This window comes from Rutidosis leptorrhynchoides, chromosome 11 (genome assembly GCF_046630445.1).
Source record: "Rutidosis leptorrhynchoides isolate AG116_Rl617_1_P2 chromosome 11, CSIRO_AGI_Rlap_v1, whole genome shotgun sequence".
Taxonomy (NCBI): Eukaryota; Viridiplantae; Streptophyta; class Magnoliopsida; order Asterales; family Asteraceae; genus Rutidosis; species Rutidosis leptorrhynchoides.
This window is the reverse complement of record NC_092343.1, coordinates 197,867,878-197,939,966: the sequence shown is the minus strand read 5'-3', so window position 1 is coordinate 197,939,966 and position 72,089 is coordinate 197,867,878. Positions and strand designations below refer to the sequence as shown.

At 34.4% G+C, this 72,089-nt stretch overlaps 1 non-coding gene and 1 pseudogene across 1 annotated transcript; one reads left to right on the top strand and one right to left on the bottom strand.

Moving 5' to 3' along the window:
* The first annotated feature begins 25,283 nt into the window (after positions 1 to 25,283).
* LOC139877056 (zinc finger A20 and AN1 domain-containing stress-associated protein 8-like) lies at positions 25,284 to 25,857 on the top strand (annotated as a pseudogene).
* A 31,065-nt stretch (positions 25,858 to 56,922) lies between these two features.
* LOC139879192 (small nucleolar RNA R71) lies at positions 56,923 to 57,029 on the bottom strand. Its single transcript, XR_011770045.1, has one exon. It is a non-coding gene; the product is annotated as a small nucleolar RNA R71 (small nucleolar RNA).
* Positions 57,030 to 72,089: the final 15,060 nt, after the last annotated feature.

Sequence of the window (72,089 nt, the reverse complement as noted above, 5' to 3'; positions counted from 1 at the left end):
TTAGTTCAATCACCAAGTGGAAAAGTTATATGGATTTATGGGGAACGAGCTAGGCGTGCAATTCCTATATGCACATATGCTAAGGCTAAAAGATTTTTGTCTCATGGGTGTTGTGCTTTTTTGGCACATGTTGTTGATGATTTGAAAAAGGTTGTTGAATTAGATGATGTACCAATAGTTAACGAGTTTCCGGATGTGTTTCCAAGTGAATTGCCCGGTGTACCTCCCGAGCGAGAGGTAGAGTTTAGAATAGATTTGATACCCGGGGCCACGCCAATTGCCAAAGCTCCATATCGATTAGCCCCATCGGAAATGAGAGAAATGATGACTCAATTGCAAGATTTGATAGATAAAGGTTTTATACGCCCTAGTAGTTCACCTTGGGGAGCTCCGGTTTTATTTGTGAAAAAGAAGGATGGAACTATGAGAATGTGTATTGATTATCGAGAATTGAATAAAGTCACTATTAAGAATAAGTATCCGTTGCCGAGGATAGACGATTTGTTTGATCAATTGCAAGGTGCAAGTTTCTTTTCAAAGATAGATTTGAGGTCGGGTTACCATCAATTGAAGGTGAGGGAAGAAGATGTCCCTAAAACAGCTTTTCGAACAAGGTATGGTCATTATGAGTTTGTGGTTATGCCGTTTGGATTAACAAATGCTCCGGCCGCGTTTATGGATTTGATGAATAGAGTTTGTCGACCGATGCTTGATAGGTTTGTAATTGTGTTCATTGATGACATTTTGATATATTCTAAGAGTGAAGAGGAACATACGGTACATTTAAGACAAGTATTAGAGACTTTAAGAAGGGAAAGATTGTTTGCTAAGTTCTCTAAGTGCGAGTTTTGGCTTCGTGAAGTTCAATTTTTGGGCCATGTCATTAACAAGAAGGGTATTTGTGTTGATCCGGTGAAGATAGAGGCAATTATGAGATGGGAACCACCTACGAATCCTACCGAGGTTAGGAGTTTTCTAGGTTTAGCGGGGTATTATCGGCGATTTATACAAGATTTTTCTAGAATAGCCACCCCACTCACCAAGTTGACTCGTAAAAGTGTGCCATGGAGATGGGAAGAAAAGCAAGAACAAGCGTTTCAACTCCTTAAGGAAAAGCTCGTTCAAGCTCCCATATTGGTTTTACCGGAAGGGAATGAGAACATGACGGTTTATTGTGATGCTTCTAAGAAAGGCTTAGGGTGTGTATTGATGCAAAATGGGAAGGTCATAGCTTATGCTTCCCGACAATTGAAGGAACACGAGAAACGCTATCCTACGCATGATTTAGAATTGACGGCCGTGGTTTTTGCTCTAAAGATTTGGCGTCATTATCTTTATGGTGTTAAGTTTTCCATTTATACCGATCATAAGAACTTAAAGTATTTGTTTGATCAAAGGGATTTGAACGATAGGCAAAGGAGAGGTCTCGATTTGGTGAAAGATTATGATTGTGAGATCTTATATCACCCCGGAAAAGCGAATGTAGTAGCGGATGCTCTTAGTAGGAAGTCAAGTCATCAACCGATTAAGATAACAAGCTTGGCTATGGTAATATCACCTCAAATATTTGATGATATTCGTGTTGCACAAGGTGAAGCATTATCGCCCGAAAACGTGAGAAAAGAAAGAATCAAGGGGCAAGTTGACGATTTTGTGGTAGATTCTCGTGGTTTAAGGCTTAGATATGGGAGAATTTGGGTACCTTTGCAAAGTGATGTTAGAAGTGAGCTCCTTGACTTAGCTCACAAGTCTAAGTATTCGATTCACCCCGGTGCTACGAAAATGTATAGAGATTTAAGGAAAGACTATTGGTGGCCGGGAATGAAGAGGGATATAGTTAAGTATGTGCACAAGTGTCTTACTTGTCTTCAAGTGAAAGCCGATCATCAAATGCCCTACGGTGAAATGCAACCTTTAGAGGTACCGGTGTGGAAATGGGAGCATATTACGATGGATTTAGTGACTAAGTTGCCTAAGACCCCTAGACAACACGATGCAATTTGGGTTATTGTTGATAGATTGACTAAGAGTGCATTATTTTTGGCAATAAGAGAAGCTTCGTCATCGAAAGCAATGTCTAAGTTGTATATGAAAGAAGTTGTTGCAAGGCATGGAGTGCCGGTTTCCATAGTTTCGGATAGAGACACTCGATTTACATCTCGATATTGGAGGAAATTTCAAGAGGAAATGGGTACTAAGTTACATGTAAGTACCGCGTTTCACCCGCAAACGGATGGTCAAAGTGAGCGGACTATACAAACTCTCGAGGATATGTTAAGAGCATGTGTTATCGATTTTGGTGGTAGTTGGGATACTCACTTACCTTTAGTTGAATTTTCATACAACAATAGTTATCACTCTACAATTGGAATGGCACCATATGAGATGTTGTATGGAAGGAGGTGTAGAACCCCGATTTGTTGGGGCGAGGTAGGTCAACGAGAATTGGGAAGCACGGAAATAGTGCAACAAACCACCGAGATGATTGATCAAATTCGTGAAAGAATGAAGGCGGCACAAGATAGACAAAAGTCATATGTTGATAAGAGGAGAAAGCCGATAGAATTTCAAGTAGGTGATAAAGTGATGCTAAAAGTTTCTCCATGGAAAGGCATCATCCGTTTTAGAAAGAGGGGAAAATTGGGTCCAAGGTTCGTGGGACCATTTGAGATAGTGGCGAAAGTTGGGAAGGTAGCCTACCGTTTGGCTTTACCCGATGAATTGAGTAATATACATGACACGTTTCACGTGTCACAATTGAGAAAGTGTTTGGCGGATGATTCAACCTATGTTCCTTTGAATGAAATTGAGGTTGATAATAAGTTAAGATATGCGGAGAAGCCGGTAAAGATTTTGGATCAAAAGGTTAAGCACTTGAGAAATAAGTCGGTTATATTGTTGAAGGTATTATGGCAATTTAGAAAAGGTTCCGAATGCACATGGGAACCCGAAGAATGGCTCATAAAATATTATCCGGCGTTGCATCAAGAATGGTTCGCGAGGACGCGAACAATCCAAGAGGGGGAGAGTTGTAACACCCCAAATATTTAAGGTATTATTTTATGTAAAATTTTATTGCTAAGAAATTAATGGTAAAGGATATTTTATGTTAAATGGACGAAAGTTAATGTTGTTAGTTAAGTTTCAAGGGACTAAAGATGCAAGGTTATGATTTAGGACCTCCTTAACTATAGTTTACATGGGGAGGGTAGAAATTGCAATTATGCCATAGTTGTTTTAATAAAAGAAATTAGAAATGCTGGAAATTGATTATTATTCACAAAAAAATAATATACAGAGAGTGCTCCTGGGTTGTGTATGTCGACATTTGCAAGGGAAGAAGGAGGATCCATCATTTGTTGAAATTTAACTCATGCAAGCTTGAATTTGTGAAATCTAACACACCCTAATCACTTTAGCAAGCTCTAATCTTCCAATTTCATCTTCATTGTGCACAATTAGGGTTCTTAAAACTCTAAAAGACAAGGTATGGATTTTGTGTCTAATTATTGCTTGCATTGTATGCTAATGATGAGATTATGCTTAAGAAAGTTGCTATTTGTTAAATTGTGCACATTTGGATGAGTTAGTATGGATTTGTTGTTGATTTTGGAAGTAATTACATGTATGAACTTGCATTATAGATTTATGGCATGATTATGGTGAGAATGATGATGTTCTAGTTAGATTTCTAGTCATGCACACCAAGTGTTTGTTAAAATGCCTCAATGAGATGATTTTGTGTTCTAGCTAGAAATTTTGATGAAGGATGCTCATGTATGAACTTTTGTTATAGTCATAAGTTATAGAAATTGATAATTTGATAAGTTAATGGTGTTAGTAATGAAATTGAATTATTATGCACATTTGATGTTTAATGAAAGGATTAAAGGAAAAGTTGCATGATAAAGCTAAAAGTGATGAGTTAGTAATATACATGATTAAAATGTGATGTTTGATTGGTAACATGCTTGTTTTAGAAAAGATGAGTTCAAAGTTAGAAAGTATGAATGAATGTATGTTGTGATTAGGGGGTAAAGTGTAAGTGTAAGTATGAATGACGTAATGATTCAAGAAAGTTGTGATTTTGATTTAGTTATGTGATTAATGAGATTAGCTCATGTATAGGTGCTAATCAAGGAAAATAAGTTACAAGTGACCAAGGAAATTCAATTAAGCAAGGTGAGTTTATAGGGGGTAATATGGGCGGGTCAAGAGTGGCTTAGTGTTCTCGGATTGCATCCGTGCAAGAGAGTAACGACTAAGTGCACTAGTTACGTAGCTTAGATAGAACTATTGGGTTAGCTCAATAGTTGTGTCTATGGATGATGCTTAGCTTAGGCAAGGTTATTACATTGCTAGTAATCTTGCCTATGGTTCATGTTAGCTTAGACACTTCGGGTGTCTATGTATGAGATGATGATAGCTTAGGCATATTTAGTATGTCTATGTTTAGCTTAGACATGATTACTAGGTTCGGCCTAGTAAGTCATGCCTATGGTATGAATGATCGGATCCGAAAGTATGCAAGCAATCTAAGGGTTGAAGGATAAGTGTTTTGATTATGCCCAAATGATTTATGTTTTGTGTTTTGTTACTTTCCTATAACTCACTAAGTGTAAAAGCTTACCCCCATGATGTTTTATGTTTTAGGTGTTAAGGTTCATCGAGAAGGTAAGGAACCCGTGTGAAGAGCTGGAGGAGCATTGGCATTAGCGTAAGTGGTATTGCAAGTCCCTTTTGTAATCACGCTCTATGGTTACCGCTTATCAAACGCCATGTATTGAAGTGTCATGTTTGTCATTATTGAATTTGGGACCAAATGATGGTTTTGTTTCATGAAAACACGTTTGATGTCTAAATATTGTTATTAGATGGTATACGATGTTAGAAACTGAATCTTAAGTTTGTGTATGAATTTGGTTGTTTTAAATGTGTTTGAGAATGATGGAACGTGCAAAAGTTGGTTTAAATACAATGTTGCAGGTCAGGCACCCGGATTAGGGTTATGTCGCGCCGCGGCAAAGGGGTCCGCGCCGCGGCATATAACTGAAGTTGGGAACAGAAGCAAGGTTAAGGAGTCTAAAATTTCCTGTGTTGTGTCGCGCCGCGACAAGGCTTGCCGCGCCGCGGCATAAGCCTTGTCCGGCCAGTGACTTAACTTTTCAAAAAAAAAAAAAAAAAAAAAAAAAAATTTTTACTCGAATCAAGGCGTTAAATTAAAATTGATTAGTAATACATGACATAATCAAGAGTGGAATCCCATGCTAGTTCCTATTGGTATATACTCATAGTAAGTACGTTTTGAAGCTGTGTATAATACGGGTAAGAATACGACTAGAATTCTTGATGAAAGAAAAGAATGGAAAAGTAACTGTAACCATTTTCGTTAAGTATGAGTGTTTTGATATATGTCTTGAAGTCTTCCAAAAGTATTTTAATACATCTAAATACACTACATGTATATACATTTTAACTGAGTCGTTAAGTCATCGTTAGTCGTTACATGTAAGTGTTGTTTTGAAACCTTTAAGTTAACGATCTCAATTAATGTTGTTAACCCATTGTTTATTATATCTAATGAGATGTTAAATTAATATATTATCATGATATTATGATATATTAATATATCTTAATATGATATATATACATTTAAATGTCGTTACAACGAGAATCGTTACATATATGTCTCGTTTCGAAATCCTTAAGTTAGTAGTCTTGTTTATATGTATATAACTCATTGTTAATATACTTATGGAGATACTTACTTATCATAATCTCATGTTAACCATATGTATATCCATATATATATCGTCATGTCGTTTTTACAAGTTTTAACGTTTGTGAATCGCCGGTCAACTTGGGTGGTCAATTGTCTATATGAAACATATTTCAATTAATCAAGTCTTAACAAGTTTGATTTCTTAACATGTTGGAAACATTTAATCATGTAAATATCAATCTCAATTAATATATATAAACATGGAAAAGTTCGGGTCACTACATCTAATCCATATACCAACGACCAAAAACACCTACAAACACTTTCATTCTTCAATTTTATTCATCTAATTGATCTCTCTCAAGTTCCATCTTCAAGTTCTAAGTGTTCTTCATAAATTCCATAAGTATAGTTTCATAAAAATCAAGAATACTTCCAAGTTTGTAAGTCTACTTCCAAGCTTTCTAATCCATTCCAAGTAATCATCTAAGATCAAGGAACCTTTGTTATTTATAGTTGGTTATCTTTCTAATTCAAGGTAATATTCATATTCAAACTTTGATTCAATTTCTACAACTATAACAATCTTATTTCGAGTGAAAATCTTACTTGAACTTGTTTTCGTGTCATGATTCTGCTTCAAGAACTTTCAAGCCATCCAAGGATCCTTTGAAGCTAGATCCATTTTTCTCATTTCCAGTAGTTTTATCTAGAAAACTTAAGGTAGTAATGATGTTCGTAACATCATTCAATTCATACATATAAAGCTCTCTTATTCGAAGGTTTAAACTTGTAATTACTAGAACATAGTTTAGTTAATTCTAAACTTGTTCGCAAACAAAAGTTAATCCTTCTAACTTGACTTTTAAAATCAACTAAACACATGTTCTATATCTATATGATATGCTAACTTAATGATTTAAAACCTGAAAACACGATGAACACCTTAAAATCGGATATACGCCGTCGTAGTAAAACCGGGGGCTGTTTTGGGTTAGTTAATTAAAAACTATGATAAACATTGATTTTAAAGTTGTTCTTCTGGGAAAATAATTTTTCTTATTAACATGAAATTATATCCAAAAATCATGGTTAAACTCAAAGTGGAAGTATGTTTTCCAAAATGGTCATCTAGATGTCGTTCTTTCGACTGAAATGACTACCTTTACAAAAACGACTTGTAACCTGTAATTCCGACTATAAACTTATACTTTTTCTGTATAGATTCATAAACTTAAGTTCAATAAGAAACCATAGCAATTGGATTCACTCAAAACGGATTTAAAATGAAGAAGTTATGGGTAAAACAAGATTGGATATTTTTTGATTATTTTAGCTACGGGAAATGTTTAACAAATCTATACAAATCATATCCTAGCTAACTTATATTGTATTATACATGTATTCTAATATATTATGTAATCTTGGAATACCATAGACACGTATGCAAATGTTTTGACATATCATATCGACCCATGTATATATATTATTTGGAACAACCATAGACACTCTATATGCAGTAATGTTGGAGTTAGCTATACAGGGTTGAGGTTGATTCCAAAAATATATATACTTTGAGTTGTGATCTAGCCTGAGATGTGTATACACTGGGTCGTGGATTGATTCAAGATAATGTATATATATCGATTTATTTCTGTACATCTAATTGTGGACAACTAGTTGTAGGTTACTAACGAGGACAGCTGACTTATTACACTCAAATCTTTAAAACATAATAAAAATGGTTGTAATTATATTTTGATCATACTTTGATATATATGTACATATTTGTATAGGTTCGTGAATCGATCCGTGGCCAAGTCTTATTTCCGAGGAAGGAAATATCTGTGAAAGTGAGTTATAGTCCCACTTTTAAAATCTAATATTTTTGGGATGAGAATACATGCAGGTTTTATAAATGATTTACAAAATAGACACAAGTACGTGAAACTACATTCTATGGCTAAATTATCGAAATCGAATATCCCCTTTTTATTAAGTTTGGTAATCTAAGAATTAGGGAACATACACCCTAATTGACGCGAATCCTAAAGATAGATCTATTGGGCCTAACAAACCCCATCCAAAGTACTGAATGCTTTAGTACTTCAAAATTTATATCATATCCGAAGGGTGTCCCGGAATGATGGGGATATTCTTATATACGCATCTTGTTAATGTCGGTTACCAGGTGTTCACCATATGAATGACTTTTATCTCTATGTATGGGATGTGTATTGAAATATGAAATCTTGTGGTCTATTGTTACGATTTGATATATATAGGTTAAACCTATAACTCACCAACATTTTTGTTGACGTTTAAAGCATGTTTATTCTCAGGTGAATATTAAGAGCTTCCGCTGTTGCATATTAAAATAAGGACAAGATTTGGAGTCCATGTTTGTATGATATTGTGTAAAAACTGCATTCAAGAAACATATGTCGATGTAATATATTTCTATTGTAAACCATTATGTAATGGTCGTTTGTAAACAGTATATTTTAGATTATCATTATTTGATAATCTACGTAATATTTTTAAAACCTTTATTGATAAAATAAAGGTTATGGTTGTTTTAAAAATGAATGCAGTCTTTGAAAAACGTCTCATATAGAGGTCAAAACTGTAGTGACCCGAACTTTTCCATGTTTATATATATTAATTGAGATTGATATTTACATGATTAAATGTTTCCAACATGTTAAGCAATCAAACTTGTTAAGACTTGATTAATTGAAATATATTTCATATAGACAATTGACCACCCAAGTTGACCGGTGATTCACGAACGTTAAAACTTGTAAAAACTATACGATGACATATATATGGTTATATATATAGTTAACATGTTTTTATTATAAGTATGTATCTCATTAGGTATTTTAACAATGAGTTATATACATAAAAATGAGACTATTAATTTAAGAAACTCGAAAACGATATATATAACGATTATCGTTATAACAACGTCTTACTAGGTACATATGAATCATATTAAGATATTGATACACTTGGTTAATTATGTTAAATGATAAGTAAATATATTATTAAGTGTATTAACAATGAAATACATATGTAAAAATAAGACTACTAACTTAATGATTTCGAAACGAGACATATATGTAACGATTATCGGTGTAACGACATTTAACTGTATATACATCATAATAAGATATATTATATATCATAATATCATGATAATATAACAATTTAACATCTCATTTGTTATAATAAACAATGGGTTAACAACATTCAACAAGATCGTTAACCTAAAGGTTTCAAAACAACATTTACATGTAACGACTAACGATGACTTAACGACTCAGTTAAAATGTATATACATGTAGTGTTTTAATATATATTCATACACTTTTGAAAGACTTCAAGACACTTATCAAAATACTTCTACTTAACAAAAATTCTTACAATTACATCCTCGTTCAGTTTCATCAACAATTCTACTCGTATGCACCCGTATTCGTACTCGTACAATACACAGCTTTTAGATGTATGTACTATTGGTATATACACTCCAATGATCAGCTCTTAGCAGCCCATGTAAGTCACCTAACACATGTGGGAACCATCATTTGGCAACTAGCATGAAATATCTCATAAAATTACAAAAATATGAGTAATCATTCATGACTTATTTACATGAAAACAAAATTACATATCCTTTATATCTAATCCATACACCAACGACCAAAAACACCTACAAACACTTTCATTCTTCAATTTTATTTATCTAATTGATCTCTCTCAAGTTCTATCTTCAAGTTCTAAGTGTTCTTCATATATTTTACAAGTTCTAGTTACATAAAATCAAGAATACTTTCAAGTTTGCTAGCTCACTTCCAATCTTGTAAGGTGATCACCCAACCTCAAGAAATCTTTGTTTCTTACAGTAGGTTATCATTCTAATACAAGGTAATAATCATATTCAAACTTTGGTTCAATTTCTATAACTATAACAATCTTATTTCAAGTGATGATCTTACTTGAACTTGTTTTCGTGTCATGATTCTGCTTCAAGAACTTCGAGCCATCCAAGGATCCATTGAAGCTAGATCCATTTTTCTCTTTTCCAGTAGGTTTATCCAAGGAAATTAAGGTAGTAATGATGTTCATAACATCATTCGATTCATACATATAAAGCTATCTTATTCGAAGGTTTAAACTTGTAATCACTAGAACATAGTTTAGTTAATTCTAAACTTGTTCGCAAACAAAAGTTAATCCTTCTAACTTGACTTTTAAAATTAACTACACACATGTTCTATATCTATATGATATGCTAACTTAATGATTTAAAACCTGGAAACACGAAAAACACCGTAAAACCGGATTTACGCCGTCGTAGTAACACCGCGGGCTGTTTTGGGTTAGTTAATTAAAAACTATGATAAACTTTGATTTAAAAGTTGTTATTCTGAGAAAATGATTTTTATTATGAACATGAAACTATATCCAAAAATTATGGTTAAACTCAAAGTGGAAGTATGTTTTCTAAAATGGTCATCTAGACGTCGTTCTTTCGACTGAAATGACTACCTTCACAAAAACGACTTGTAACTTATTTTTTCGACTATAAACCTATACTTTTTCTGTTTAGATTCATAAAATAGAGTTCAATATGAAACCATAGCAATTTGATTCACTCAAAACGGATTTAAAATGAAGAAGTTATGGGTAAAACAAGATTGGATAATTTTTCTCATTTTAGCTACGTGAAAATTGGTAACAAATCTATTCCAACCATAACTTAATCAACTTGTATTGTATATTATGTAATCTTGAGATACCATAGACACGTATACAATGTTTTGACCTATCATGTCGACACATCTATATATATTTCGGAACAACCATAGACACTCTATATGTGAATGTTGGAGTTAGCTATACAGGGTTGAGGTTGATTCCAAAATATATATAGTTTGAGTTGTGATCAATACTGAGATACGTATACACTGGGTCGTGGATTGATTCAAGATAATATTTATCAATTTATTTCTGTACATCTAACTGTGGACAACTAGTTGTAGGTTACTAACGAGGACAGCTGACTTAATAAACTTAAAACATCAAAATATATTAAAAGTGTTGTAAATATATTTTGAACATACTTTAATATATATGTATATATTGTTATAGGTTCGTGAATCAACAGTGGCCAAGTCTTACTTCCCGACGAAGTAAAAATCTGTGAAAGTGAGTTATAGTCCCACTTTTAAAATCTAATATTTTTGGGATGAGAATACATGCAGGTTTTATAAATGATTTACAAAATAGACACAAGTACGTGAAACTACATTCTATGGTTGAATTATCGAAATCGAATATGCCCCTTTTTATTAAGTCTGGTAATCTAAGAATTAGGGAACAGACACCCTAATTGACGCGAATCCTAAAGATAGATCTATTGGGCTTAACAAACCCCATCCAAAGTACCGGATGCTTTAGTACTTCGAAATTTATATCATATCCGGAAGGGTGTCCCGGAATGATGGGGATATTCTTATATATGCATCTTGTTATTGTCGGTTACCAGGTGTTCACCATATGAATGATTTTTATCTCTATGTATGGGATGTGTATTGAAATATGAAATCTTGTGGTCTATTGTTACGATTTGATATATATAGGTTAAACCTATAACTCACCAACATTTTTGTTGACGTTTAAAGCATGTTTATTCTCAGGTGAATATTAAAAGCTTCCGCTGTCGCATACTTAAATAAGGACGAGATTTGGAGTCCATGCTTGTATGATATTGTGTAAAAACTTCATTCAAGAAACTTATTTTGTTGTAACATATTTGTATTGTAAACCATTATGTAATGGTCGTGTGTAAACAGGATATTTTAGATTATCATTATTTGATAATCTACGTAAAGCTTTTTAAAACCTTTATCTATGAAATAAAGGTTATGGTTTGTTTTAAAAATGAATGCAGTCTTTGAAAAACGTCTCATATAGAGGTCAAAACCTCGCAACGAAATCAATTAATATGGAACGTTTTTAATCAATAAGAACGGGACATTTCAAAAACCTCGCAACGAAATCAATTAATATGGAACGTTTATAATCAATATGAACGGAACATTTCAATTCCAAGGTGAAAATCATTTAAAACAGTGGGTGTGCCAAGATGGTTATCCTCGTGTTCAGGATAACGGCACTCATCAAGTGTACCAACGACCACTCTGGTGACCCTAGAGCATGGTGCACAAATGAAGAAGGGTCGTTGAATTTAACTCCCACAGTCCCACGTATAGATAGTTTTCTTAAATTTAGCCCCAAGTAACTCTCATTTTTTCAGATTTAGCCCCGAAAAGGCTCTATTTTTATGATTGAGAGTGTGGTGTCATCCACAGCCAATCTGGTAATGATCAGCGACAAAAGAGCAAGTATCAAACCCTAACAAAATCTCTCCTTGTTAGGAGAAAGATGGGAACGATACAGAAATGACTTTTTGTACAATTTCAATTCAGGGGTAACAATCTGCAATGCAAAGACTAAGCTATCGCGCGGGACAGATCCTGCTCCAGCTTTACACTGTAATTAGTCATGCACTGGACAACGTTGGTGTGAATGTGTCAAACATAGCTAAGTGAAAATATAACTTCTCTCATCCCAAGCATACAACACCTAATTTGCAGCGGGAGAAGAGGTGAAAGATTAGAACAAAACTAAGTGAATGAGACATCCAAACAAATAGCTTTAAAAAGCTCAAGTTCAGCTTCAATCGAAATCATTAAACACATATCAAAATCATAGTAAGAGGATCGACAGCCTGTCCTGGTCTTCAACCCTAGATGATCGGGCTATAGTTTACCGATAGCCCTTTCTAATGTCAGTATGTCACATAGTATAGTTCTCCTGACACAAGACTTGCATCAATTAAACTATATAATGTAACATCCCGCGTTTTTCCGTTTAATTTAATTTTAACACCGTTTTTTTTTTTAAAAACATAATCTTTCGTATTTAAATTAATAGTTTCCGTGAGTAACGTTCATTATATTTCCGCTATTTAATTTTGACATCACCCGTTTACTCGAGCGTTTTAAAAATATTCGATCGGTTAAATCCCGCACCCGCTTTGAAACTCGAGGGACCGGAGTTGCCAAATGGGCAAACTAGTTGACTAGGTCAACTAGTCAACCCATTTTTCATTCATTCCATCATCTCCCTCCTCTCTTTTCTCTCCATCTCAAGAACACACACACAAACCCATTCCATTCATTCATCATCTAAATTCAATCTTGGAAGCTCACAACAAATCCGACTACATATTCTTGATCCTCTCATCATCCTCTACAATTTGATACCAACTTCATCTCGTTTGGGTAACATTTCTAAAACTCTAGATTTCTCTAAATTCGTGTTTTTGATTTGAAATGGTGTTAGTTAGTGTCTATGGCTCGTGTCTAGCATGAATATATGATTTACTTGCTCGATTTGTTGTTTTGAGTAACTAGTTTGAGCATTTGAAATGGGTTTGCTTAATCCTTGATTTTGGATGAGTTAATGTTGTTAGATTGTTAAAGTGCATGTTTTAATTGTGTTACTAGTATCATTAGCCACATTTTGATGTATAGATTGATCAAAGAAACTTCATAAACGCGATTATTGATTTTGTGAACTTTTGGTTAGGGTTTGATAGCCTTAAAGCGAACTTTTGAAGCGTTGAATGCTTGTTAATGTTATTGATAAGTGCTTGGTTGTATTACATGCTTCATTACCTTCAAAACGGCATATCATATGTGTGAATTGGATTCCCGAAACTTAAAATGCAATTGATGAACTTGAAACTTTGAAAATGGACTTTTAAATGATCACTTGACGAGAAATCGGTTATGGAAAATGTTGTTTTTGTTTGATGAAACATGTTTAGTTGTGTTCCTTGTCAAAAGAGCTTTCCAACGGTATAAGATACGCTTTCTAATTGTTTACGGTTTGAGTTTTGCGTTTGTTTGAAATTTTACCAAGCCTTGAACAAGTGAAACAGGCCAGGGACCAGGCCACGGCCATTGTCGCGGCGCGACAGGCCTGGCCGCGGCGCGACATAAGCCGCGTCCAGATTCTGTTTCCCTTGACCTTTTTACTAAAAATGTTTGACATGTTCTAGACCTCCAATTTACATGCAACTTGTTTTAACATGCTTATATATGAATAACTAGCATAGAAAAATAGTTCGGGACCCGACCCGAACGTGTTGACTTTTTCGTTGACTTTGACCAAGTTTGACTTTTAGTCAAACTTAACCAAACTTTTATGCAATCATTCTAACATGCTTTTATACTTGATTCTCGCATGAAACTTGGCAACGTGATTCACATGCTATACTTAATCGAGTCGTAACGAGCCATAGGACTAATTGAACACATTTCACCCGACCTTGTGTCGTAACCGGTTAATTGATACAACTTATTTGTTTAGGTCAAGGCTAAGCAACTTTCATGCATACGTTACTTTGTGAAGTACTTTTATACTCGTGCACTCGAGGTGAGATCATAGTCCCACCTTTTCAACAACTTTTTATACTATTAAATTGTGGGCTGAGAAACATATACTTTGTTACATTTTGTACTACTTACTTTTATACTTTGAACACAAGTACAAGGAAAACAAACATTCCACAGCGAGTTAGAACAAAAATCCTCAATTCGATTATCATTAGTTACACTTGCAGGGTGTAAGCGAGAACTTATATTGTGTGGCCATACGGGTTTGACAAACCCTCATTACGGACGGTTCGCTACCGTCTACGGATGAAATATATTTTCGGGAAACAGTGTATGTTCTAACACTATTGTGATGGGGTTCTATGGAAGGAAACGTTAAGTCTTGATAATTGGGTGCTCGCGAAACAATACTTTTGGAATGCAACTTTTGGATGATCAATTTATGGAAATACTAAATCTTGTGGTTCAAAATATAACTTTTATTAATACACCTATGATTTCACCAACGTTTTTCGTTGACAGTTTTCTATATGTTTCTCAGGTTCATACATGGCTATTTGATACATGCTTCCGCGTACATTCATACTTGCTTGGGGTCAAGCATACATGCATACACTCTGATTTCATGCTTGGAGTCAAGCATACATACATGCATACGCTAGGGATAGCACTTTTGGATTCAAACTTTTGTTTACATACTTACGCTATTTATAGCAACTGTGTTTTTCAACTTATATTATGTCGCAAGTTATTTCATGTATACTTTATGACTTTTGTAAACTTAGACTTGTTGTCGAACGGTTTTGTAAACTAAACTTGCAAGTCTTGTACCTTTCAAATGAATGCGACATAATTTTGGTCAAACGAGTCTCATATAGGGACTACGACCACGCAACGGGACCTAAGTTAACGGCGCCGTCAATAACGGTTTTGGTCGGGTCGTTACAAGTGGTATCAGAGCGTTGGTTGTAGGGAACTAGGACGTGCATTAGTGTGTCTAACAGAGTCGTTAGGACGCATTAGTGAGTCTAGACTACAACCGGATAGTTAGCATTTGCATTCTGACATACATTTGCTATAGATAGCACTTACTTGACTACTTGTGCATTATACTTGAATCATTCTTAGGCAAACTTTTTAATGGTACCCAACCTTCATCATACGAACTCGTATTCCGCCACTTTTTGGTAACACACGTAAATTCATGATTCATACACGTATGGAAGACGACGACTTCATTAGTCACACTTGTTCGGGAACTCTGTCTCCCGGATTGTTATTTGCCACTGTTTCAACTTACTATCGGTTTCCCACTGGTGTTTCTTACTATCTACTTTTTGGTGTTACTACCATCACTACTCTAGGTGAGTATCGTCATCAACATTTATCACTACGGTTGCGTGCTACTCATTATCATGACTCGTTACTCTTTTCATACCTAAATACATTATTGTTTGAATCGAACCGATTTGACGTTAACAATCGTTTATACACTTCCCGCGGGGAAACGCTTCTTTAGAGTTGTAGAAACTATTTCGATTTAATACGAGTCACGTTTGAGACGTCGTTACATTTTGTTCATTTTAGATTTTCGCGATGACACGAACTTGAATCTATAGAGTGATGTGGGAATGGAGGTATGAGTTAGCGTAATATAACGACACTCGATCAACGTGGTTATATTACGGTAAGACATACCAAAGTTCTAGTGATGCGTGATGGTGGTTAGACTCGATCAACCTAAACACCACCATGTGCCATGTACATGACTTCATCTTTTCAGGTTTGGACATCCGAAAACTCCGAGGATATTTATAACAACCATACCGGGGACACACCTTCAATTATTGACAAATTATATTTATGCTTCCGAATGAATTACCGATTCCATTCGACTTCAACCGTATGTCACACGGGTATACTAGCTCGTCCTCGCACAGTCTTATTGACTAATTACGATTTACTCGTTATGCTCGCACCGAGGCGGAAACTTCTCTCTCATCACACTCGTACTTCCGGTTCAGGAAATCTTTACTCTAAACTCTCAATGGGGGGAGAGACTCTCCACGTTATACTAGTATTCACCTCGAGGGTGAATAGTTTCGACGAACGTTTTTCTTTCAGAAACCGATGAGAACTTGCCCCGACGAACGTTTTTGGAAACTGATAAATCTTTCGCGACGCAAATTTTTCTTGAGAAACTTGTCCTAACAAACTTGTCCAAATATACCTTACGGAATGTACTCCGTTTCGGACCGAGATCCTCGTTTCACTTCTAGATTTTGGAGTGCCTCACAAAAAGTCTCGGGACCACGTTTAGACATGAGTACCGCACATCAACCATAACCCGACGGACCGAACAAACATACGATTTAAGTCTTGAAAACCATAATACGAATTTGTATTACCAACTTCAAATTTACTTGAGAAAAGTATTTTCCTTTAACCGAATCCTCGTACTACAATGATTTTCATTCGAGTTTTAACGTCACTCCTTTTGAAACCACATGTGACCGGAAACGTCATTCTCCTTTGTCGAACCAAGTAAACGATGATCAATTCACCGGGGCCGAAGTTATTCCTGAGCAACCGAGAAAATTTATTCATAATCAGGTAAAACCCTACGCGACTCGTAATCACCAAGAGCTACGCCGATGTTAGACGTAAACATTTCAAATTCCACGTGGGAAACCGCGTCACGTTAAGAGTCGCACCTTGGAAAGGTGCAATCCGTTTCGGGAAACGTAGGAAGCTAAATCCGCGATATTTTGATCCTTTAAATTCTTGGGGTGTTTTGGACCCGTCGCTAGCCGTTTAGACTTTTCCGACTCATTTTGGGTCTCCGTTTATCCTACATTCGATGTATCAACTCAAAGACGTGTTTTGCGAAACGAGAACTTGTTATCTCCTTTGATGAACTCACTATCGACGATAAACCTCACTTCCTAGGAGGACCGGTTGAAACCATGAGTCATGGAAGCCAAACCTTAAAACAACATATGATCCCGACCGTCAAAATTCGTGGAAATACTCAAGGACGTACCTTCACTTATTCGTAGAATTTACAACGCAAGGTCTCGAGTAAGATTCAACAACTACTACTTCCAACTAAATTTCGGGACGAAATTTCTTTTGAGGTGTGGATAATGTAACATCCCGCGTTTTTCCGTTAAATTTAATTTTAACACCGTTTTTTTTTTAAAAACATAATCTTTCGTATTTAAATTAATAGTTTCCGTGAGTAACGTTCATTATATTTCCGCTATTTAATTTTGACATCACCCGTTTACTCGAGCGTTTTAAAAATATTCGATCGGTTAAATCCCGCACCCGCTTTGAAACTCGAGGGACCGGAGTTGCCAAATGGGCAAACTAGTTGACTAGGTCAACTAGTCAACCCATTTTTCATTCATTCCATCATCTCCCTCCTCTCTTTTCTCTCCATCTCAAGAACACACACACAAACCCATTCCATTCATTCATCATCTAAATTCAATCTTGGAAGCTCACAACAAATCCGACTACATATTCTTGATCCTCTCATCATCCTCTACAATTTGATACCAACTTCATCTCGTTTGGGTAACATTTCTAAAACTCTAGATTTCTCTAAATTCGTGTTTTTGATTTGAAATGGTGTTAGTTAGTGTCTATGGCTCGTGTCTAGCATGAATATATGATTTACTTGCTCGATTTGTTGTTTTGAGTAACTAGTTTGAGCATTTGAAATGGGTTTGCTTAATCCTTGATTTTGGATGAGTTAATGTTGTTAGATTGTTAAAGTGCATGTTTTAATTGTGTTACTAGTATCATTAGCCACATTTTGATGTATAGATTGATCAAAGAAACTTCATAAACGCGATTATTGATTTTGTGAACTTTTGGTTAGGGTTTGATAGCCTTAAAGCGAACTTTTGAAGCGTTGAATGCTTGTTAATGTTATTGATAAGTGCTTGGTTGTATTACATGCTTCATTACCTTCAAAACGGCATATCATATGTGTGAATTGGATTCCCGAAACTTAAAATGCAATTGATGAACTTGAAACTTTGAAAATGGACTTTTAAATGATCACTTGACGAGAAATCGGTTATGGAAAATGTTGTTTTTGTTTGATGAAACATGTTTAGTTGTGTTCCTTGTCAAAAGAGCTTTCCAACGGTATAAGATACGCTTTCTAATTGTTTACGGTTTGAGTTTTGCGTTTGTTTGAAATTTTACCAAGCCTTGAACAAGTGAAACAGGCCAGGGACCAGGCCACGGCCATTGTCGCGGCGCGACAGGCCTGGCCGCGGCGCGACATAAGCCGCGTCCAGATTCTGTTTCCCTTGACCTTTTTACTAAAAATGTTTGACATGTTCTAGACCTCCAATTTACATGCAACTTGTTTTAACATGCTTATATATGAATAACTAGCATAGAAAAATAGTTCGGGACCCGACCCGAACGTGTTGACTTTTTCGTTGACTTTGACCAAGTTTGACTTTTAGTCAAACTTAACCAAACTTTTATGTAATCATTCTAACATGCTTTTATACTTGATTCTCGCATGAAACTTGGCAACGTGATTCACATGCTATACTTAATCGAGTCGTAACGAGCCATAGGACTAATTGAACACATTTCACCCGACCTTGTGTCGTAACCGGTTAATTGATACAACTTATTTGTTTAGGTCAAGGCTAAGCAACTTTCATGCATACGTTACTTTGTGAAGTACTTTTATACTCGTGCACTCGAGGTGAGATCATAGTCCCACCTTTTCAACAACTTTTTATACTATTAAATTGTGGGCTGAGAAACATATACTTTGTTACATTTTGTACTACTTACTTTTATACTTTGAACACAAGTACAAGGAAAACAAACATTCCACAGCGAGTTAGAACAAAAATCCTCAATTCGATTATCATTAGTTACACTTGCAGGGTGTAAGCGAGAACTTATATTGTGTGGCCATACGGGTTTGACAAACCCTCATTACGGACGGTTCGCTACCGTCTACGGATGAAATATATTTTCGGGAAACAGTGTATGTTCTAACACTATTGTGATGGGGTTCTATGGAAGGAAACGTTAAGTCTTGATAATTGGGTGCTCGCGAAACAATACTTTTGGAATGCAACTTTTGGATGATCAATTTATGGAAATACTAAATCTTGTGGTTCAAAATATAACTTTTATTAATACACCTATGATTTCACCAACGTTTTTCGTTGACAGTTTTCTATATGTTTCTCAGGTTCATACATGGCTATTTGATACATGCTTCCGCGTACATTCATACTTGCTTGGGGTCAAGCATACATGCATACACTCTGATTTCATGCTTGGAGTCAAGCATACATACATGCATACGCTAGGGATAGCACTTTTGGATTCAAACTTTTGTTTACATACTTACGCTATTTATAGCAACTGTGTTTTTCAACTTATATTATGTCGCAAGTTATTTCATGTATACTTTATGACTTTTGTAAACTTAGACTTGTTGTCGAACGGTTTTGTAAACTAAACTTGCAAGTATTGTACCTTTCAAATGAATGCGACATAATTTTGGTCAAACGAGTCTCATATAGGGACTACGACCACGCAACGGGACCTAAGTTAACGGCGCCGTCAATAACGGTTTTGGTCGGGTCGTTACATATAATATCTACTACAGTAGCAGGTGGACCCAAGCTACCCAGTCGAAGGTTGATCCCTTCCATCTGACAACATCAAGACAATTCACCAACATCACACATAAAGCTATAAACACAATTCAGTATAATCACGCAATTCATGCCATCAAAAAGTAACACAACCTGTTACTATATAATATATCCGTAAGGATACTCCCACTCATCTGATAACGGCAAGAACTCAGAAGTCTAATATTACCGAGCCTTCTCCTTATTCTTATCACCTGAGAATATTATTCCGAGTTAGTGCACATTTCCAATTCATATTATCAACATTCTAGCAGATCAACAATTTAAGCATACATATACATTACACTGGTCAAGATTTCACCTGACCCATTCACTACTACAGCACGTATGCGTGTGAGTCCTTTTCTGCGCGCGCATGTGAATAGACACGTGAACCTGAGACACAATTAATCTCAGTCACATGTTAAGGTTTTCATACGCGCGGAAGACAATATATGCACGTGTGAAACTGAACATGCGTGCGAGACACGACTCACACGTGTTGTAAGGACTCTCACTTGTCTATCAGGACTCTCACTTGTCTGTCAGGATTCTCACGCACTCCAGACATGACTCACTCGTGCGAGACACGAATCTCACGTGCGCCAGATACGCCTCACTCGTGCGAGACAAGACTCTCACACGTGTGAGACGAAGAACAACAGCAACAGCTGCACATACAAGTTATAAACACTCAAATCGATATTTCTGACATGTTTTGACAAAAAACACATCAGGGGCATTATATAGACCACATCTAAGCTATTTCAAACATCAATTTCGCTAAACAAACATCAAACAACAAGATTCAATAATTCATTCAAGTTTCATACAAAACCCATTAAAATCTTAGCAAATCAAATATGATGTAAGCTTAAAATTATCTGATTTGGATTATTGGACCAGAGCCATGAATTTACACAACAAGACTTGCTTGAAATAAGAGATTTAAGAAAAAAGATTCGAGAGAAAAATTTAGGGTTCTGTGTTTTATTTGTTTCCAAATAAGGAAATGAAGAAGCAACATATACTAAAAAGAGGTTTAGGTTTCTTCATCAGAAGGAAACATATACCATAGAGTACACGGGTATATTACCCATTATTTAAAACACAATGCATATGTTAGACTGTCATAATGAAGTCCAATTCGGAGAAACGGATAAGTTTCGTGACTCTTGTCACAAAGCGAATTCATTTAAGACAAAATTATCCTCACATGCTAGACACATGACTAATTTTAATGAAAAAAGTTAATGATCGTTACTGACAGGAATCGTTCACATAAATTTTGAAAGTATAATGACCATTCACGTAAAAAAAATAGTGTAGAGACGCGACGTGAAATTTAAAGTAAACATAAGGACCTCTCACGCAATTTTTTTTAACAAATGATTATCGATTGCCACGTCCTAGTGACTAATTCTCACTTCCAAAATGAATATTGGAGCTAACATGCGTGACCCGATATCCCACCTAGTTCTAATCCTCTACATTCACTTCCATGGTATGTTCCTATACCTCAACTCTTATTGGTCGAAATCAAAAAACTTACACTTATACAACTAACCCACCAATCACAGTTCTACACGTACAATCATACTACGTCATCTATCACACACCGAATTACAACTTCACATGTATCTACGTGTGTTTTTATTTCTATTTTCTATCTATTTCTATATTACTCTAATAAATAAACAAAAAAGTATATATTCATATTATTTTTATTTATTTTTATTTGTATATATATAAATAAAATCACAAAAAGAGCACCATCTTTTTTTCTTTACCCATCTCTGGTTGTCAGGCGATTTCCTGTTTAGCCCTAGGGTTTGTCTTTCTCTCTAATATATACTCCGTATATATATGTCTATATATCTCTCTATAAATCTATAGATATACCCATATACGTATACGTGTGTGTATATATATGTGTTGTTTTATAAATTTCTAATCTTTTTGTTTTCTTACGAAGGGGGTCTGGAAGAATATTGTCTCAAATATTGTCTCCCTTCAGTAACAGGTTAGTTTTTTTTTTAGTTTGAATTTGGTGAATTTCACAATTAAAGTTTGGTGCTTTATTTGATTTTGAGATGAAAATTGATGAAGATTAGGATTTTAATTGCAATTTGGGAGGGGGAGGTGGTTCTTCGTTCAAATAATTAGGTTTTTAAATGGTAAAGGTGTCGAATTTGATGATAAATTGTATAGTTTGGTATGGAAAAAAATGAAATTTGATATGGGTTAGGGTTTTGTGGGGGTATTATCTTTATTAATGTAGAGAAATAGGTTTTTTTTTTTTTTTTTTTTTTTTAATGATAATATGATAATATTTTGAATTTTTTATAGCATTTGATAATAAATAGTTAGGTGTGATATAATAAAGTGGCCCATTTTGGGGCTAGTGGATGTAATGATTGTTGTTCAATATTACTCTAAATTTATTTTATGTTGTTGTATAGAATCAGGGTGTTGGCAGTCAGATGTATTTTTATAATGGGCTTATAGTTGTGGACTTGTGGTTGCTTTATTAATAATTGATAATAATAATTATATTATTATTATTTTTAATATATTTATTTGCATTTAATTGTTTAAAAGAGGTAGAAGATGCATGTGGTTTCATTATGTGAGTTTGGCTGAAAAAAGCAAGGTTTAATTTTGTGCCATGTTAATATGTTTAATAAGTTTTTGTTAGATGTTACAAGATAACCAAAAATTACTAAACTTTCTGCTGTATATGTTGAAAAGTAGACACCTTTGGTAGATTTTTCAAATCATTTAGGCACTTCAATTAGTATATGGAATTTAGGGAACATTATAAGCTGGTATGAGGATTCTTTAATTTTTTTTTTTTTTGAAAGGCAAACACACACACCCATACACGAATTTAAACACGCATATATACATGCCCACCCTGGGACTCGAACCCCCAACCTATAGGTTGAAAGGGTCACCTCGATACCGCTAGGCCAATGGCCCTTTGGTATGAGGATTCTTTATATTTTAACAAGTTCTGTATGAGGTAGTCAATATTAGACAATAATATATTAGATATATGTTTGATTAAGCCAAACTGGATTTAAAGGTATAATCTATATCTTCATCTGAATTGGCTTGATATATCAGGGTTCTGAGTTTTCTATTACTCCACAAACAATCACTGAAGCTTAAACAACTATTATGTTTTTGAACTATGAGCTATTTGCTTGCTGTAAATAAAAATTGTTTCTGCATTGTAAGTGTGTCAAGAATCGTAATCTGTTGTTAAAAATAGTCAAACTGTGAGTCTGATAATATGTATGTTCGTAAATTTGCTATAAGTGCTAGTTTTTTTTGTCCTTTGTTACCTTTTGTTACCTTTTGTGGGTATCATTGGTGAACATGACCGGTAGGTTGAGCAAGCGCGTATATTATGAGAGAAATATTCTTATTTTTGTTATATATTCTGCTATGTTGTCAATACTGCCATCATTTTAATATGTTGATCGTTACAATGAGGCTTTCTCATACCTACTTTTATTTCTTTGATATTTCATGTCAATGTTCTCTAGTTAGATTTCGCAAGTTTTTGTTTATTCTAAAACTTTATTAATGAAATGTCACTCGCCTTTGAAATCCATTTACTTAGGTTAGGGCACATTATGTTACAAAATTTTGCTTTATGAGAAGTATTAGTGCATGCCACTGGTTAAAATTTAACAACAGAATGGATGATGTGAGTAAATGATATGCATATACATGAGATTGTAAAATTTCATATTAGGAATTGCGAATTGTAGAAAGTTCTGAACGAAGTGGCCTGTTTGTTGAGTTGCTCTTTTGTACCTGTCCCGTCTTCAGTAGAAATTGAGGTTGTTTTATGATTGATAGTTATAAGACCATAAAATTTACTTGGATAATTTAGTGCGCCCATTTATCTTGCTGTTATGTTAAGATTTTTGGTTACTATCTAGGTACTTGATTTTGTAAACTTGCTTATATCCTCTACCCTGTAGAAATATTAGTTGATTAGATGTGTTTTGATCATATAATACGTCAAATTTTTAGGTAAAAGTTCTTGTTAAAATGCACTTCAGTCAACGGGGATTAGTCGGCCAAAACTTGGGATTACCTGGAAATCAGTCAAAGTCAAACTTGGTCAACATCCGATTACCCCCGAGTTGCTGATTACTCCCTACAAATTTCTGACTGAGTAATCCCGGAGTAGCAATTTTTGCAATCTTGATATTGGGGTTAAATATCTCTTGAATGATTAGTTCCACACCTTTTGCATTTCTGCAACAAAACTGTTTGTTTTAAGGAAATACATTATTTATCCCTAATTTGTACCTTTTTTTATTTCCTTTCAAATTCATTATTACCGGGCCTACAACTTGTATTAAATTTTGCATCATCAATAATTAGTCGTAAATTTAGTTAACAAGATGCATAGAAGAATGTCCGTTTAAGGCTTCCTATAGATAACTTAGTTAATAGTTAATTAAAAATGAAAATATGCTTAACACTCAAACAACTATCAGATCTGATTTTTTGATTCGATTATTCAGTATGTTGGTTTCAAAACATACATAAACTCGATTATTTAGTATCTTATATTTTGGTGTCTACTTACATAAACTCTATGTCTCTATGCACATCAGATGATAATATCACAAAAACAGGGGGCGAATGAAAGAGCTTCCTCCCATTTTCTTCTAGTCTTATTAGCCAACGTGTTAATGCTGAGTGCTAGTCTAATGTGAAAATTTATCATAAACAGAGTAGCTAATCTAAATCTGTTTGGACTTTTAGTTACGTGATGCATTCGTGAATTATATATCTTTATTTTGTACCCACATGTAACTGGTCTTTTCTGAATTTCCGAGTAAGGGGCCGAAAGTTTGGAGTGAGTTGATTTGGGTTATGTTGTGTTTGTTTAAACATATATAAAACTCAAGTATTTATGGCAAATCTTAGAATTATGGGACACAAGATGTTTTCGGTCAACCTACGCCATACCAAAAATTACGCATTACCCAAGCCAAGTGTTGTAACTTCCTGTTTTATGCCGATTACCCCCAGATTACTCCTTTTTAGGAACCGGTATATCCGAGTTTTCAAATTCCGAATATTAAATTGGTCAACATAGGTCGATGGGTCAAAATTGAATTTAGTTGGTCAAAGTCGGATTTAGCAGGCCAAAATGGGTCTAAGTCAATATTGGTAAACATTCTAATATGAAGTTAAATTAGATATTTAGAGTTTTTGGACAAATGAAGATTATGTTTATGTTTCTAGACTATTATATTAACGTTTATGTTTATGTGTATGTATATGGATTTCTTGTATATTTACGCATATAATTTTGAAATTTATTACTTAAATATAAAGTTTCAGGACAGCTGGACAATGGAGAAAAACGAGACAGGGTTTCAAGCTGCTCCCGATGCTCCTACACTTTGTGTCAACAACTGCGGATTTTTCGGCACACCAGCAACTATGAACATGTGTTCAAAATGTCACAAAGACATAATTTTAAAACAAGAACAAGCCAAACTTGCTGCATCATCGAAAGTATCGTTAATGGTGGGCCCGCAAGCATCAACGAAAAATCTCCCGTGGCACTACCCATTTCATCTGGGTCAGAGGTGGCAATTTTGACCCAACCATCTTCTGCTCAAACTGAGATCAGCGAGAAGGTTGCAGACGGTCCTGGCCCGGTTCAGGGTCCGTCTAGGTGCACCACGTGCAGGAAACGGGTCGGGTTAACCGGGTTCAACTGTCGGTGTGGGAATGTTTTCTGTTCGGTTCATCGTTACTCTGACAAGCATGACTGTCAGTTTGACTATCGGGCTACCGCGAAGGACGCAATTGCGAAAGCTAACCCTGTGGTGAAGGCTGAAAAGCTTGATAAGATATGAAGACGCAATTACGAAAAAACGGTAATGGGTATGGTAATTGTCGTTTCTTTAGTTGGTGTGATGAAGTGATATTTTAGGGCATGGCCTTTTTATACTGAAGAAGAACTCAAGTGCATCTTGTTTTACTCCTCAAGAGTTTATGTCAAAGAGTGGTGGTTTTATTGTTTGTTTGATCAAAGGACATTATTAATTATTACTTGTGCTTTATTTTGACATTTGTATGTGGATAGTCGAGTTAAGTTTCTTGATTGTTTTATGATGCAGATAGCTAATGTTGCTATAGTCGTGTTAAGCGGTCACTGTTCACTAGTGGTCGCTGTTCATAAGCACGGATGGCTATGTTTTATTGGCTAAACATAGAAACAGCAGAAAAGCATTTTAAAACCTACTCTTAAAAGACTAACCTGCCTTTTTAGCATCCTAAAAGAATAAGGTTTTCAGTTTTCACATTAATCTTGTCTAGTGTTTACAAAATGCAGTATTAAGGTCCATTTGAATGGGGCCTTTTTTTTTTGGGCAGCGATTGGATCACCCGAGGGGGATTAAACCACCCGTTACGATCATCTCCTGTTTCGACTATGCCGATGCAGCGATAATAACCCCGCTCCCATCACATCACAACTTTCATTTGAATGGGGCTAAAAGCACCTTTTAGATACATTCTATATCTATGTATCTATAATCTATTTATGTGTACAAAAAAAATTGCCTACTGCTCGCATCTTAATTACCCCTCTCATATTCTCTTATGCGTAATGCTTAATTGAGTATTGTGGTAAAATGACAACTGGGAGCCTAGAGATATTCGTGGAGCATTTTAATTAGTGGTTCAAGCCCTTTTCAAAAAAAAAAAAAAAAAAAAAGATGACGCTTCATTTGAGTTTTTATATGAACTACATTGTTAATGTGAATACGAACAAAAGAATATTTTGTCATACATTGACAAGTTTTTATGAGATGCCTAAGGGTGCGTTTGTTAGTCTCTTAATGGAATGGTTCAGCACTGAATGCTGAACCATTCAGCATTTAGTGCGTTTGTTTCTGACCTCTGAATGACATATAGTGCTGAATGGATCAGAATTTTCAGCTCTGAATCATTCAGAGATGATACACTCTTTTAACCATTAAGAGCCTAAATTATCTATAACATTCTCCTCAAATCATATCCTGATCACCTAACTAACAAGTATATTGAACTTTTTATTCATGTCAGTATGTCACACGTTAATAAGGTAGTTTTAGTCAGTTCATATCGTTCATTCTAAATGATTATCAAACAGCTTATTTTCATTCAGAGCAAACCTTATTTAGAGGATCTGGATCATTCAGATTCTGAATCATTCAGCACTAAATCATTCAGTTTTATCAAACGCACCCTAAGCCCATCATTACATACTAGCAGGATAGCACTACATATCGTTGACAAGGAGCCAAGGATGAATAGTTTTTTGTTGCGATTTTAACGGGTGTTACCGGTCTTAAGTGATACTGATTGGTTGTCAAAGGTTGTGGTGTAGGAGAAGGCGAGAAAAGGTGAAGAGTCACATTTTTATTTGTTTGAAAAAGCAGATCGAAGTGTGATAGTGTACCCCACCTCCGGCACGATTATCAGCTTCAAAGTTTGCTTCGGAGGATATGGCTACAATATATGGAACGAAGGAAACTCCAGCTACAGTGAACAAGGTCATGAAATCAGAGCAACAACAGTGAGCTTAGAGCCCATAAAACCTCGGTCAATTACAATGTCAAGACTAGTAAAACTATTCCTAGCTCGGTGCACGCCTATACCACAAAGGAAATGGGACAAGCTCACTTTCCTTTGCAGGTTTACCAAAAGAGAAAGTCAACTAGTGATCCAAAATCATTGGGAACTAGCGAACTGGTATGGAAAGCCATTCCATTTCACTTATAAATGGTATAGAATGCAGGAAACATTCCACATTCAATCCATACACACATAATAACACAATCATGTTATACCATTTGCTTCGGTGGCGTAAAATAGTCCCCTGACTGTTATCTTCGGGGAATCGCCAACGAACATAATCAAAACCATAATCACCCAATTCCAATCTCTGTGACTTGTATGTCCCCATACTCATACTAACCGCCGGTTATTGTACAAACAATTGGCGCCATCCGTGGGACTCACATCTTATTCATTTTATTAAGCAAGAACCGACGCAATGGCAGACTCCAATCACATACCTCCAGGCTTCACGCTGAAATGTCCCGTTCATATTGATTATAAACGTTCCATATTAATTGATTTCGTCGCGAGATTTTAACCTCTATATGAGACGTTTTTCAAAGACTGCATTCATTTTTTAAAACAAGCATAACCTTTATTTTATCGATAAAGGTTTAAAAAGCATTACGTAGATTATCAAATAATGATAATCTAAAATATACTGTTTACACACGACCATTACATAATGGTTTACAATAAGAATATATTACATCAAAAATAAGTTCCTTGAATGCAGTTTTTACACAATATCATACCAGCATGGACTCCAAATCTTGTCCTTATTTTAGTATGCAACAGCAGAAGCTCTTAATAATCACCTGAGAATAAACATACTTAAAACGTCAACAAAAATGTTGGTGAGTTATAGGTTTAACCTATATATTTATCAAATCGCAATAATAGACCACAAGATTTCATATTTCAATATACATCCCATACATAGAGATAAAAATCATTCATATGGTGAACACCTGGTAACCGACATTAACAAGATGCACATAAGAATATCCCCTATCATTCCGGGAAATCCTTCGGACATGATATAAACGAATTCGAAGTACTAAAGCATCCGGTACTTTGGATGGGGTTCGTTAGGCCCAATAGATCTATCTTTAGGATTCGCGTCAATTAGTAGATCGGTTTACTAATTCTTAGGTTACAAAGAAAAAGGGGTATATTCGGCTTCGATCATTCAACCATATAATGTAGTTTCATTTACTTGTGTCTATTTCGTAAAACATTTATAAAACTGCATGTATTCTCATCCCAAAATATTAGATTTTAAAAGTGGGACTATAACTCACTTTCACATATTTTTACTTCGTCGGGAAGTAAGACTTGGCCACTGGTCGATTCACGAACCTATACAAATATGTACATATATATCAAAGTATGCTCAAAATATATTTACAACATTTTTTAATACGTTATAATGTTTTAAGCTTATTAAGTCAGCTGTCCTCGTTAATAACCTACAACTAGTTGTCCATAGTTAGATGTACAGAAATAAATATAAATTATCTTGGATCAATCCACGACCCAGTGTATACAAGCCTCAGGCTAGATCACAACTCAAACTATATATATTATTTTGGAATCAACCTCAACCCTGTATAGCTAACTCCAACATTACTGCATATAGAGTGTCTATGGTTGTTCCAAAATATATTATATAGATGGGTCGATATGATATGTCAAAACATTGTATACGTGTCTATGGTATCCCAAGATTACATAATATATATTAGAATACATGAATAGTACAATATAAGTTTGTTAAGTTATGATTTGTATAGAATTGTTACAATATTTCCCGTAGCTACAACAATCAAAAAATATCCAATCTTGTTTTACCCATAACTTCTTCGTTTTAAATCCGTTTTGAGTGAATCAAATTGCTATGGTTTCATATTGAACTATATTTTATGAATCTATACAGAAAAAATATAGGTTTGTAGTCGAAAATATAAGTTACAAGTCGTTTTTGTAAGAGGTAGTCATTTCAGTCGAAAGAACGACGTCTTGATGACCATTTTGAAAAACATACTTCCACTTTGAGTTTAACCATGATTTTTGGATATAGTTTCATGTTCATAAGAAAAATCATTTTCCTAGAAGAACAACTTTTAAATTAAATTTTATCATAGTTTTTAATTATCAAACCCAAAACAGCCTGCGGTGTTACTACGACGGCGTATGTCCGGTTTTACGGTGTTTTTCGTGTTTTCAGGTTTTAAATCATTAAGTTAGCATATCATATAGATATAGAACATGTGTTTAGTTGATTTTAAAAGTCAAGTTAGAAGGATTAACTTTATTTGCGAACAAGTTTAGAATTAACTAAACTATGTTCTAGTGATTACAGTTTAAATCTTCGAATAAGATAGTTTTATATGTATGAATCGAATGATGTTATGAATATCATTACTACCTTAAGTTTAGTTGGTAAACCTACTGAAAGTGACAAGAAATGATCTAGCTTCAAAGGATCTTGGATGGCTTGAAAGTTCTTGAAGTAGGATCATGACACAAAAACAAGTTCAAGTAAGATTTTTACTCGAATTAAGATAGTTTATAGTTATAGAAATTGAATCAAAGTTTGAATATGATTATTACCTTGAATAAGAAAGATAACCTACTGTAAATAACAAAGGTTTATTGATCTTAGATGATTACTTGGAATGGATTAGAAAGCTTGGATGTAAACTAGTAAATTTGAAAGGATTTTCGAAGTGTTCTTGAAGTGTTCTTGCTAAGATGATTATAGCTTGATTCTTGAATTAATTTTTGATGAAGATGATGACTAGCTACTGGAAAAATTCGTTCATAAGTGTGTGTGTGTGTATGTGTGTGTGTGTTGAGAGAGAATTAGAAAGAGAATTGGAAGTGAAATGGAGTGAATGATGAGTGGTAAGGGGTGAGTGGTGAGTGGGGTTAAAAGGAGTTCTAGTTAGTTGACTAGTTCATGGTAGAAGTTAAAATTGATTAGTCATACATGACATAATCAAGAGTGGAATCCCATGCTAGTTCCTATTGGTATATACCCACAATAAGTACGTCTAGAAGCTGTGTATAATACGGGTATGAATACGACTAGAATTCTTGATGAAAAAAGAATGGGAATGTAACTGTACCCATTTTCGTTAAGTATTAGTGTTTTGATATATGTCTTGAAGTCTTCCAAAAGTATATTAATACATCTAAATACACTACATGTATATACATTTTAACTGAGTCGTTAAGTCATCGTTAGTCGTTACATGTAAGTTGTAGTGACCCGAACTTTTCCATGTTTATATATATTAATTGAGATTGATATTTACATGATTAAATGTTTCCAACATATTAAGCAATCAAACTTGTTAAGACTTGATTAATTGAAATATGTTTCATATAGACAATTGACCACCCAAGTTGACCGGTGATTCACGAACGTTAAAACTTGTAAAAACTATATGATGACATATATATGGTTATATATATAGTTAACATGATATTATGATAAGTAAACATATCATTAAGTATATTAACAATGAACTACATATGTAAAAACAAGACTACTAACTTAATGATTTTGAAACGAGACATATATGTAACGATTATCGTTGTAAAGACATTTAATGTATATATATCATATTAAGAGATATTCATACATGATAATATCATGATAATATAATAATTTAAAATCTCATTTGATATTATAAACATTGGGTTAACAACATTTAACTAGATCGTTAACCTAAAGGTTTCAAAACAACACTTACATGTAACGACTAACGATGACTTAACGACTCAGTTAAAATGTATATACATTTAGTGCTTTAATATGTATTTATACACTTTTGAAAGACTTCAATACACTTATCAAAATACTTCTACTTAACAAAAATGCTTACAATTACATCCTCGTTCAGTTTCATCAACAATTCTACTCGTATGCACCCGTATTCGTACTCGTATAATACACAGCTTTTAGATGTATGTACTATTGGTATATACACTCCAATGATCAGCTCTTAGCAGCCCATGTGAGTCACCTAACACATGTGGGAACCATCATTTGGCAACTAGCATGAAATATCTCATAAAATTACAAAAATATGAGTAATCATTCATGACTTATTTACATGAAAACAAAATTACATATCCTTTATATCTAATTCATACACCAACGACCAAAAACACCTACAAACACTTTCATTCTTCAATTATCTTCATCTAATTGATCTCTCTCAAGTTCTATCTTCAAGTTCTAAGTGTTCTTCATAAATTTCAAAAGTTTTAGTTTCATAAAATCAAGAATACTTTCAAGTTTGCTAGCTCACTTCCAATCTTGTAAGGTGATCATCCAACCTCAAGAAATCTTTGTTTCTTACAGTAGGTTATCATTCTAATACAAGGTAATAATCATATTCAAACTTTGGTTCAATTTCTATAACTATAACAATCTTATTTCAAGTGATGATCTTACTTGAACTTGTTTTCGTGTCATGATTCTGCTTCAAGAACTTCGAGCCATCCAAGGATCCGTTGAAGCTAGATCCATTTTTCTCTTTTCCAGTAGGTTTATCCAAGGAACTTAAGGTATTAATGATGTTCATAACATCATTCGATTCATACATATAAAGCTATCTTATTCGAAGGTTTAAACTTGTAATCACTAGAACATAGTTTAGTTAATTCTAAACTTGTTCGCAAACAAAAGTTAATCCTTCTAACTTGACTTTTAAAATCAACTAAACACATGTTCTATATCTATATGATATGCTAACTTAATGATTTAAAACCTGGAAACACGAAAAACACCGTAAAACCGAATTTACGCCGTCGTAGTAACACCGCGGGCTGTTTTGGGTTAGTTAATTAAAAACTATGATAAACTTTGATTTAAAAGTTGTTATTCTGAGAAAATGATTTTTATTATGAACATGAAACTATATCCAAAAATTATGGTTAAACTCAAAGTGGAAGTATGTTTTCTAAAATGGTCATCTAGACGTCGTTCTTTCGACTGAAATGACTACCTTTACAAAAACGACTTGTAACTTATTTTTTTGACTATAAAACTATACTTTTTCTGTTTAGATTCATAAAATAGAGTTCAATATGAAACCATAGCAATTTGATTCACTCAAAACGGATTTAAAATGAAGAAGTTATGGGTAAAACAAGATTGGATAATTTTTCTCATTTTAGCTACGTGAAAATTGGTAACAAATCTATTCCAACCAAAACTTAATCAACTTGTATTGTATATTATGTAATCTTGAGATACCATAGACACGTATATAATGTTTCGACCTATCATGTCGACACATCTATATATATTTCGGAACAACCATAGACACTCTATATGTGAATGTTGGAGTTAGCTATACAGGGTTGAGGTTGATTCCAAAATATATATAGTTTGAGTTGTGATCAATACTGAGATACGTATACACTGGGTCGTGGATTGATTCAAGATAATATTTATCGATTTATTTCTGTACATCTAACTGTGGACAACTAGTTGTAGGTTACTAACGAGGACAGCTGACTTAATAAACTTAAAACATCAAAATATATTAAAAGTGTTGTAAATATATTTTGAACATACTTTGATATATATGTATATATTGTTATAGGTTCGTGAATCAACCAGTGGCCAAGTCTTACTTCCCGACGAAGTAAAAATCTGTGAAAGTGAGTTATAGTCCCACTTTTATAATCTAATATTTTTGGGATGAGAATACATGCAGGTTTTATAAATGATTTACAAAATAGACACAAGTACGTGAAACTACATTCTATGGTTGAATTATCGAAATCGAATATGCCCCTTTTTATTAAGTCTGGTAATCTAAGAATTAGGGAACAGACACCCTAATTGACGCGAATCCTAAAGATAGATCTATTGGGCCTAACAAACCCCATCCAAAGTACCGGATGCTTTAGTACTTCGAAATTTATATCATATCTGAAGGGTGTCCCGGAATGATGGGGATATTCTTATATATGCATCTTGTTAATGTCGGTTACCAGGTGTTCACCATATGAATGATTTTTATCTCTATGTATGGGATGTGTATTGAAATATGAAATCTTGTGGTCTATTGTTACGATTTGATATATATAGGTTAAACCTATAACTCACCAACATTTTTGTTGACGTTTAAAGCATGTTTATTCTCAGGTGAATATTAAGAGCTTCCGCTGTTGCATACTAAAATAAGGACAAGATTTGGAGTCCATGTTTGTATGATATTGTGTAAAAACTGCATTCAAGAAACTGATTTCGATGTAACATATTTGTATTGTAAACCATTATGTAATGGTCGTGTGTAAACAGGATATTTTAGATTATCATTATTTGATAATCTACGTAAAGCTTTTTAAACCTTTATTTATGAAATAAAGGTTATGGTTTGTTTTAAAAATGAATGCAGTCTTTGAAAAACGTCTCATATAGAGGTCAAAACCTCGCAACGAAATCAATTAATATGGAACGTTTTTAATCAATAAGAACGGGACATTTCAGTTGGTATCCGAGCGTTGGTCTTAGAGAACCAGAAAATTTGCATTAGTCTGTCTTATCGAGTTTGTTAGGATGCATTAGTGAGTCTGGACTTCGACCGTGTTTTCTTTAAAAATGATTGCTTAACATTTTTGTTGAAAACTATATATTTTTAACATATGAATATTATGTGATATATTAATCTCTTAACGTGTTTGATATTATGTGATAGATGTCTACCTCTAGAACAAGTCCCATTGACTCACCTAATAATAATGAAGAGTCAAATGTAAATTGGAATGATTCGTGGACTGATTCACAAGTTCCCGAAGAGGAACCGGAAGAAGAGTCGGAACCGGAAGAAGAATCGGAACCGGATGAAGAAATAGAACCGGTGGGGGAAATAATAAAACGGTTAAGTAAAAGAAAATCCTCAACCAACCGACCAAGGTTAATTATGGTCAATGGTGTTTCCGCCAAGGAAGCAAAATATTGGGAGGATTACAAATTCTCCGATGAATCGGATTCCGACGAGAATTCCGATGATGTTATAGAAATTACCCCAACTGAATTTAAAAAGGCAAAAGAAAATAATAAGGGAAAGGGCATAAAAATAGAGAAATCTAATTTCAATCCCGATGAACTTTATATGTATCGTCAACCCCCGAAGTCCTTAAGTTGTAACAATGACCCGGGAACCTCTAAACCACCAGGTTTTTCTAAACCAATGTGGATAACGACGGCTCGCATTAGGGGAACATCATATATCCCTAGAAACTTGGCAAAACGAACCAAAACCGAAGAAGAAGAAATGAGCGAGTCGGAATAAGATAGTTGTATTCGTGTGATGTAATATATGTAATATAGTGTGATTATGCTTTATGATATATGTAAAAATTGCTTGTATTAATAAGTATTTTTTTTATGAATCTAACTCTTGTCTATTTTACAGTTTAAAAACACAAAATGGATAGACAACCCAATATTTTATGAGACCTACCCGGAGACATGATTGATGAAATCTTGTCTAGAGTTGGTCAGAATTCCTCGGCACAACTATTTAAGGCGAGATCAGTTTGTAAGACATTCGAAGAACGTTCCAAGAATGCCTTGGTTTATAAAAGGCTTTCGTTTGAAAGATGGGGGATATCACATTGGGAAACCCATAAGTTACGATGTGTTTACTTTGACGCATATATTGCGGGGAACCCAAATGCTATTTTACGCAACGGGTTAAGAAATTATTTTGACTCAATATATCCGAATATTAGACTTCGTGATTTAGAAAAAGCGGCTAACATGCAACATAAAGAAGCATGTTATGCTTACGGATTAGTAATGTTCGCTTCTCACCAAAGTGAGAACAAGAACATCGGGCTACAACTATTAAAGAAAACGTTCCCATAAGTGACGGAGTCGGTAATTGGGGTAAGAAATGAGGTTTTTAGATTGTTACGGGACTGTTGGACATTACGTAACCCTCGTCCCTTTGACGACGTTACAACACGCTGTCTTATCAACGGCCATAACGGTTATGTTGCACAAGACCAAGGATGGGAAGTAGTCCTAGTAAAACCAGAATGCATGACTTGTTTCTGGACGTATGAATTACGTGTCTTTATTGCCTTTGCTGAACGACTTGTGTACTAGCTAGAATTATCTTCACAACTATCTTGTATCAAAGTTATTGTGTGCTATATTTCATGCTTTATGTAAAATAAGCGGTATTGTAAGTTTGTAAAATATTGTATAAAAGTTTGAACGCGAAATATTATTATAATCAATTTTTCATATAGAATTGTAGTAGTTGAATTGTATATTAGCTACTAAGTATGAACTTAACGGGTAGGTACTACCCGAATTTAAACTTATAAAACGCTAATATGAAGAAAAAGCTTTTATAAATGAGTTCATATTATGCTACGAAATACTATTAACTACTCTTAATATTCTGTATGATTAACTTGTTCCATTTAACTATTTTGAAGGAAATGGCACCGACTACTCGACACACCGTGAATATGAATGAAGAGGAATTCCGTACTTTTTTAGCTTCAAACATAGCCGCAGTACAGGCTGCGCTACATACCAACAATAACCTTGGATCTAGTAGTACTGGAAATCGTGTAGGATGCACCTACAAAGAATTCACTGCCTGCAAACCTTTGGAATTTGATGGAACCGAAGGACCGATCGGATTGAAACGGTGGACCGAGAAGGTCGAATCGGTGTTTGCCATAAGTAAGTGTACTGAAGAGGACAAAGTAAAGTACGCTACGCATACCTTCACAGGTTCTGCGTTAACATGGTGGAATACCTATCTAGAGCAAGTGGGACAAGACGATGCGTACGCACTACCGTGGTCAGCATTCAAGCACTTGATGAACGAGAAGTACCGTCCCAGAACCGAGGTCAATAAGCTCAAGACAGAACTTAGAGGGTTACGAACCCAAGGATTTGATATTACCACGTACGAAAGACGATTCACAGAATTGTGCCTATTGTGTCCGGGAGCATTCGAAGATGAGGAAGAGAAGATCGACGCGTTTGTGAAAGGATTACCGGAAAGAATCCAAGAAGATATAAGTTCACACGAGCCCGCCTCCATACAACAGGCATGTAGAATGGCTCACAAACTAGTGAACCAGATTGAAGAAAGAATTAAAGAACAGACTGCTAAAGAGGCCAATGTGAAGCAAGTTAAAAGAAAGTGGGAGGAAAACGGTGATAAGAATCACCAATACAACAACAACAGCAATTACAACAATAATCGCAATAATTATCCTAATAATCGCAACATCAATCGCAACTACAACAAACGGCCCAACAACAACAACAACAATAACAACAACAACAACAACAGTAACTACAACAATCATCCCAACAACAATAATAACCGCAACAACAACAACAATCAGAAGCAGCTATGCCAAAGGTGTGAAAAGTATCACTCGGGGTTCTGCACCAAATTTTGCAACAAGTGTAAAAGAAATGGTCATAGCGTGGTGAAGTGTGAGGTCTACGGACCAGGGGTTAATAGAACGAAAGGAACAAATGGTGTCGGAACGAGTAATGGCGGAGCAAGTAGTGTCGGAGCAAGTTATGCCAACGTAGTTTGTTATAAATGTGGAAAACCGAGCCACATTATTAGAAATTGCCCGAACCAGGAGAACACGAATGGACAAGGCCGCGGAAGAGTTTTCAATATTAATGCGGCAGAGGCACAGGAAGACCCGGAGCTTGTTACGGGTACGTTTCTTATTGACAATAAATCTGCTTACGTTTTATTTGATTCGGGTGCGGATAGAAGCTATATGAGTAGAGATTTTTGTGCTAAATTAAGTTGTCCATTGACGCCTTTGGATAGTAAATTTTTACTCGAATTAGCAAATGGTAAATTAATTTCAGCAGATAATATATGTCGGAATCGAGAAATTAAACTGGTTAGCAAAACATTTAAGATTGATTTGATACCAGTAGAGTTAGGGAGTTTTGATGTGATAATCGGTATGGACTGGTTGAAAGAAGTGAAAGCAGAGATCGTTTGTTACAAAAATACAATTTGCATTATTCGAGAAAAAGGAAAACCCTTAATGGTGTACGGAGAAAAGGGCAACACGAAGCTACATCTTATTAGTAATTTGAAGGCACAAAAACTAATAAGAAAAGGTTGCTATGCTGTTCTAACACACGTCGAGAAAGTACAAACTGAAGAAAAGAGCATCAATGATGTTCCCATTGCAAAAGAATTTCCCGATGTATTTCCGAAAGAATTACCGGGATTACCCCCACATCGATCCGTTGAATTTCAAATAGATCTTGTACCAGGAGCTGCACCAATAGCTTGTGCTCCTTACAGACTCGCACCCAGCGAGATGAAAGAACTACAAAGCCAATTACAAGAACTTTTAGAGCGTGGTTTCATTCGACCAAGCACATCACCGTGGGGAGCTCCTGTTTTATTTGTCAAGAAGAAAGATGGTACATTCAGGTTGTGTATCGACTACCGAGAGTTGAACAAACTTACCATCAAGAACCGCTACCCACTACCGAGAATCGATGACTTATTTGATCAACTACAAGGCTTGTCTGTTTATTCAAAGATTGACTTACGTTCCGGGTATCATCAAATGCGGGTGAAAGAAGATGATATTCCAAAGACTGCTTTCAGAACACGTTACGGTCATTACGAGTTTATGGTCATGCCGTTTGGTTTAACTAATGCACCAGCTGTGTTCATGGACCTTATGAACCAAGTGTGTGGACCATACCTTGACAAGTTTGTCATTGTTTTCATTGATGACATACTTATTTACTCAAAGAATGACCAAGAACACGGTGAACATTTGAGAAAGGTGTTAGAAGTATTGAGGAAGGAAGAATTGTACGCTAAGTTTTCAAAGTGTGCATTTTGGTTGGAAGAAGTTCAATTCCTCGGTCACATAGTGAACAAAGAAGGTATTAAGGTGGATCCGGCAAAGATAGAAACTGTTGAAAAGTGGGAAACCCCGAAAACTCCGAAACACATACGCCAGTTTTTAGGACTAGCTGGTTACTACAGAAGGTTCATCCAAGACTTTTCCAGAATAGCAAAACCCTTGACTGCATTAACGCATAAAGGGAAGAAATTTGAATGGAATGATGAACAAGAGAAAGTGTTTCAGTTATTGAAGAAAAAGCTAACTACGGCACTTATATTGTCATTGCCTGAAGGGAATGATGATTTTGTGATTTATTGTGATGCATCAAAGCAAGGTCTCGGTTGTGTATTAATGCAACGAACGAAGGTGATTGCTTATGCGTCTAGACAATTGAAGATTCACGAACAAAATTATACGACGCATGATTTGGAATTAGGCGCGGTTGTTTTTGCATTAAAGACTTGGAGGCACTACTTATATGGGGTCAAAAGTATTATATATACCGACCACAAAAGTCTTCAACACATATTTAATCAGAAACAACTGAATATGAGGCAGCGTAGGTGGATTGAATTATTGAATGATTACGAATTTGAGATTCGTTACCACCCGGGGAAGGCAAATGTGGTAGCCGATGCCTTGAGCAGGAAGGACAGAGAACCCATTCGAGTAAAATCTATGAATATAATGATTCATAATAACATTACTACTCAAATAAAGGAGGCGCAACAAGGAGTTTTAAAAGAGGGAAATTTAAAGGATGAAATACCCAAAGGATCGGAGAAGCATCTTAATATTCGGGAAGACGGAACCCGGTATAGGGCTGAAAGGATTTGGGTACCACAATTTGGAGATATGAGAGAAATGGTACTTAGAGAAGCTCATAAAACCAGATACTCAATACATCCTGGAACGGGGAAGATGTACAAGGATCTCAAGAAACATTTTTGGTGGCCGGGTATGAAAGCCGATGTTGCTAAATACGTAGGAGAATGTTTGACGTGTTCTAAGGTCAAAGCTGAGCATCAGAAACCATCAAGTCTACTTCAACAACCCGAAATCCCGGAATGGAAATGGGAAAACATTACCATGGATTTCATCACTAAATTGCCAAGGACTGCAAGTGGTTTTGATACTATTTGGGTAATAGTTGACCGTCTCACCAAATCAGCACACTTCTTGCCAATAAGAGAAGATGACAAGATGGAGAAGTTAGCACGACTGTATTTGAAGGAAGTCATCTCCAGACATGGAATACCAATCTCTATTATCTCTGATAGGGATGGCAGATTTATTTCAAGATTCTGGCAGACATTACAGCAAGCATTAGGAACTCGTCTAGACATGAGTACTGCCTATCATCCACAAACTAATGGGCAGAGCAAAAGGACGATACAAACGCTTGAATACATGCTTCGAGCATGTGTTATTGATTTCGGAAACAGTTGGGATCGACATCTACCGTTAGCAGAATTTTCCTACAACAACAGCTACCATTCAAGCATTGAGATGGCGCTGTTTGAAGCACTTTATGGTAGAAAGTGCAGGTCTCCGATTTGTTGGAGTGAAGTGGCGGATAGACAGATTACGGGTCCGGAGATTATACAAGAAACTACCGAGAAGATCATCCAAATTCAACAACGGTTGAAAACCGCCCAAAGTCGACAAAAGAGCTACGCTGACATTAAAAGAAAAGATATAGAATTTGAAATTGGAGAGATGGTCATGCTTAAAGTTGCACCTTGGAAAGGCGTTGTTCGATTTGGTAAACGAGGGAAATTAAATCCAAGGTATATTGGACCATTCAAGATTATTGATCGTATCGGACCAGTAGCTTACCGACTAGAGTTACCTCAACAACTCGCGGCTGTACATAACACTTTCCACGTCTCGAATTTAAAGAAATGTTTTGCTAAAGAAGATCTCACTATTCCGTTAGATGAAATCCAAATCAACGAAAAACTTCAATTCATCGAAGAACCCGTCGAAATAATGGATCGTGAGGTTAAAAGACTTAAGTAAAACAAGATACCAATTGTTAAGGTTCCATGGAATGCTCGTAGAGGACCCGAGTTCACCTGGGAGCATGAAGATCAGATGAAGAAGAAATACCCGCATATATTTCCAGAAGATTCGTCAACACCTTCAACAGCTTAAAATTTCGGGACGAAATTTATTTAACGGGTAGGTACTGTAGTGACCCGAACTTTTCCATGTTTATATATATTAATTGAGATTGATATTTACATGATTAAATGTTTCCAACATGTTAAGCAATCAAACTTGTTAAGACTTGATTAATTGAAATATGTTTCATATAGACAATTGACCACCCAAGTTGACCGGTGATTCACGAACGTTAAAACTTGTAAAAACTATATGATGACATATATATGGTTATATATATAGTTAACATGATATTATGATAAGTAAACATATCATTAAGTATATTAACAATGAACTACATATGTAAAAACAAGACTACTAACTTAATGATTTTGAAACGAGACATATATGTAACGATTATCGTTGTAAAGACATTTAATGTATATATATCATATTAAGAGATATTCATACATGATAATATCATGATAATATAATAATTTAAAATCTCATTTGATATTATAAACATTGGGTTAACAACATTTAACTAGATCGTTAACCTAAAGGTTTCAAAACAACACTTACATGTAACGACTAACGATGACTTAACGACTCAGTTAAAATGTATATACATTTAGTGTTTTAATATGTATTTATACACTTTTGAAAGACTTCAATACACTTATCAAAATACTTCTACTTAACAAAAATGCTTACAATTACATCCTCGTTCAGTTTCATCAACAATTCTACTCGTATGCACCCGTATTCGTACTCGTATAATACACAGCTTTTAGATGTATGTACTATTGGTATATACACTCCAATTATCAGCTCTTAGCAGCCCATGTGAGTCACCTAACACATGTGGGAACCATCATTTGGCAACTAGCATGAAATATCTCATAAAATTACAAAAATATGAGTAATCATTCATGACTTATTTACATGAAAACAAAATTACATATCCTTTATATCTAATCCATACACCAACGACTAAAAACACCTACAAACACTTTCATTCTTCAATTTTCTTCATCTAATTGATCTCTCTCAAGTTCTATCTTCAAGTTCTAAGTGTTCTTCATAAATTTCAAAAGTTTTAGTTTCATAAAATCAAGAATACTTTCAAGTTTGCTAGCTCACTTCCAATCTTGTAAGGTGATCATCCAACCTCAAGAAATCTTTGTTTATTACAGTAGGTTATCATTCTAATACAATGTAATAATCATATTCAAACTTTGGTTCAATTTCTATAACTATAACAATCTTATTTCAAGTGATGATCTTACTTGAACTTGTTTTCGTGTCATGATTCTGCTTCAAGAACTTCGAGCCATCCAAGGATCCGTTGAAGCTAGATCCATTTTTCTCTTTTCCAGTAGGTTTATCCAAGGAACTTAAGGTAGTAATGATGTTCATAACATCATTCGATTCATACATATAAAGCTATCTTATTCGAAGGTTTAAACTTGTAATCACTAGAACATAGTTTAGTTAATTCTAAACTTGTTCGCAAACAAAAGTTAATCCTTCTAACTTGACTTTTAAAATCAACTAAAAACATGTTCTATATCTATATGATATGCTAACTTAATGATTTAAAATCTGGAAACACGAAAAACACCGTAAAACCGGATTTACGCCGTCGTAGTAACACCGCGGGCTGTTTTGGGTTAGTTAATTAAAAACTATGATAAACTTTGATTTAAAAGTTGTTATTCTGAGAAAATGATTTTTATTATGAACATGAAACTATATCCAAAAATTATGGTTAAACTCAAAGTGGAAGTATGTTTTCTAAAATGGTCATCTAGACGTCGTTCTTTCGACTGAAATGACTACCTTTACAAAAACGACTTGTAACTTATTTTTCCGACTATAAACCTATACTTTTTCTGTTTAGATTCATAAAATAGAGTTCAATATGAAACCATAGCAATTTGATTCATTCAAAACGGATTTAAAATGAAGAAGTTATGGGTAAAACAAGATTGGATAATTTTTCTCATATTAGCTACGTGAAAATTGGTAACAAATCTATTCCAACCAAAACTTAATCAACTTGTATTGTATATTATGTAATCTTGAGATACCATAGACACGTATACAATGTTTCGACCTATCATGTCGACACATCTATATATATTTCGGAACAACCATAGACACTCTATATGTGAATGTTGGAGTTAGCTATACAGGGTTGAGGTTGATTCCAAAATATATATAGTTTGAGTTGTGATCAATACTGAGATACGTATACACTGGGTCGTGGATTGATTCAAGATAATATTTATCGATTTATTTCTGTACATCTAACTGTGGACAACTAGTTGTAGGTTACTAACGAGGACAGCTGACTTAATAAACTTAAAACATCAAAATATATTAAAAGTGTTGTAAATATATTTTGAACATACTTTGATATATATGTATATATTGTTATAGGTTCGTGAATCAACCAGTGGCCAAGTCTTACTTCCCGACGAAGTAAAAATCTGTGAAAGTGAGTTATAGTCCCACTTTTAAAATCTAATATTTTTGGGATGAGAATACATGCAGGTTTTATAAATGATTTACAAAATAGACACAAGTACGTGAAACTACATTCTATGGTTGAATTATCGAAATCGAATATGCCCCTTTTTATTAAGTCTGGTAATCTAAGAATTAGGGAACAGACACCCTAATTGACGCGAATCCTAAAGATAGATCTATTGGGCCTAACAAACCCCATCCAAAGTACCGGATGCTTTAGTACTTCGAAATTTATATCATATCTGAAGGGTGTCCCGGAATGATGGGGATATTCTTATATATGCATCTTGTTAATGTCGGTTACCAGGTGTTCACCATATGAATGATTTTTATCTCTATGTATGGGATGTGTATTGAAATATGAAATCTTGTGGTCTATTGTTACGATTTGATATATATAGGTTAAACCTATAACTCACCAACATTTTTGTTGACGTTTAAAGCATGTTTATTCTCAGGTGAATATTAAGAGCTTCCGCTGTTGCATACTAAAATAAGGACAAGATTTGGAGTCCATGTTTGTATGATATTGTGTAAAAACTGCATTCAAGAAACTGATTTCGATGTAACATATTTGTATTGTAAACCATTATGTAATGGTCGTGTGTAAACAGGATATTTTAGATTATCATTATTTGATAATCTACGTAAAGCTTTTTAAACCTTTATTTATGAAATAAAGGTTATGGTTTGTTTTAAAAATGAATGCAGTTTTTGAAAAACGTCTCATATAGAGGTCAAAACCTCGCAACGAAATCAATTAATATGGAACATTTTTAATCAATAAGAACGGGACATTTCATAAGTGTTGTTTTGAAACCTTTAAGTTAACAATCTCATTTAATGTTGTTAACCCATTGTTTATTATATCTAATGAGATGTTAAATTATTATCTTATCATGATATTATGATATATTAATATATCTTAATATGATATATATATATATATATATATATATATATATATATATATATATATATATATATATATATATATATATATATATATATATACATTTAAATGTCGTTACAACGATAATCGTTACATATATGTCTCGTTTCGAAATCCTTAAGTTAGTAGTCTTGTTTTTATGTATATAACTCATTGTTAATATACTTATGGAGATACTCACTTATCATAATCTCATGTTAACTATATGTATATCCATATATATATCGTCATGTTGTTTTTACAAGTTTTAACGTTCGTGAATCGCCGGTCAACTTGGGTGGTCAATTGTCTACATGAAACTCATTTCAAATAATCAAGTCTTAACAAGTTTGATTGCTTAACATGTTGGAAACATTTAATCATGTAAAAATCAATTTCATTTAATATATATAAACATGGAAAAGTTCGGGTCACTACAGTACCTACCCGTTAAATAAATTTCGTCCCGAAATTTTAAGCAGTTGGAGGTGTTGTCGTATCTTCTGGAAATAAGTGCGGGTATTTCTTCTTCATCTGATCTTCTCGTTCCCAGGTGACCTCGGGTCCTCTACGAGCATTCCATCGAACCTTAATAATTGGTATCTTGTTTTGCTTAAGTCTTTTAACCTCACGATCCATTATTTGGACGGGTTCCTCGATGAATTGAAGTTTTTCGTTGATTTGAATTTCGTCTAACGGAATAGTTAGATCTTCTTTAGCAAAACATTTTTTCAAATTCGAGACGTGGAAAGTGTTATGTACAGCTGCGAGTTGTTGAGGTAACTCAAGTCGGTAAGCTACTGGTCCGACACGATCAATAATCTTGAATGGTCCAATATACCTTGGATTTAATTTCCCTCATTTACCAAATCGAACAACGCCTTTCCAAGGTGCAACCTTAAGCATGACCATCTCTCCAATTTCAAATTCTATATCTTTTCTTTTAATGTCGGCGTAGCTCTTTTGTCGACTTTGGGCGGTTTTCAACCGTTGTTGAATTTGGATAATCTTCTCGGTAGTTTCTTGTATTATCTCCGGACCCGTAATCTGTCTATCCCCCACTTCACTCCAACAAATCAGAGACCTGCACTTTCTACCGTAAAGTGCTTCAAATGGCGCCATCTCAATTCTTGAATGGTAGCTGTTGTTGTAGGAAAATTCTGCTAACGGTAGATGTCGATCCCAACTATTTTTGAAATCAATAACACATGCTCGTAGCATGTCTTCAAGCGTTTGTATCGTCCTTTCGCTCTGCCCATCAGTTTGTGGATGATAGGCAGTACTCATGTCTAGACGAGTTCCTAATGCTTGCTGTAATGTCTGCCAGAATCTTGAAATAAACCTGCCATCCCTATCAGAGATAATAGAGATTGGTATTCCATGTCTGGAGACGACTTTCTTCAAATACAGTCGTGCTAACTTCTCCATCTTGTCATCTTCTCTTATTGGCAGAAAGTGTGCTGATTTGGTGAGACGATCAACTATTACTCAAATAGTATCAAAACCACTTGCAGTCCTTGGCAATTTAGTGATGAAATCCATGGTAATGTTTTCCCATTTCCATTTCGGGATTTCGGGTTGTTGAAGTAGACCTGATGGTTTCTGATGCTCAGCTTTGACCTTAGAACACGTCAAACATTCTCCTACGTATTTAGCAATGTCGGCTTTCATACCTGGCCACCAAAAATGTTTCTTGAGATCCTTGTACATCTTCCCCGTTCCAGGATGTATTGAGTATAAGGTTTTATGAGCTTCTCTAAGTACCATTTCTCTCATATCTCCAAATTTTGGTACCCAAATTCTTTCAGCCCTATACCGGGTTCCGTCTTCCCGAATATTAAGATGTTTCTCCGATCCTTTGGGTATTTCATCCTTTAAGTTTTCCTCTTTTAAAACTCCTTGTTGCGCCTCCTTTATTTGAGTACTAAGGTTAGTGTGAATCATTATATTCATAGATTTTACACGAATGGGTTCTCTGTCCTTTCTGCTCAAGGCGTCGGCTACCACATTTGCCTTTCCTGGGTGGTAACGAATCTCAAAGTCGTAATCATTCAACAATTCAATCCACCTGCGCTGCCTCATGTTCAGTTGTTTCTGATTAAATATGTGTTGAAGACTTTTGTGGTCGGTATATATAATACTTTTGACCCCATATAAGTAGTGTCTCCAAGTCTTTAATGCAAAAACAATCGTGCCTAATTCCAAGTCATGCGTCGTATAATTCTGTTCCTGAATCTTCAATTGTTTAGACGCATAAGCAATTACTTTTGTTCGTTGCATTAATACACAACCGAGACCTTGCTTTGAGGTGTCACAATATATCACAAAATCATCATTCCCTTCAGGTAATGACAATGTAAGTGCCGTAGTTAACTTTTTCTTCAACAATTGAAACGCTTTTTCTTGTTCATCCTTCCATTCAAATTTCCTCCCTTTATGCGTTAATGCAGTTAAGGGTTTTTCTATTCTGAAAAAGTCTTGGATGAACCTTCTGTAGTAACCAGCTAGTCCTAAAAACTGGCGTATGTGTTTCGGAGTTTTTGGGGTTTCCCACTTTTCAACGGTTTCAATCTTTGCTGGATCCACCTGAATACCTTCTTTGTTCACTATGTGACCGAGGAATTGAACTTCTTCCAACTAAAATGCACACTTTGAAAACTTAGCGTACAGTTTTTCCTTTCTTAACAACTCTAGCACTTTTCTCAAATGTTCTTCGTGCTCTTGGTCATTCTTTGAGTAAATAAGTATGTCATCGATGAAAACAATGACAAACTTGTCAAGGTATGGCCCACACACTCGGTTCATAAGGTCCATGAACACAGCTGGTGCGTTAGTTAAACCAAACGGCATAACCATAAACTCATAATGACCGTAACGCGTCCTAAAAGCAGTCTTCGGAATATCATCCTCCTTCACCCGCATTTGATGATACCCGGAACGTAAATCGATCTTCGAATAAACCGACGAGCCTTGTAGTTGATCAAATAAGTCGTCGATTCTCGGTAGTGGGTAGCGGTTCTTAATGGTAAGTTTGTTCAACTCTCGGTAGTCGATACACAACCAAAATGTACCATCCTTCTTCTTGATAAACAAAACAGGAGCTCCCCACGGTGATGTACTTGGTCGAATGAAACCACGCTCTAAAAGTTCTTATAATTGGCTTTGGAGTTCCTTCATCTCACTGGGTGCAAGTCTGTATGGAGCACGAGCTATTGGTGCTACTCCTGGTACAAGATCTATCTGAAATTCAACAGATCGGTGCGGAGGTAGTCCCGGTAATTCTTTTGAAAATACATCGGGAAATTCTTTTGCGACGGGAACATCATTGATGTTCTTTTCTTCAGGTTTAACTTCCTCGATGAGTGCTAGAATGACGTAACAACCTTTTCTTATTAGTTTTTGCGCCTTCAAACTACTAATAAGATTTAACTTCGTGTTGCTCTTTTCTCCGTACACCATTAAAGGTTTTCCTTTTTCACGCATAATGCGAATCGCATTTTTGTAACAAACGATCTCTGCTCTCACCTTTTTCAACAAGTCCATGCCAATTATTACATCAAAACTCCTAACTCGACTGGTATTAAATCAATTTTAAACGTTTCATCCCCCAGTTTAATTTCTCTCTCCCGACATATATTATCTGCTGAAATTAATTTACCGTTTGCTAATTCGAGTAAAAATTTACTATCCAAAGGCGTCAATGGGCAACTTAATTTAGCACAAAATTCTCTACTCATATAGCTTTTATCCGTACCCGAATCAAATAAAACATAAGCGGATTTATCGTCAATAAGAAACGTACCCGTAACAAGCTTCGGGTCTTCCTGTGCTTCTGCCGCATTAATATTGAAAACTCTTCCACGGCCCTGCCCATTAGTATTCCCCTGATTCGGGAAATTTCTAATAATGTGGCCTAGTTTTCCACATTTATAACAAACAACGTTGGTATTACTTGCCCCGACACTATTCGTTTCGGAATTACTTGTTCCGAAATTATTTGTTCCTTTTGTTCTGTTAAACTTTGGTCCATAGACCTCACACTTTGTCGCGCTATGACCATTTATTTTACACCTGTTGTAAAATGTCGTGCAAAACCCCTGATGATTTTCTTCACACCTATGACATGGCTGTTTTTGGTTTTTGTTGCCGTTGTTGTTATTGAGGTTGTTGTTGGGATTGTTATTGTTGTTGAAATGATTGTTGTAGTTGTTGTTGTTGTTGGGATGTTTGTTGTAGTTATTGTTAGGATTGCGGTTATTATTGCGATTGTTGTTGCGGTTGTTGGGATAGTTGTTGCGATTGTTGTTGTAATTGTTGTTGTTGTTGTACTGGTGACTCTTGTCACCGTTTTCCTCCCACTTCCTCTTGAGTTGTTTCGTATTGGCTTCTTCGGCCGCCTGCTCTTTAATTCTTCCCTCAATCTGATTTATGAGTTTATGAGCCATTCGACTTGCCTTCTGTATAGAAGCGGGCTCGTGTGAACTCACATCTTCTCGAATCCTTACTGGTAACCCTTTTACAAACGCGTCGATCTTCTCTTCTTCATCTTCGAATGCTCCCGGACACAATAGGCACAACTCTGTGAATCATCGTTCATATGTGGTAACGTCGAACCCTTGTGTTCGTAACTCTCTAAGTTCTGCCTTGAGTTTATTGACTTCGTTTCTAGGACGGTACTGCTCGTTCATCAATTGCTTGAATGCCGACCACGGTAGTGCGTAAGCAGCATTTTGTCCTACCTGTTCAAGATAGGTGTTGCACCACGTTAACGCAGTACCTGTGAAGGTATGCGTAGCGTACTTAACTTTGTCCTCTTCAGTACACTTACTTATGGTAAACACCGATTCGACTTTCTCGGTCCACCGTTTCAATCCAATTGGTCCTTCGGTTCCATCAAATTCCAAAGGTTTGCAGGCAGTGAATTCTTTGTAGGTGCATCCTACACGATTTCTTGCACCGTTTGCTGCATTGCTAGATTCAGAGTTATTGTTGGTATGTAGCGCAGCTTGTACTACAGCTATGTTTGCAGCAAGAAAAGTACAAAATTCCTCTTCGCTCATATTCATGGTTTGTCGAGTAGTCGGTGCCATTTCCTTCAAAATACCCAACTGAATCGAGTTAATCATACAGAATATTAAGAGTAGTCAATAGTATTTCGTGGCATAATATGAACTTATTTATAAAAGCTTTTTCTTCATATTAGCATTTTATAAGTTTAAATTCGGGTACTACCTACCCGTTAAGTTCATACTTAGTAGCTAATATACAATTCAACTACTACAATTCCATATGAAAAACTGATTATAATAATATATCACATACAAATATTCTTCAAACTTACTACTTCGCTATATTACATATAACATGAAATATATTACACTTTGATACATGACAATTTTGAAGATAAATCTAGTTAATATGCAAGTTGTTCAGCAAAGGAAATAAAGACACGTAATTCATAAGTCCAGAAACAAGTCATGCATTCTGGTTTTACTAAGACGACTTCCCATCCTTGGTCTTGTGGAAAATAACCGTTATGACCATTGGCTAGGCAGCATGTTGTAATGTCGTCAAAAGAACGAGGGTTTCGTAATGTCCAACAGCCCCGTAATAATCTAAAAACCTTGTTTCTCACGCCAACTACTGAATCCGTCACTTGTGGAAAGGTTTTATTTAAAAGTTGTAACCCGATATTCTTTTTCTCACTTTGGTAAGAAGCGAACATCACTAACCCGTAAGTATAACATGCTTCTTTATGTTGCATGTTAGAAGCTCTTTCTAACTCGCGAAATCCTATGTTGGGATATGTTGAGTCAAAATAGGTTCTTAACCCGTAGCGTAAAATTGCATTTGGGTTCCCCGCATTTAATGCTTTAAAGAAAACACGGCGTAACTTACGGTCTCCCCAATGTGATATACCCCACCTATCAAAGGAAAGCCTTTTATAAACTAAGGCATTTCTGGAAAGTCTTTCAAATATTTGACAAGTTAATTTCGCCATAACTAAATGTGTTGATGAACTCTGACCGACTCTAGACAAGATTTCCTCAATCATATCCTCTGGTAGGTCTTCTAAAATATTCGGTTGTCTACCCTTAACGTCCATTTTGTTTTTATACTGTAAAATAGACAAGGATTAGATTCATAAAAGATAATTAACAAACAATACAAGCAATTTTTACATAGAACATAAAAGTACAAGCACACTATAATACATATAATACACAACATGATTACAACTCCCTAATCTGAATCACTGGTTTCTTCTTCTTCGGACTTGGTTCGCTTTTCTAATTTTCTAGGAATATATGGTGTTCCTCTAATAATAGGCGTCGTTTTCCACAATGGTTTAGAAAAACATGGTGGTTTAGAGGTTCCCGGGTTATTGTTACACTTTAGGAAATACGGATGTTGCCGATACATATAAAGCTCATCGGGGTTGGAATCGGGTTTCTCTATTTTTATACCTTTTCCCTTATTATTTTCTTTTGCTATATTAAATTGGGTCGAGGTGATTTCTATAACATCATCAGAATCCTCATCGGGATCCGATTCATCAAAAAATTGGTAATCTTCCCAATATTTTGCTTCCTCGGCAGAAACACCATTGACCATTTTTAACTTTGGTCCGTTGGTTGAGGATTTTCTTTTATTTAAACGATTTACTGTAGGTATCACTGTTTCTTCCTCCGGAACCTCTTCTTCTTCTTGTGGTTCCTCCTCTTCCGATTCATCCTCTTCTGGTTCCTCTTCTTCCGGTTCCTCTTCTTCCGATTCCTCTTCGGGAATTTGTGAATCTTCCCAAAATATATTCGACTCTTCATTATTATTAGGTGAATCAATGGGATTTGTACTAGAGGTAGACATCTATCACACAATATCAAACACATTAAGAGGTTAATATATCACATAATATTTACATGTTAATAATATATAGTTTCCAACAAAAGTGTTAAGCAATCGTTTTTTTTAAAGAAAACACGGTCGAAGTCCAGACTCACTAATGTATCCTAACAAACTCGATAAGACACACTAATGCAAATTTCTGGTTCTCTAAGACCAACGCTCGGATACCAACTGAAATGTCCCGTTCATATTGATTATAAATGTTCCATATTAATTGATTTCGTCGTGAGGTTTTGACCTCTATATGAGACGTTTTTCAAAGACTGCATTCATTTTTTAAAACAAGCATAACCTTTATTTTATCGATAAAGGTTTAAAAAGCATTACGTAGATTATCAAATAATGATAATCTAAAATATACTGTTTACACACGACCATTATATAATGGTTTACAATAAGAATATATTACATCAAAAATAAGTTTCTTGAATGCAGTTTTTACACAATATCATACAAGCATGGACTCCTAATCTTGTCCTTATTTTAGTATGCAACAGCGGAAGCTCTTAATAATCACCTGAGAATAAACATACTTAAAACGTCAACAAAAATGTTGGTAAGTTATAGGTTTAACCTATATATTTATCAAATCGCAATAATAGGCCACACGATTTCATATTTCAATATACATCCCATACATAGAGATAAAAATCTTTCATATGGTGAACACCTGGTAACCGACATTAACAAGATGCACATAAGAATATCCCCTATCATTCCGGGAAATCCTTCGAGCATGATATAAACGAATTCGAAGTACTAAAGCATCCGGTACTTTGGATGGGGTTCGTTAGGCCCAATAGATCTATCTTTAGGATTCGCGTCAATTAGTAGATTAGTTTACTAATTCTTAGGTTACCAAGAAAAAGGGGCATATTCGGCTTCGGTCATTCAACCATATAATGTAGTTTCATTTACTTGTGTCTATTTCGTAAAACATTTATAAAACTGCATGTATTCTCATCCCAAAATATTAGATTTTAAAAGTGGGACTATAACTCACTTTCACAGATTTTTACTTCGTCGGGAAGTAAGACTTGGCCACTGGTCGATTCACGAACCTATACAAATATGTACATATATATCAAAGTATGCTCAAAATATATTTACAACATTTTTTAATACGTTATAATGTTTTAAGCTTATTAAGTCAGATGTCCTCGTTAATAACCTACAACTAGTTGTCCATAGTTAGATGTACAGAAATAAATATAAATTATCTTGGATCAATCCACGACCCAGTGTATACAAGCCTCAGGCTAGATCACAACTCAAACTATATATATTATATTGGAATCAACCTCAACCCTGTATAGCTAACTCCAACATTATTGCATATAGAGTGTCTATGGTTGTTCCAAAATATATTATATAGATGGGTCGATATGATATGTCAAAACATTGTATACGTGTCTATGGTATCCCAAGATTACATAATATATATTAGAATACATGAATAGTACAATATAAGTTTGTTAAGTTATGATTTGTATAGAATTGTTACAATATTTCCCGTAGCTACAACAATTAAAAAATATCCAATCTTGTTTTACCCATAACTTCTTCGTTTTAAATCCGTTTTGAGTGAATCAAATTGCTATGGTTTCATATTGAACTCTATTTTATGAATCTATACAGAAAAAATATAGGTTTGTAGTCGAAAATATAAGTTACAAGTCGTTTTTGTAAGAGGTAGTCATTTCAGTCGAAAGAACGACGTCTTGATGACCATTTTGAAAAACATACTTCCACTTTGAGTTTAACCATGATTTTTGGATATAGTTTCATGTTCATAAGAAAAATCATTTTCCTAGAAGAACAACTTTTAAATTAAATTTTATCATAGTTTTTAATTATCAAACCCAAAACAGCCCGCGGTGTTACTACGACGGCGTATGTCCGGTTTTACGGTGTTTTTCGTGTTTTCAGGTTTTAAATCATTAAGTTAGCATATCATATAGATATATAACATGTGTTTATTTGATTTTAAAAGTCAAGTTAGAAGGATTAACTTTATTTGCGAACAAGTTTAGAATTAACTAAACTATGTTCTAGTGATTACAGTTTAAATCTTCGAATAAGATAGTTTTATATATATGAATCGAATGATGTTATGAACATCATTACTACCTTAAGTTTAGTTGGTAAACCTACTGGAAGTGACAAGAAATGATCTAGCTTCAAAGGATCTTGGATGGCTTGAAAGTTCTTGAAGTAGGATCATGACACAAAAACAAGTTCAAGTAAGATTTTTACTCGAATTAAGATAGTTTATAGTTATAGAAATTGAATCAAAGTTTGAATATGATTATTACCTTGAATAAGAAAGATAACCTACTGTAAATAACAAAGGTTTATTGATCTTAGATGCTTACTTGGAATGAATTAGAAAGCTTGGATGTAAACTAGTAAATTTGAAAGGATTTTCGAAGTGTTCTTGAAGTGTTCTTGCTAAGATGATTATAGCTTGATTCTTGAAGTAATTTTTGATGAAGATGATGATTAGCTACTGGAAAAATTCATTCATAAGTGTGTGTGTGTGTGTGTGTGTGTGTGTGTTGAGAGAGAATTAGAAAGAGAATTGGAAGTGAAATGGAGTGAATGATGAGTGGTAAGTGGTGAGTGGTGAGTGGGGTTAAAAGGAGTTCTAGTTAGTTGACTAGTTCATGGTAGAAGTTAAAATTGATTAGTCATACATGACATAATCAAGAGTGGAATCCCATGCTAGTTCCTATTGGTATATACCCACAGTAAGTACGTCTAGAAGCTGTGTATAATACGGGTTTGAATACGACTAGAATTCTTGATGAAAAAAGAATGGGAATGTAACTGTACCCATTTTTGTTAAGTATTAGTGTTTTGATATATGTCTTGAAGTCTTCCAAAAGTATATTAATACATCTAAATACACTACATGTATATACATTTTAACTGAGTCGTTAAGTCATCGTTAGTCGTTACATGTAAGTGTTGTTTTGAAACCTTTAAGTTAACAATCTCATTTAATGTTGTTAACCCATTGTTTATTATATCTAATGAGATGTTAAATTATTATCTTATCATGATATTATGATATATTAATATATCTTAATATGATATATATACATTTAAATGTCGTTACAACGATAATCGTTACATATATGTCTCGTTTCGAAATCCTTAAGTTAGTAGTCTTGTTTTTATGTATATAACTCATTATTAATATACTTATGGAGATACTCACTTATCATAATCTCATGTTAACTATATTTATATCCATATATATATCGTCATGTCGTTTTTACAAGTTTTAACGTTCGTGAATCGCCTGGTCAACTTGGGTGGTCAATTGTCTACATGAAACTCATTTCAAATAATCAAGTCTTAACAAGTTTGATTGCTTAACATGTTGGAAACATTTAATCATGTAAAAATCAATTTCATTTAATATATATAAACATGAAAAAGTTCGGGTCACTACACACGCCACCCAGAATTACACAAGCCTCATATTTAATTACACTTTTAATTTTCGCACTTTTATTTACTGTCATTATATTTAATAGCACTTTCAATTATCGTACTCTTTAATTATCGCAATTTTATTTTATCGCACTTTTATTTATCGCAATTTCAGTATCGTTATTTACTTTACGCTTTAAATTAAGTTTTATTTATTTTTAATATTTTACATTAGGTTTTAACTGCGACTTAAGTTTTAAAATCGACAAACCGGTCATTAAACGGTAAAACCCCCCTTTTTATAATAATAATAATATTACTTATATATATATTTGTATTTTTATAAGATTAAAACTAATATAGCGTTAAGCTTGTTTAATTTTCCCTGTGGAACGAACCGGACTTACTAAAAACTACCCTACTGTACGATTAGGTACACTGCCTATAAGTGTTGTAGCAAGGTTTAGGTATATTCATTCTATAAATAAATAAATACCTTGTATAAAATTGTATCGTATTTAATAGTATTTCTTTATAAAAATAATACTATTTTCTAGTACACCTCGCACACATCAAGTATTTTTGGCGCCGCTGCCGGGGACAGTCAAACGCCGAAAGCGAAACGCTATATATAAAAAAAAAGTTTTTTGTTATTAAGTTCTTTATATAAAAAAATATACGTTTTAAATAAAAATACAAAAATATAAAAAGAAAATATAAAAAAAATTTATATAATTGTTTTTAAGAGTTGTTAAATATATATCAAGTTAAAAAGTATTTTTTTTAGTTTTTAAAATTTAATTTGTATTTAAGTTATATATTTATTGTATATAAATTAAAACAGAAAAAAAAACTCGTGGCCCGGTACTGTAGCAGCCCACTCTCTGGCCCGAAACCCTAGCCCATGCGATTGCATGAGCCCGAAGGCAAATTTTCATGCGATCGCATGAGGGTCTCTGACACGCCACAGTTGACTCCAACAGCAATCATTACGGAGTATTATTATTAATTATAATTAATTATAACCCTAATTAGGGTTTAGGTTATTTAATTATTTAGTTTAGTTTTTATTTAATTTGTATTTTAAGTTTAATAAGTTTTAATAAATTATAAAATTAATACTTTTATAAAATAAATAATATAAAAATAATATTTTTATAAAAATTGTACTTTTTACAACTTTAAATTTATTTTTATATTTTGTATCTTTTTATTTGTTTTAGCGCAATATTTGTATTTTTCGCTCGTATTTAGTTTTAAGACATAGTTTTTGCCATAGTTATTTTTTATTTATAGATTTTTAGGCTTTGCCGTAAAATCTCTTAAGTGCTTTTTCTTTAGACTAAGATTTAGGTGCTTTAGAATTTTGCGACGCCATTTTTATATTTTAGTACCTTTTTAAGTTATTGCCGTTTTGGATATAGAATTCTTTTAAGCTTTAATACCTTTAGACGTAACTTTTAATTCTTAGTTTTTAGTTCCTTTTTACGTTTCGACGCGCTACTTTCTTATTTTATTTTTCGACTTTTTATTTTTTGACGTTTTCCGACGCGCTCTTTTTTCTTCTTTTTTTTTGCCGATCTAGTTTTTAGGACATAGAATTTTCTATTCCTTCTCTAAAATTTCTTTAAATTTCAACGAAAAAATTATTTTAAGTGGTTAAATTGATAGACATCCAAATTTTCTGCTTCGTAGTAATAGTTGGATTTGTTAGTGGCTGAGTTGTGAGCTTCCTATTTAAAGGGTTCTGGCCCCTACTGCATCTATTGGCTATTCGAAACGTGGGCAAAAGCAGAAAAGTATATTAATTTGATAGCTTAAATAATTTTTATCTTTTATAACTAATAGGATATTCAGTGAATGCACCGAGCAAAACGTTCACCACCTTTTGTACGTTCACCACCTGTAACTCGATCAAGACATCTAGCAAATATTGTCGCCGTTGATTTTTCTTTAGAATCGTCATCCAGTCGACCAAGTACTCCAATTCAAATTTCCGATAATCCATTTTTTGAACCCGACCTCACAATTGAGAATCCGGAGAATATTCAGGGACAATTCAGAGATCCTGAACCATTAATCTTTCCTCCGGAACCACCAATCATTCAAACGGAGATTGTCGAGGAACCAACCATTAAATCAGAATCCTATAGTGATTCAGATTCAACAAATTCAATTATGGAGAATCTGGAACCTCTAAGTATGGAAGACCGAATGAGAGCTAAACGCACTGGCCAAGGTCACGCAATTACTCAACCTGACATTAATGCGCCAGATTATGAAATCAAAGGACAAATTCTACACATGGTGACTAATCAATGCCAATTTAGTGGTGTGTCAAAGGGAACATTTAATAGGATCTGCACTCTATTTAAAATCCGAGAAGTAGAGGATGAACAGATATATCTCATGTTATTTCCCTGGACTTTAAAGGGAGAAGCCAAAGATTGGTTGGAATCGTTACCTGAAGGGGCGATTGATACATGGGACGTTTTAGTTGAAAAATTTCTTAAACAATTCTTTCCGGCATCTAAAGCCGTAAGACTTCAAGGAGAAATTGTTACGTTCACACAAAAGTCAAATGAAACTTTATATGAGGCATGGACAAGATTTGGAAAGTTATTGAGAGGATGTCCGCAACATGGTTTAGACACTTGTCAAATAGTACAAATATTCTACCAAGGATGCGACATCACTACAAGAAAAGACATAGACATAGCAACTGGTGGTTCCATTATGAAGAAAACAGCAACTGATGCTTACAAAATTATTGATAACACTGCTTCCCACTCACATGAGTGGCATCAAGAAAAATATATCATTAGATCATCTAAAGCAGCTAGAGCCGATTCTAGCCATGACTTTGATTTCATTTCAGCAAAGATAGATGCTGTCGAGAGACGAATGGAAAAGATGACTAAGGATATACACTCAATACGAATTAGTTGTGAGCAGTGTGGAGGACCACATTTAACAAAAGATTGTCTCAGTATTGAACTAACAATGAAACAAAGAGAGAATGTTTCATACATAAACCAAAGGCCTGAAAATAATTATCAGAATAATTATCAACCGCCAAGACCAATCTACAATCAAAACCAGAATTATAATCGAAATGTTCCATACAACAACCAACAAGGTCCTAGCAATCAACAAGTATCCAATAATACTTTCAACCAGCAAAGACCTATTTTTCAAAACAAACCACCACAAACCGATGATAAAAAGCCAAATTTAGAAGATATGATGTCGAAGCTAGTTGAATCTCAAACTCGGTTTTTCACATCTCAGAAACAAACCAATGAACAAAATGCTCAAGCATTTAGAAATCAACAAGCTTCTATTCAAAATCTGGAACAAGAAGTAAGTAACCTAGCAAGGTTGATAGGTGAAAGAAAACCGGGAAGTCTACCTAGTGATACAAATTCTAACCTCCGAAATGAAACAGCTAAAGCCATTACCACAAGAAGTGAAATTACACTTAAACCACCTGAAATACCTGTAATTTTTGATGAAGCTATTCCTACTCCACAAGAACCACAGTCTGAACAAGATAAGTAAAAAGAACCGGTAGTTGAAAAGGTTAATGAAGATAACACAGTTAAGGCTAAACCTTATGTTAAACCATACCAACCATCACTTCCTTACCCGAGTAAAATGAGAAAAGAGAGACTTGAAGCCGAGCAATCCAAATTCTTGGATATGTTTAAACAAATAAATGTAAATCTTCCTTTCATTGATGTGATTTCAGGAATGCCTAGATATGCTAAATTCTTGAAAGATCTGATTACAAATAGAAAGAAAATGGAAGAACTCTCGGCTGTTACTATGAATGCTAATTGTTCTGCAGTGCTTTTGAATAAGATACCAGAAAAATTATCTGATCCAGGAAGTTTCACATTTCCATATTTTCTGGGTAGTCTTAGTTCAATAGAAGCATTGACAGATTTAGGTGCTAGTATAAATCTAATGCCGTATTCACTATACGCTAAACTAGACCTTGGAGAATTGAAACCAACACGAATAAGCATACAAATAGCCGATCGATCAGTAAAATATCCTAGAGGGATAATGGAGAACATATTAGTTAAAGTTGGTACTTTAGTATTTCCAGTAGATTTTGTTATTCTGGATATGGAAGAAGATTCTCTAGTTCCTCTCATATTAGGAAGACCATTCTTAAACACAGCTAAAGCAATAATAGACGTGTTCGGTAAGAAACTGACCCTAAGTATAGAGGACGAGAGTGTTACCTTTTCGGTTGATAGAGTAATGCAACAACCACAATCTGCAGATGATACATATTATTATATTCAAACTATAGAATCACATGCAGAATTGTTAGAAGAATTTCCAGAATTACAAGGAACAGGAGAATGTTCTTTAGGAGAAGGAACTGAACCAATTGATGAAACTGAGATGTTAGCTACACTTATGGCTAATGGATATGAACCAACAACAGAAGAAATTCAAATGCTAAAAGAAGAAGACAGATATCGATATAAATCATCGATAGAAGAACTACCGACATTAGAGTTAAAGCCACTTCCAAACCATTTGGAATATGCTTATTTACATGGTGAATCTGAATTACCTGTAATAATATCGTCTTCTCTTACTGAAAATGAAAAATCTCAACTCATTTCTGTATTAAAAGCTCATAAACCAGCTATTACATGGAAAATTCATGATATTAAAGGAATAATTCCTTCGTATTGCACACATAAAATCCTTATGAAAGAAGGTCATAAAACGTATCTGCAACGCCAACGAAGACTAAATCCTAATATGCAAGATGTTGTTAAAAAAGAAATAATTAAACTGCTTGATGCAGGTTTAATTTATCCAATTTCTGATAGTCCATGGGTAAGCCCAGTTCAATGCGTGCCTAAGAAGGGTGGCATGACTGTCATCACAAATGAGAAAAATGAGCTTATTCCTACTAGGACTGTAACAGGATGGCGTGTTTGTATTGATTATAGAAAATTAAATGACGCCACCAGAAAAGATCACTTTCCCTTACCTTTCATTGATCAAATGTTGGAAAGATTAGCCGGAAATAGTTACTATTGTTTTCTTGATGGTTTTTCCGGATATTTTCAAATTCCAATAGCACCCGAGGACCAAGAGAAAACCACATTCACGTGCCCTTATGGTACTTTTGCTTACAAACGGATGCCATTTGGACTTTGCAACGCCCATGCAACCTCTCAAAGGTGCATGATGGCGATTTTTCACGACATGATAGAAGAATGCATGGAAGTTTTCATGGATGACTTTTCAGTCTTCGGTGATACTTTTGAATGATGTCTAGTTAATCTTGAACGAATGCTTATTAGATGCGAACAATCAAATCTAGTTCTTAATTGGGAGAAATGCCATTTCATGGTTAAAGAAGGCATCGTTCTTGGTCATAAAATTTCAAAGGAAGTAATTGAAGTGGATAGAGCTAAAGTAGATGTAATTACTAAACTTTCACATCCCACTAATGTTATAGGAGTTAGGAGTTTTCTAGGTTTCATAAAAGATTTTTCTAAAATTGCTTCTCCTATGAATAAACTCCTAGAAAAGGATGCTCCATTTATCTTTTCAGATGAATGTATCAAATCTTTTAATATACTTAAAGAAAAACTCACTAATGAGCCGATCATGATAACTTCAAATTGGAATCTACCGTTTGAACTAATGTGCGATGCAAGTGATTTTGCAATGGGAGCCGTTTTAGGACAAAGGATTGAAAAACGATTTCAACCTATATATTATACTAGTAAGACGTTACAAGGAGCACAAACGAATTACACGACTACTGAAAAAGAACTCCTTGCTATTGTTTTTGATTTTGTCAAATTTCGTTCATATCTCGTTCTAGCTAAAACGGTGGTCTATACCGACCATTCTGCTCTTAGATACCTATTTTCAAAACAAGATGCCAAACCCAGATTAATCCATTGGATCTTACTCTTACAATAGTTTGATATTGAAATCCGAGATAAAAAGGGAGCAGAAAATCTCGCCGCTGATCATCTTTCTCGTCTTGAAAATCCCGAATTAGAAGTTCTAAACGAATCGGCCATACAAGACAACTTTCCTGATGAATATCTATTGAAAATAGATTATAATGAAATTCCATGGTTTGCAGACTATGCAAACTACTTAGTATGTGGATTCCTTGAAAAAGGATTGTCGTACCAAAAACGAAGGAAATTCTTTAGTGATATAAAATACTATTTCTGGGAAGATCCACATTTGTTTAAAAGTTGTCCCGATGAAATAATACGCCGATGTGTATTCGGAGATGAAGCTAGTCAAATCTTAAACCATTGTCACACAGGACCAACAGGAGGGCATCATGGGCCTCAACTTACAGCAAGAAAAGTTTACGATGCTGGATTCTATTGGCCTACAATTTTCAAAGACTCACACCTTCTTTGCAAATCCTGTGATGCTTGTCAAAGGGCCGAAAAAATAAGTCAACGTGATGAAATGCCACAAAATGTCATTCAAGTATGTGAAGTATTTGACATTTGGGGTATTGACTTTATGGGTCCATTTCCAAAATCTCATAATAATCTATATATTCTCGTTGCCATTGATTATGTATCTAAATGGGCGGAAGCACAAGCTCTCCCGACTAACGATGCACGAGTTGTAGTCAACTTTTTAAAACGTCTTTTTGCTAGGTTTGGAACACCGAAAGCTTTAATAAGTGATCGGGGTACTCATTTTTGTAACAATCAACTTGAGAAAGTTCTCAAAAGATATGGAGTAACTCATAAAATCTTCACTGCTTATCATCCACAGACAAGTGGACAAGTTGAAAATACCAACTGAGCTTTAAAACATATTCTAGAGAAAACCATAGGATCAAATCCGAAGGAATGGTCCATGAAATTAGAGGATGCACTCTGGGCTTTTAGAACAGCCTACAAAACTCCAACTGAAACCACACCTTTTAAACTCGTTTACGGAAAAGCATGTCATCTTCCAGTAGAAATTGAACACAAAGCATTTTGGGCTTTGAAGACATGTAATCTTGATTTACATGAAGCTGGACGTCTACGTTTAAGTCAACTAAACGAATTAGAAGAATTAAGACAAGAAGCATACAAAAATTCGTTAATCTATAAGGAAAGAACGAAGGAATGGCATGATAAAAGAATAAGAAGTTCAAAAGAATTTAAAGAAGGAGACAGAGTTCTTCTTTTCAATTCACGATTCAAGCTATTTCCTGGAAAATTGAAATCATGATGGTCTGGACCATTCATAGTCAAAAGAGTTTTCCCATACGGAACAATAGAGTTAATAAATTCAAATGAGATTGAATTTAAAGTTAATGGTCACAGAGTTAAACATTACATACATGGTCCGATGAAAGTTGACAATGAAGTCAATCATAATTTCACCACCCAAGAAAACCTTCAAAATGAAAACATAAATATGTTATCAACAACATATGAAAAATCAAAATTAGAAAATAGGGAGGATTCAAATTTGAGTGATGAAGAAGAATTCTTATACAAACCTCCCATTCCAAGAAACGAAGAAAAATGTGAACAAGAAGTTCAAATAGAAGTGAAAGAACCAAGAAAAGAACACCCGAAAAAGGTTTACAAACCAACTCGACTTAGTAAAGCAGGAGACCTGGGTGAATTTATCATTTCTTGCTTGCTTAATGATGGTGCTGTATATAATGGACTCGCAGATTTAGGAGCAAGTGCAAATATTATTCCTCTTTCGTTATACAAAAGATTAGGTATGGGTAAATTAAAACCAACCAAAATAGGTGTTCAATCATTTGACCTAACCATTAAACACCCGGTTGGAATAGCAAATAATTTACTTGTTAACGTGGGAAGTTTGACCTTTGTTGCAAACTTCATAGTGATTAATATGGAGGAAAACCTTGATATTCCTCTAATTTTAGGTCGCCCATTTTTAGCAACCACCAAGGCATTCATTGATGTAAGAGAAGGTAGAATGATACTTAGGGATGGTGATAAATCGATCACCTTTGTGAACCGAAAGTTTAGATCTCCATCAACCAAAACTGTTAAACCAATAAAAACGAATAAGTGTGGGGAAGATGAAGAAACACTTAATGATGATCCAATCACAAAGAACCCCGTTGATGATAAGAAATTAGATGAACCCGTTTTTAACAGTTCAACAAAGACACTTTATAAACGGATTCACGATGCTAGGATTAAGGGAAACTTTAAGTTATGTAACCGATTAATATCCAATTTATCGCCAAAAGAAAAGGCGATGTTAGTTGAACTTGTGAAAGTTACGGAGGAAATCAACAAATGGATTGAAGTAAAAGTCAAAGATATACAAGTTGTTGATGATCCAATTGAAAATAAAGTTAATCACAATTTCAACTAAGAGTGGGGAGGTTCGAATCTTTTTAGGGTAATATGTATTTCTGTTAGAGTTAGATTTCCTGTTTTCGTGTAGTTCTCGAGAATGGAATCCTAATGGTCTTTCCCTAGCAGACCCTAAAGAACTAGTCTTCTCCCCCCATTCTGAATTTATATTTTTATTTAGGTTTTACGAGATGAAGACTTCCTGTGAACTAAACCATGGTCTAATACTACACGCTTTGATCACTAAACGTAATAATGACACCCTTCCAAGTGAATTGGTATCATTAATCAGAGGTAAATTGGACGGAGTAAGAAAAGAATCCAGGAACGAAAATAATAAGTTACAGTTTGGTAAAGGAAAATCAAAATCCGCCGCGAAAAGAAGAGCACGACACCTTGAAAGATGTCACAAATGCGGAAAATGGTCACACGAAGGAAAATGGTCGACGAATCAGACATATTCCAATACCGAGTTCGTTACTTTATGCAGAGATGGGCCGTTCATATGTTTCGAAGAAAAAACATTGAATGCTCGAGGTTACGCCTATGTAGCTATGGAAAACCAATTAGTCCGACTATCTTATGAGTGGGCTAAAGCAGGTCACTGAGAATTCTATCTCACAGGTAAGTTTGTACAGATTTTATTTTTATTTTTATTGCTTTGAACCTTTTGATAATAAACGCTAATTTGTTCGCTATAAAGTATTAAATTGGTATTCGATAAAATTAGGTCTTGCGACCGAAATTATTGATATCATACAAAAATTTATTACATCACTGCGAAATTTACCGTTTATTCTTAAGGTATAAATATCTTTAATCATTCAACCCAAAATATTTCAAAAATTCGTCATGAGTTAAACTAGGTTATGGAACCGAAATTACTTTACCGAAAAGAGGGGCGTATATTTTTGATAATATTTGATTGATTAAAGTGGGATAAAAGACCAAAAAGATTTTTAATTTTATTTTTTACTTTGTTTTTAAAATTAATATATAAATATTAAATTAATATTATAAACTTTTTAAAATCAATATATTTAAATTTGTAAATATTTGAAAAATTAATATTTTTAATATAAGTTTGTATGTATAAAAACAAAAATATATTATAAATTTGGTATGAATTTTTAATATTACTAATATGAATTTTTAATTTTATGCATTTTAAATTTAAGTTTGGTGTGAATTTAAAAACATAAATTTACTTTATTTCGTTAAGTTAAAAATATGATTTTTAAAATTCGTCGTGAGTTGAAAACTAGGTCGTTGAACCCAAATTGCTCTACCCAAGGGAGGGACGAGAACTTTTATTATCATTATTTTTAATCTTATTGGATTAAAGTAAGCCAAAAACATTTAAAAAAACCCAAAAATCTTTACTTTTAAAACCGCGCTTAAAAATGACAAATTTTAAAATTTTGTCGAGGGACGGACTAGGACAACGATCCGAAACGTCCTCATCCTAAAAAAAACAAATTTTTAAAATTTAAGTTAATCATATGTTTTAAAAGTTATAAGATTTTTAAATTAAAAAAAAAAAGTGAAAATCACTGTAACCGAACCCCCATGCGATCGCATGGGGTTTGCACTGCAACCTCATGCGATCGCATGAGGCTGGATTTCAGCTCAGGAATAAAAGTCCAGCGAGCTCTGCTCTTCACCACAACACACACACAAAATACACGAAAACTCTCCCAAAACCCTCTCAAATTTCATCATTTTTCACCAAATTTCTTGCTACAATTCGCTCTAAACATGAATTTGATAAGGAGTTTATCAAAAAGGGTAACAATTTCACTCCTAAACCTCTTTAAATTTGATTTTTAGTGTTCTTGAGCTATAATTTACCTAATTTGATTTTGTTAATTTCTAGTGTAATTAGAGTTAAATTGTTAGTATTTTATGCATGTATAACCTAGATTGATGCTATTTAACATGATTTGAAGCCAAAAACTTCAAAATTTTTAGAAATCTAGCGTTTGTGTTCTTGAGCAATTTGGGGCTTTTTGATATAAACAGGTTATGGCCGATTTTTGTCATGAATTATTGCTAAATTAAGTAGTGTAACATGTTTAGGTAGTTAAATTGTGACGATCGCTCCAAATCCATATGGACAATACGTCATTCATTGATTTCATTGCGAGGTATTTGACCTCTATATGATACGTTTTGCAAACATTGCATTCTTTTAAAAAGGCATACCATAAATGAATATTTAAATCAAAGGTTTTCGACATCTGATGATTTCTATATATAGACAATCACCGTAAATAATAGTTTACAATAGTACTTCCGTTGACAATGCAGTCAAAATAAGATACATGGTGATAATTTGGTGAATGCAACGTTTCCTTGAAAAGTATGTCATGTAAGACTCCATGCACATAGCTTGTCTAACATATAAGCAACAGCGGAAGACTTCTAGGAAACCTGAGAATAAACATGCTAACAAGTGTCAACACAAAGGTTGGTGAGTTCATAGTTTTAATGTTTCGTATAATCTGTATATAAAGGTGGATCACAAGATTTCAGTTGTTTCATCCAGAAACGTTTATCAAAATATTCTACGAAATTGAGCACCCTGATAACTAAACTTAACGTATATATAATTTGTACCCTTTGTATAATCATCTTAATAATACACGCAAACCAACGTGTACGCTTCTCAAATAGCATACGTCCGTTAAAAGGCTAGTGCTCTAGCTCGGACGGGGATATCAGGCCCTATTGATCCATATATCTCTATTCGCGCCCATCGGTTCTTATAACCGACAGTTAGTAGTTACCAAAGCTAAGGGATTTTCGGTTCAAACTCAGTGTAGAATTTAGTATGTACTTGTGTCCATTGCGTTTAAAATAAAGTGCATGTATTCTCAGCCCAAAAATGTATATTGCAAAATCATTTAAAAAGGGAGCAAATGAAACTCACCTTAGCAGCACATAAAGTTGTTCACCAAAACGTGACCGAAACTCGGAATATCAAATAACCGTAGATCTCAACCTAGAGAACATATATTGGTCTATAAATGTCTATCAAGCTAGGTCAGGTCATAGTGTATAACAATCCTAATGCTCGAGATCGACATACAAAAGTTATCCAAAGTCGTTTCAAAAAGTCAATTTTGACAATAGTTCAACAAAACGAGACATACCTTATATAAGGATTCATTTACTCGGTTGGTAATATTCAAAAATCCAATTTATCAATCTCGTAAACAAGTTGTTTAAATCTTAATTGTAGATTCAAAAGCAATTTCAATTAACGTTAATCATAATTCAGTTGATCATATCTTTTAATCCGTTCATCGAAATTATTCGATATCTAAATGAAAAGTTATTGATTTTTCGCCAGCTTTCCAAAAACATGTATATCATATACCTTTTACCAGTAATATATGTATTTACTTCGTGATTCATCATAACTGTTTAACGACAAAATTTAGCATACAAGCATGCATAAATATATATACTCGAGCACTAGACATGGATACACAAGTAATGTATAAAATATAAAATATGAGTGCTTACGTATCAATATTGAGATTCAATATTGTAGGAAAGTACGTAGACGTAACAGAGATGATAAACACTAGATTTCATTCAAAAATATACCCTCGAACATTACCCATAACCTCCTTGACAATAACCCATAATTTCCTTAGCTCTATCCCGCTCAAAAACCCATTTTAAAGGTGACACGCTCATAACCTCGTCGTAGTATTTTAGGTATATATACTACTAATAATAATATTATAATAAGATTAATAATAATAATATTAATCTTAATAATAATAATAATAATAATAATAATAATAATAATATAAAAAAAATAATAATACAGAGGAATGAATCGAGCTTTTATAGTATGTGGCCTGCTACAGTACCTCATGCGATCGCATGAGTTTTCAGTGTTTTGCCATGCGATCGCATGGCCGCCTTATCCTGTTTTTGTTTGCTAGTTCATCGACATCAAATAGTGTTTACTGTAGCAAATGGTGTTTACTGTAGCAAATCAATGTAGCAAAGTCGTTTTCACTGTAGCACTGTAGCAAAATACGGTTTCACTGTAGCATATAGTATTTTACTGTAGCAAATAGTGTTTTACGGTAGGAAAGTCGTTTTTACTTGTACATATATATACACATACATATAATTGTTCATGAATCGTCGAGAGCAGTCAAATGTAATTTAATACATGAAACAGTTCTAAAATTTTAAGATTCAACTTCATAGACTTTGCTTATCGTGTCGGAAACGTTAAATCATTTAAAGATAACGTTTAAATTTGGTCAAAAATTTCCGGGTTGTCACATAAATGATCCAAACTTTGATCCTAAACATGATTTTTGGAGATTAAAGTAGACTTTTTAAGTCTAAAATTCATGAACTTGATAAATTTGATATAATTGCCATTTGAGACTTGTTTAATTGCTAGTAATGAATATTTTGACATGTTATTTGAGTTAAATGCTTATGAACTTTGTATACATTTTCATATATGCTTATTTGAAAAAAGTGTAGAATTGTTAAAATTGTGAAAATGTGTATAAGTTTAATTTTGATTTAACATGTTATTGTAATTATGTTAATTTGTTATTTTGCTAACACTAATGCATATTTGGATGCACAAATTTTGTGTTTAATGTGTTTTGCAGAGATTTACTAATACTGATACTGGAGGTTCATCATCATCATCTTGATGACCTGCTCCAGAACCTGAACCTGAAATGCAATATGAACCTGAACCGGAACAACAACAGGAACCACAACAACAGCCTGATCAACACGTATCTTATTATGATCCGCTACAATTTGTTGATGCCTTCACAGTATTTTCGATGCATCCATCAGTAGAATACCCAACAATTCCTGAACACACGTTGCATTCTAATCTGAGATTCGATAGAAGCTGGAGAGATTACCCATCATATCAAAGTAACAAATTCAAACTGCTACCTAAAAATATAGAGGTGCCAAGAGTAATCGATTGGGATCCTTTGGAAAGAGTCCAACTAGCTAACCGAGTTAGACTCCATCTGATCCAAAGGTATGGCAGTTCTTCTTTTCCCGATTGGGAACGTTTATTCACCATTCGTAGGCCTGTATATAAGGAATGGTGTGTTGAGCTGATGAGTACTATAGCGTTAAATGTAGATGTAGATAGGTTAGATGATAGAAGTTTTCTTAGGTTTATACTTGGCCGTAGGATGTACAGGATGTCCATGCTGGACATGGCCAGGGCATTACAGATTTACACTCCTAGTGAATTGCTACTACCCGATTGTATGAATTTGATTTATCGTGGTGAAAGGGTAGATAGGAATTTTGACGCGAACGCCGTATGGAGGCGTATGTCAAACTATAATGTTTTTACACTGGGAGGAAAACACTCCTACTTACATATTAACAAAGTCGAGCTTCGTATAATTCATAGATTTTTGGCTAACTCGATTACACAGAGAGGTCACAACAAGGAAAAATTGACCTTACATGATTTATTTTACCTAAAATGTATTCGAGACCCAAGAGGCTTTGTTAATATCCCCTACTGTGTTGGTTTTTATTTATCTAAGATGGTTGAAGGAATACAGGAAGGGAGGATAATTGGAGGAGGTATTTTTGTTACTCTCATTGAAGAGTATTTAGGTGTAGATAAGGACCAAGGGGGTCCACTTTTGGAATGTAGGGAACAGGTCGAGCCTTTAGGATTGAAGGTTTATGTGGGTGCAAAGGTATTGAAGAGTAGACGCAACCAGGCAATACCCTATGAAGGTAGTCATCCACTGGTAGAGAGAGGATCAGACGAGGAAATGGAGGAAGCGGATGACATTAGGGATGTCATTCGGGAGGCTATGACTGATGTCTACCAGCATATAGATGAGGTAGATATGACAAACGCGGAGAGATTTCATCAGATGGAGCAGTGGCAAGCTCGGAATGATTACGAGCATTCCAGGCAATGACAGCATGATAGATGGGACTATCATCAGCGTCAGATTATGAGCCGGCTATCACCTCAGGATCACTACGTTCCGACCCGACCTGCTTACTATCCTCCACACCAGCCCGAGATGAGACCACCATATACTCTCTACGACCCTAACCAGGCCTACCAGTACACCTATCACCAAGCATGGAACCCGGACAACGACATGAACTGGAACCCCTATCCAGATTGATTTAGTTCCTGTTGGTGATTTCTATGATTTTTATTATTTATTATTTCTATTTATTTATGTTTAAACATATGATATTGTGATACATTAATGTATTGTTTAATATTTTTATTATGTTGTACTAATATTTCATATTTGATTTGAAAGTGGGATTTTAAGTCCCATTTCAAATTAACATGCTTGTTTATATTTGTATGTATGTATATTGTCAAACAGGGTAAAACAGCGCATTTTCAAAGACTGACATTAAGTTCAGCAAAAGCTAATACTTTTGACGACAAAACGAAAAACAAATGTGATGTAACAACAAGATGGAATGAACAAATGATGTGCACCATTTATCATTCAGCAAACAAACGCCAATATGTTTAGAAACTTTGGTAAAATTTAATCATTTTTCTACGCTAATCACCCTCAATAATTTAAATTGTTACTGATTTCTTGCAAATGAGGGCATTGCAAGATCTTAAGTGTGGGAAGGGGTTAAATTCTTTCGGATTTTTAAAATTTTTTAACTTAAAACACTTGGTTACCATTAAGAATACTAGTAATGCAGTAGTTGTATTAGAATCTAGTGCTCTCTGATAATAAAGAACAGCCCTAGTCTTATATACTGACTACACAATTCTTGTAAAATTTTCAAAATTTTCAATTAAATGAATTCAAAATCATGTTTATACATATTTATGAGCAATAAAACTAGGTGTTAACACCGAAATTATTGTTACCTTGGAAAGGACATAAATTGAGAAACAAACCAAAATGTTAGAATTCATTTAAAATGGAATAGAGGACAATAAAAAGGCAAATAAAAGAAAATAAAAAGCCAAGTGTGAGAAAAATTTACCAAGTTATTTTGAACATATATCACATATTTCTGTAACAAATAACTGAAGATGCTTTTGCTTTGGACTAAACTAATCAGTTTTACCCGATTTACTGTAATATATTTGAAAGAAAGATGGATTTACACGATGAATCAATTCCATTATTAAAAGGAAGTAAAGTCTTCCGAAAAAGACACCCACTTCTTGATTTAGGTCATGAAGTTGTCGTCCAGACCAGCTGTAGGTTGACGAAAAATCTAGAAAAGTCATCTCTAAAATCAGCAGAAAATCCACGGACCTCAGCATCAAACAGGGCCGCCAAGTGGTCAGACTTATCCTAACCATGAGAGGATCTGTCTCGTAAAATGGGGAGGACGCCGTGCAAATTATCTTGATAAGACTAATGAATCAGATCCCCAGAAAGGATAATCTCCTTAAAAGATCAAAAAATCAGCTTTTAAGACTGATATTACTCAATCCTTGAGATTGACTTTTAAAGATTGAGAATTACAAACTCATGGAATTCGATGATATCTAAACTCGAGCTTGCACGAGAAAATATTTTGATCAAAACTACAAACCGATTTGTTTTCTAAAAACCCATTTTTAATGCATTCATTTCCATTGAATATAAAATACTAGGAATTCACCTGGAATTCATTAGGTCACCTGAACCAAATTGGGTGTCAACCGTAAGAACGGTGGTTGCATAGCATGGTCGAAGACAGGACCTTGAGCCAGACCGAAAAATCATAAGGGTGAGCTTTACTATTGCTCCTACCAACGATAGTAATTGCATCCGACACGTTATAGACCATAATTAAAAGCATGTCACGGGACATTGCCTTAACAGTTGCTTGTTCAACGCTTTCCTTTACAACCGGACGGTAGTTTATCGAAAGGTAATATACAGAGCAAGTATACTGGACGTGTTGCTTTCCCAATACAAGGTTAGTAAGTGGGTGACACAAAACCGCAAGTTTTTAGCCAAAATTTTCAAATCTGAAACCCACCAAACCCACAAAAATAATTTGCAAACACCGGTGAAGGGTTATTCCGGAAAACTTATCTAGGGTAAAAGCTAGATTTAATTTTCAAAAGATCAAATGTTTTTATAAAGATCCAATTTCCTTAAGGATCTAAATTTTTATAGTCATGTGGGACTGTAAACCACAACGTTACTATCATTGTTCATACCGTCGTATAGAAATCACTGATGTACAAAGTGTGAAGAATAAAGAAGTGATTCTAGTATTTTTATTTCAAGACTATATTGCTTGAGGACAAGCAACGCTCAAGTGTGGGAATATTTGATAATGCTAAAAACGAACATATATTTCATAGCATTATCCCTCAAGAAAGACAAGCTTTTAGTTGCAATTGTCCTATTTACAAGTGATATTCGTTTAAATAATAAAAGGTGAAGACAAAAGACAGATTCGACGAATTGAAGACGCAAACGACCAAAAAGCTCAAAAGTACAAAGTACAATCAAAGTGGTTCCAATTATTGATAAGAAACGTCTCAAAATTACAAGAGTACAAGACGCGAAACACAAAATACAAGATATTAAATTGTACGCAAGGACGTTCGAAAATCCGGAACCGGGACCAAAGTCAACTCTCAACGCTCGACGCAACGGACTAAAAATTACAAGTCAACTATGCACACGAATATAATATAATATTTAAATAATTCTTAAAATTATTTATATATTATATATATTATTATAAACCGTCGGCAGAAGAAACAAGTTCATGTGAGTTGGAAAAGCAGGCCATGCGATCACATGGCCTGGCAGTTATAATACCATGCGATCGCATGGAGGCCTTTTTCTGGCCACATGCCTATAAAAGGCAGGCTTTGCACGAACCTAAAACACATCTTTTTCTTCCTTCTTACTCACTCGTAAGATATATATATATATATATATATATATATATATATATATATATATATATATATATATATATATATATATATATATATATATATATATATATATATATATATATATATATTAATTTTAATTTTAATTTTAAAATTCTAATAATAAGGGTATGTTAGCGAATGTTGTAAGGGTGTAAGTCGAAATTCTGTCCGTGTAACGCTACGCTATTTTTAATCACTGTAAGTTATGGTTAATGTTATTTTTAATTTAATGTCTCGTAGCTAAGTTATTATTATGCTTATTTAAGCCGAAGTAATCATGATGTTGGGCTAAAATATTTAAAATTAGGTAATTGGGCTTTGTACCATATTTGGGGTTTGAATAAAAGAACGACACTTGTGAAAATTAGACTATGGGCTATTAATGGGTTTTATATTAACTAAAT